Source organism: Triticum aestivum, chromosome 6D (genome assembly GCF_018294505.1).
Source record: "Triticum aestivum cultivar Chinese Spring chromosome 6D, IWGSC CS RefSeq v2.1, whole genome shotgun sequence".
Taxonomy (NCBI): Eukaryota; Viridiplantae; Streptophyta; class Magnoliopsida; order Poales; family Poaceae; genus Triticum; species Triticum aestivum.
Window position 1 is genome coordinate 88,889,940 of NC_057811.1, and position 72,089 is coordinate 88,962,028.

At 46.6% G+C, this 72,089-nt stretch overlaps 3 protein-coding genes and 1 pseudogene across 4 annotated transcripts; 2 read left to right on the top strand and 2 right to left on the bottom strand.

The window, feature by feature from the left end:
• Window positions 1-24,138: 24,138 nt before the first annotated feature.
• On the top strand, window positions 24,139-27,689 carry LOC123141190 (premnaspirodiene oxygenase). The gene is made up of 2 exons (XM_044560403.1): window positions 24,139-24,594; window positions 26,397-27,689. The coding sequence occupies exons 1-2, from the start codon at window positions 24,139-24,141 to the stop codon at window positions 27,465-27,467; spliced, it is 1,527 nt and encodes a 508-aa protein (XP_044416338.1). The 3' UTR covers window positions 27,468-27,689.
• Window positions 27,690-29,411: 1,722 nt separating this feature from the next.
• LOC123143759 (uncharacterized) lies at window positions 29,412-30,189 on the top strand. The gene is made up of 2 exons (XM_044562739.1): window positions 29,412-29,562; window positions 29,642-30,189. The coding sequence occupies exons 1-2, from the start codon at window positions 29,421-29,423 to the stop codon at window positions 29,809-29,811; spliced, it is 312 nt and encodes a 103-aa protein (XP_044418674.1). The 5' UTR covers window positions 29,412-29,420; the 3' UTR covers window positions 29,812-30,189.
• On the bottom strand, window positions 30,019-35,477 carry LOC123143758 (DEAD-box ATP-dependent RNA helicase 10-like; annotated as a pseudogene).
• Window positions 35,478-42,960: 7,483 nt separating this feature from the next.
• LOC123143760 (zinc finger BED domain-containing protein RICESLEEPER 2) lies at window positions 42,961-47,160 on the bottom strand. 2 transcript variants are annotated; one of them, XM_044562740.1, is made up of 2 exons: window positions 47,030-47,160; window positions 42,961-45,489 (listed from the first exon to the last, which is right to left on the bottom strand). In XM_044562740.1, exon 2 carries the CDS (start codon window positions 45,454-45,456, stop codon window positions 43,207-43,209), a length of 2,250 nt encoding a protein of 749 aa, XP_044418675.1. In that variant the 5' UTR covers window positions 45,457-45,489; window positions 47,030-47,160; the 3' UTR covers window positions 42,961-43,206. The 2 variants fall into 2 exon arrangements, with proteins under 2 accessions (XP_044418675.1, XP_044418676.1); XM_044562741.1 differs by lacking the exon at window positions 47,030-47,160 and adding an exon at window positions 46,686-46,963.
• Between the last annotated feature and the right edge of the window lie 24,929 nt (window positions 47,161-72,089).

Here is a 72,089-nt window from a genome sequence, read left to right on the forward strand (position 1 = left end):
AGCCCAGATTCTATGCTAGTAGTTCCCGTGAGATCTATAGCTAGCGAAGAGGCAAGCAACCATTACATACAAATCTGTAAGAGAGAGATGGGGGAGGGGAGTGGAGCAGTATACCTTGTTGTTGAACATGAGGGGGAAGGAGTTTAGGAGCCCACCACCTGCTTGCCGCCGGCGAGCTGCTGCTGCATCTGGATCGTGAGGGGGAGGAGTAAGGGAGCACGCCCGAGAGCTGCTCCTGGAGCCAGAGATGGGGAGAAGGCTACGAGGTCAGCACCAGCTTGCCGTAGGCGAGTCGCTGGAGAGAGGACGCAGTTCTGTGTTGGAAATATGCCCTAGAGGCAATAATAAATAGGTTATTATTATATTTCCTTGTTCATGATAATCGTTTATTATCCATGCTAGAATTGTATTGATAGGAAACTCAGATACATGTGTGGATACATAGACAACACCATGTCCCTAGTAAGCCTCTAGTTGACTAGCTCGTTGATCAATAGATGGTTACGGTTTCCTGACTATGGACATTGGATGTCGTTGATAACGGGATCACATCATTAGGAGACTGATGTGATGGACAAGACCCAATCCTAAGCCTAGCACAAGATCGTGTAGTTCGTTTGCTCAGAGCTTTTCTAATGTCAAGTATCACTTCCTTAGACCATGAGATTGTGCAACTCCCGGATACCGTAGGAATGCTTTGGGTGTACCAAACGTCACAACGTAACTGGGTGGCTATAAAGGTGCACTACAGGTATCTCCGAAAGTGTCTGTTGGGTTGGCACGAATCGAGACTGGGATTTGTCACTCCGTATAAACGGAGAGGTATCTCTGGGCCCACTCAGTAGGACATCATCATAATGTGCACAGTGTGACCAAGGAGTTGATCACGGGATGATGTGAGTTACGAAATGAGTAAAGAGACTTGCCGGTAACGAGATTGAACAAGGTATAGGGATACCGACGATCGAATCTCGGGCAAGTAACATACCGATGGACAAAGGGAATTGTATACGGGATTGATTGAATCCCCGACATCGTGGTTCATCCGATGAGATCATCGTGGAACATGTGGGAGCCAACATGGGTATCCAGATCCCGCTGTTGGTTATTGACCGGAGAACGTCTCGGTCATGTCTGCATGGTTCCCGAACCCGTAGGGTCTACACGCTTAAGGTTCGATGACGCTAGGGTTATAGGGAAAGTATGTACGTGGTTACCGAATGTTGTTCGGAGTCCCGGATGAGATCCCGGACGTCACGAGGAGTTCCGGAATGGTCCGGAGGTAAAGATTTATGGGAAGTCCTGTTTTGGTCACCGGAAAAGTTTCGGGTGAAATCGGTAATGTACGGGGACCACCGGGAGGGTCCCGGGGGTCCACCAAGTGGGGCCACCAGCCCCAGAAGGCTGCGTGGGCCAAGTGTGGGAGGGGACCAGCCCCAGGTGGGCTGGTGCGCCCCCCACCAAGGCCCAAGGCGCATGGGAGAGTGGGAGGGGGCAAACCCTAGGTCCAGATGGGCCTTAGGGCCCATCTAGTGGGGCGCCCCCCCTCTCCTCCCCTTGGCCGCCTCCCTTGATGGGATCTAGGGCTGGCCGCCTCCTCTTGGGGGTGGAAACCCTAAAGGGGGCGCAGCCCCCTCCCCCCCTATATATAGTTGAGGTTTGGGCTGCCCAAGATACATGAGAACGTCTCTCTTTCGGCGCAGCCCTACCCCTCTCCCTCCTCCTCCTCTCCCGTGGTGCTTGGCGAAGCCCTGCGGGATTGCCACGCTCCTCCATCACCACCACGCCGTCGTGTTGCTTCTGGATGGAGTCTTCCCCAACCTCTCCCTCTCTCCTTGCTGGATCAAGGCGTGGGAGACGTCACCGGGCTGCACGTGTGTTGAACGCGGAGGCACCGTTCTTCGGTGCTTAGATCGGAATCAACCGCGATCTGAATCGCTTCGAGTACGACTCCCTCATCCGCGTTCTTGCAACGCTTACGCATCGTGATCTACAAGGGTATGTAGATGCACTCTCCTTCCCCTCATTGCTAGATTACTCCATAGATTGATCTTGGTGATGCGTAGAAAATTTTGAATTTCTGCTACGTTACCCAACATTCTGGACCGTCACCACCGTCTGCTACTCTTCTTGCCGGTGAGAGATTGGCGAGCCATCTGATTCAGGTTTGGAGGATAATGATATCAGAAGCAAATTAACTATAAGTGAGGGTCCTTTTTTGCTAATAGATCGCGCGGATCGCTCCACTATAACCTGTACCGTCTATCTTCAATCCAATGGCTCAGAACCTTTTTTTTCTATTTTTGTACGTGAAGCCCAGATTCTATGCTAGTAGTTCCCGTGAGATCTATAGCTAGCGAAGAGGCAAGCAACCATTACATACAAATCTGTAAGAGAGAGATGGGGGAGGGGAGTGGAGCAGTATACCTTGTTGTTGAACATGAGGGGGAAGGAGTTTAGGAGCCCACCACCTGCTTGCCGCCGGCGAGCTGCTGCTGCATCTGGATCGTGAGGGGGAGGAGTAAGGGAGCACGCCCGAGAGCTGCTCCTGGAGCCAGAGATGGGGAGAAGGCTACGAGGTCAGCACCAGCTTGCCGTAGGCGAGTCGCTGGAGAGAGGACGCAGTTCTGTGTTGGAAATATGCCCTAGAGGCAATAATAAATAGGTTATTATTATATTTCCTTGTTCATGATAATCGTTTATTATCCATGCTAGAATTGTATTGATAGGAAACTCAGATACATGTGTGGATACATAGACAACACCATGTCCCTAGTAAGCCTCTAGTTGACTAGCTCGTTGATCAATAGATGGTTACGGTTTCCTGACCATGGACATTGGATGTCGTTGATAACGGGATCACATCATTAGGAGAATGATGTGATGGACAAGACCCAATCCTAAGCCTAGCACAAGATCGTGTAGTTCGTTTGCTCAGAGCTTTTCTAATGTCAAGTATCATTCCTTAGACCATGAGATTGTGCAACTCCCGGATACCGTAGGAATGCTTTGGGTGTACCAAACGTCACAACGTAACTGGGTGGCTATAAAGGTGCACTACAGGTATCTCCGAAAGTGTCTGTTGGGTTGGCACGAATCGAGACTGGGATTTGTCACTCCGTGTAAACGGAGAGGTATCTCTGGGCCCACTCGGTAGGACATCATCATAATGTGCACAATGTGACCAAGGAGTTGATCACGGGATGATGTGAGTTACGGAACGAGTAAAGAGACTTGCCGGTAACGAGATTGAACAAGGTATAGGGATACCGACGATCGAATCTCGGGCAAGTAACATACCGATAGACAAAGGGAATTGTATACGGGATTGATTGAATCCCCGACATCGTGGTTCATCCGATGAGATCATCGTGGAACATGTGGGAGCCAACATGGGTATCCAGATCCCGCTGTTGGTTATTGACCGGAGAACGTCTCGGTCATGTCTGCATGGTTCCCGAACCCGTAGGGTCTACACGCTTAAGGTTCGATGACGCTAGGGTTATAGGGAAAGTATGTACGTGGTTACCGAATGTTGTTCGGAGTCCCGGATGAGATCCCGGACGTCACGAGGAGTTCCGGAATGGTCCGGAGGTAAAGATTTATATATGGGAAGTCCTGTTTTGGTCACCGGAAAAGTTTCGGGTGAAATCGGTAATGTACCGGGACCACCGGGAGGGTCCCGGGGGTCCACCAAGTGGGGCCACCAGCCCCAGAAGGCTGCGTGGGCCAAGTGTGGGAGGGGACCAGCCCCAGGTGGGCTGGTGCGCCCCCCCCCACCAAGGCCCAAGGCGCATGGGAGAGTGGGAGGGGGCAAACCCTAGGTCCAGATGGGCCTTAGGGCCCATCTAGTGGGGCGCCCCCCCTCTCCTCCCCTTGGCCGCCCCCCTTGATGGGATCTAGGGCTGGCCGCCTCCTCTTGGGGGTGGAAACCCTAAGGGGGGCGCAGCCCCCTCCCCCCCTATATATAGTTGAGGTTTGGGCTGCCCAAGACACATGAGAACGTCTCTCTTTCGGCGCAGCCCTACCCCTCTCCCTCCTCCTCCTCTCCCGCGGTGCTTGGCGAAGCCCTGCGGGATTGCCACGCTCCTCCATCACCACCACGCCGTCGTGTTGCTGCTGGATGGAGTCTTCCCCAACCTCTCCCTCTCTCCTTGCTGGATCAAGGCGTGGGAGACGTCACCGGGCTGCACGTGTGTTGAACGCGGAGGCACCGTTCTTCGGTGCTTAGATCGGAATCAACCGCGATCTGAATCGCTACGAGTACGACTCCCTCATCCGCGTTCTTGCAACGCTTCCGCATCGCGATCTACAAGGGTATGTAGATGCACTCTCCTTCCCCTCGTTGCTAGATTACTCCATAGATTGATCTTGGTGATGCGTAGAAAATTTTGAATTTCTGCTACGTTCCCCAACAGTGGCATCATGAGCTAGGTCTATGCGTAGTTTCTATGCACGAGTAGAACACAAAGTAGTTGTGGGCGTCGATGTTGCCAATTCTTCTTGCCGCTACTAGTCTTATCTTGTTTCGGCGGCATTGTGGGATGAAGCGGCCCGGACCGACCTTACACGTACGCTTACGTGAGACAGGTTCCACCGACTGACATGCACTAGTTGCATAAGGTGGCTAGCGGGTGTCTGTCTCTCCCACTTTAGTCGGAACGGATTCGATGAAAAGGGTCCTTATGAAGGGTAAATAGAAATTGGCATATCACGTTGTGGTTTTACGTAGGTAAGAAACGTTCTTGCTAGAAACCTATACAAGCCACGTAAAAACTTGCAACAACAATTAGAGGACGTCTAACTTGTTTTTGCAGCATGTGCTATGTGATGTGATATGGCCAGAAGATGTGATGAATGATATGTGATGTATGAGATTGATCATATTCTTGTAATAGGAATCACGACTTGCATGTCGATGAGTATGACAACCGGCAGGAGCCATAGGAGTTGTCTTTATTTTTTGTATGACCTGCGTGTCATTGAATAACGCCATGTAAATTACTTTACTTTATTGCTAAGCGCGTTAGCCATAGAAGTAGAAGTAATCGTTGGCGTGACAACTTCATGAAGACACAATGATGGAGATCATGATGATGGAGATCATGGTGTCATGCCGGTGACAAAGATGATCATGGTGCCCCGAAGATGGAGATCAAAGGAGCAAAATGATATTGGCCATATCATGTCACTATTTGATTGCATGTGATGTTTATCATGTTATGCATCTTATTTGCTTAGAACGACGGTAGTAAGTAAGATGATCCCTCACTAAAATTTCAAGAGAAGTGTTCCCCCTAACTGTGCACCGTTGCGAAGGTTCGTTGTTTCGAAGCACCACGTGATGATCGGGTGTGATAGATTCTAACGTTCGAATACAACGGGTGTTGACGAGCCTAGCATGTACAGACATGGCCTCGGAACACATGCGAAACACTTAGGTTGACTTGACGAGCCTAGCATGTACAGACATGGCCTCGGAACACAAGAGACCGAAAGGTCGAACATGAGTCGTATAGAGATACGATCAACATGGAGATGTTCACCGATGATGACTAGTCCGTCTCACGTGATGATCGGACACGGCCTAGTTTGACTCGGATCATGTATCACTTAGATGACTAGAGGGATGTCTATCTGAGTGGGAGTTCAATAATCAGATGAACTTCATTATCATGAACATAGTCAAAAGGTCTTTGCAAATTATGTCATTGCGCTTTAGTTCTACTGTTTAAGATATGTTCCTAGAGAAAATTTAGTTGAAAGTTGGTAGTAGCAATTATGCGGACTGGGTCCGTAAACTGAGGATTGTCCTCATTGCTGCACAGAAGGCTTATGTCCTTAATGCACCGCTCGGTGTGCTGAACCTCAGCGTCGTCTGTAGATGTTGCGAAACATCTGACATACACGTTTTGATGACTACGTGATAGTTCAGTGAGTAATGCTAACGGTTTAGAATTGTGGCACAAGAGACGTTTTTGAAACGTCGCAGAACATATGAGATGTTCCGAAGACTGAAATTGGGATTTCAGACTAGTGCCCACGTCAAGAGGTATGAGACCTCTGACAAGTTTCTTAAGCCTGCAGACTAAGGGAGAAAAGCTCAATCGTTGAGCATGTGCTCAGATTGTCTGAGTGCCACAATCGCTTGAATCGAGTGGGAGTTAATCTTCCAGATGAGATAGTGATGGTTCTCCATAGTCACTGCCACCAAGCTATTAGAGCTTCGTGATGAACTATAACATATCAGGATAGATGATGATCCTTGAGCAACTCGCGATGTTTGACACCGCGAAAGTAGAAATCAAGAAGGAGCATCAATTGTTGATGGTTAGTAAAACCACTAGTTTAAGAAGGGCAAGGGCAAAAGGGATACTTCATGAAACAGCAAGTCGTTTGCTGCTCTAGTGAAGAATCCCAAGGTTGAACCCAAACCCGAGACTAAGTGCTTCTGTAATGAGAGGAACGGTCACTGAAGCAGTACTACCCTAGATACTTGGTAGATGAGAAGGCAGGCAAGGTCGACAGAAGTATATTGGATATACATTATATGAATGTGTACTTTACTAGTACTCCTAGCAGCACCAGGGTATTAGATACCGGTTCGGTTGCTAAGTGTTAGTAACTCGAAATAAAAGCTGCGGAATAAACGGAGACTAGCTAAAGGTGAGATGACGATATGTGTTGGAAGTGTTTCCAAGGTTGATGTGATCAAGCATCGCATGCTCCCTCTACCATCGAGATTTGGTGTTTGCGTTGAGCATGATTGGATTATGTTTATCGCAATACGGTTATTCATTTAAGGAGAATAATGGTTACTCTGTTTATTTGAATAATACCTTCAATGGTCTTGCACCTAAAATGAATCTCGATCGTAGTGATACACATGTTCATGCCAAAAGATAAATAGTAATGATAGTACCACATACTTGTGGCACTGCCATTTGAGTCATATTGGTATAAAACGCATGAAGAAGCTCCATGTAGATGGATCTTTGGACTCACTCGTTTTTGAAAAGATTGAGACATGCGAACCATGTCTATTGGTATATATGCATGAAGAAACTCCATGCAGATGGATCGTTTGGACTCACTTGATTTTGAATCACTTGAGACATGCAAATCATACCACATGGGCAAGATGACTGAAAGGCCTCGTTTTCAGTAAGATGGAACAAGAGAGCAACTTGTTGGAAGTAATACATTTTGATGTATGCAGTCCAATGAGTGCTGAGGCATGCAGTGGATATCGTTATGTTCTTACTTCACAGATGATTTGAGTAGATGCTGAGTGTATTTACTTGATGAAACACAAGTCTGAATTATTGAAAGGTTCAAGTAATTTCAGAGTGAAGTTGAAGATCGTCGTGACAAGAGGATAAAATGTCTGTGATATGATCATAGAGATGAGTATCTGAGTTACGAGTTTGGCACACAATTAAGACATTGTGGAAAGTGTTTCACAATTAATACCGCCTGGAACACCATAGTGTGATGGTGTGTCCGAACATCATAACTGCACCCTATTGGATATGGTGCATACCATGATGTCTCTTATCGAATTACCACTATCGTTTATGGGTTAGGCATTAGAGACAACCGCATTCACTTTAAAAGGGGCACCACGCAATTCCGTTGAGACGACACCGTTTAGAGAAACCTAAGTTGTCGTTTCTTAAAAGTTTGGGGCTGCGATGCTTATGTGAAAAGTTTCAGGCTGATAAGCTCGAACCCAAAGCGGATAAATGCATCTTCATAAGAATACCCAAAACAGTTGGGTATACCTCCTATTTCAGATCTGGAAGCAAAAGTAATTGCTTCTAGAAACGAGTCCTTTCTCGAGGAAAAGTTTCTCTCGAAAGAATTGAGTGGGAGGATGGTGGAGACTTGATAAGGTTATTGAACCGTCACTTCAACTAGTGTGTAGCAGGGCACAGGAAGTTGTTCCTGTGGCACCTACACCAATTGAAGTGGAAGCTTATGATAGTGATCATGAAACTTCGGATCAAGTCACTACCAAACCTCGTAGGACGACAAGGATGCGTAATACTTCAGAGTGGTACGTGATCCTGTCTGAGATATCATGTTGTTGGACAATACTGAACCTACGAGCTATGGAGAAGCGATGGTGGGCCCATATTCCGACAAATGGTTAGAAGCCATAAAATCCGAGAGGATCCATGTATGAAAACAAAGTATAGACTTTGAGAGTACTACTTGATGGTCGTAAGGCTGTTGAGGTAAATGGATCTTTAAGAAGAAGACGGACATGAACGGTAATGTTACCGTCTATGAAGCTCGACTTGTGGCAAAGAGTATTTCCACAAGTTCAAGGAGTTGACTACGATGAGATTTTCTCATCCGTAGCGGTGCTTAAGTCCGTCGGAATCATGTTAGCATTAGCTGCATTTGTGAAATCTGGCAGATGGATGTCAAATAAGTTTCCTTACCAGTTTTCGTAAGGAAAGGTTGTATGTGATACAATCAGAAAGGTTTTTGTCGATCCTAAGGATGCTAAAAGGTATGCTAGCTCCAGCGATCCTTCCATGGATTAGAGCAAGCATCTCGGAGTCAGAATATACGCTTTGATGGAGTGATCAAAGTTTTTGGGTTTATACAAAGTTTGTTAGAAACTTGTATTTACAATAAAGTGAGTGGGAGCGCTACAACATTTCTGATAAGTATATGTGAATGACATATTGTTGATCCGAAATGATGTAAAATTTCTGGAAAGCATAAAGGGTTGTTTGAAAGGAGTTTTTCAAAGGAAGACCTGGATAAAAGCTGCTTACATATTGGGCATCAAGATCTATAGAGATAGATCAAGACGCCCGATGATACTTTCAAAGAACGCACACCTTGACATGATTTTGAAAGAGTTCAAAATAGATCAGCAAAGAAGGAGTTCTTGGCTGTGTTACAAGGTGTGAGTATTGAGTAAGACTCAAGACCTGACCACAGCAGAAGAGAGAGAAAGGACGAAGGTCGTCCCCTATGCTTTAGACGTAGGCTCTACAGTATGCTATGCTGTGTACCGCACATGAAGTGTGCCTTGCCATGAGTTGGTCAAGGGGTACAATAGTGATCCGGGAATGGATCACATGACAGCGGTCGAACTTATCCTTAGTATCTAGTGGACTAAGGAATTTTCTCGATTATGGAGGTGAAAAGGAGTTCGTCGTAAAGGGTTACGTCGATGCGAACTTTGACACTAATCCGGATGACTCTGAGTAGTAAACCGGATTCGTATAGTAGAGCAATTATTTGAAATGGCTCCAAGTAGCGCGTGGTAGCATCCACAAGATGACATAGATATTCGTAAAGCACACGGATCTGAAAGGTTCAGACCCGTTGACTAATAACCTCTCTCACAAGCATAACATGATCAAACCAGAACTCATTGAGTGTTAATCACATAGTGATGTGAACTAGATTGTTGACTCTAGTAAACTCTTTGGATGTTGGTCACATGGTGATGTGACCTATGAGTGTTAATCACATGGTGATGTGGACTAGATTATTGACTCTAGTGCAAGTGGGAGACTGTTGGAAATATGCCCTAGAGGCAATAATAAATAGGTTATTATTATATTTCCTTGTTCATGATAATCGTTTATTATCCATGCTAGAATTGTATTGATAGGAAACTCAGATACATGTGTGGATACATAGACAACACCATGTCCCTAGTAAGCCTCTAGTTGACTAGCTCGTTGATCAATAGATGGTTACGGTTTCCTGACCATGGACATTGGATGTCGTTGATAACGGGATCACATCATTAGGAGAATGATGTGATGGACAAGACCCAATCCTAAGCCTAGCACAAGATCGTGTAGTTCGTTTGCTCAGAGCTTTTCTAATGTCAAGTATCACTTCCTTAGACCATGAGATTGTGCAACTCCCGGATACCGTAGGAATGCTTTGGGTGTACCAAACGTCACAACGTAACTGGGTGGCTATAAAGGTGCACTACAGGTATCTCCGAAAGTGTCTGTTGGGTTGGCACGAATCGAGACTGGGATTTGTCACTCCGTGTAAACGGAGAGGTATCTCTGGGCCCACTCGGTAGGACATCATCATAATGTGCACAATGTGACCAAGGAGTTGATCACGGGATGATGTGAGTTACGGAACGAGTAAAGAGACTTGCCGGTAACGAGATTGAACAAGGTATAGGGATACCGACGATCGAATCTCGGGCAAGTAACATACCGATAGACAAAGGGAATTGTATACGGGATTGATTGAATCCCCGACATCGTGGTTCATCCGATGAGATCATCGTGGAACATGTGGGAGCCAACATGGGTATCCAGATCCCGCTGTTGGTTATTGACCGGAGAACGTCTCGGTCATGTCTGCATGGTTCCCGAACCCGTAGGGTCTACACGCTTAAGGTTCGATGACGCTAGGGTTATAGGGAAAGTATGTACGTGGTTACCGAATGTTGTTCGGAGTCCCGGATGAGATCCCGGACGTCACGAGGAGTTCCGGAATGGTCCGGAGGTAAAGATTTATATATGGGAAGTCCTGTTTTGGTCACCGGAAAAGTTTCGGGTGAAATCGGTAATGTACCGGGACCACCGGGAGGGTCCCGGGGGTCCACCAAGTGGGGCCACCAGCCCCAGAAGGCTGCGTGGGCCAAGTGTGGGAGGGGACCAGCCCCAGGTGGGCTGGTGCGCCCCCCACCAAGGCCCAAGGCGCATGGGAGAGTGGGAGGGGGCAAACCCTAGGTCCAGATGGGCCTTAGGGCCCATCTAGTGGGGCGCCCCCCTCTCCTCCCCTTGGCCGCCCCCCTTGATGGGATCTAGGGCTGGCCGCCTCCTCTTGGGGGTGGAAACCCTAAAGGGGGCGCAGCCCCCTCCCCCCCTATATATAGTTGAGGTTTGGGCTGCCCAAGATACATGAGAACGTCTCTCTTTCGGCGCAGCCCTACCCCTCTCCCTCCTCCTCCTCTCCCGTGGTGCTTGGCGAAGCCCTGCGGGATTGCCACGCTCCTCCATCACCACCACGCCGTCGTGTTGCTTCTGGATGGAGTCTTCCCCAACCTCTCCCTCTCTCCTTGCTGGATCAAGGCGTGGGAGACGTCACCGGGCTGCACGTGTGTTGAACGCGGAGGCACCGTTCTTCGGTGCTTAGATCGGAATCAACCGCGATCTGAATCGCTTCGAGTACGACTCCCTCATCCGCGTTCTTGCAACGCTTACGCATCGTGATCTACAAGGGTATGTAGATGCACTCTCCTTCCCCTCATTGCTAGATTACTCCATAGATTGATCTTGGTGATGCGTAGAAAATTTTGAATTTCTGCTACGTTACCCAACATTCTGGACCGTCACCACCGTCTGCTACTCTTCTTGCCGGTGAGAGATTGGCGAGCCATCTGATTCAGGTTTGGAGGATAATGATATCAGAAGCAAATTAACTATAAGTGAGGGTCCTTTTTTGCTAATAGATCGCGCGGATCGCTCCACTATAACCTGTACCGTCTATCTTCAATCCAATGGCTCAGAACCTTTTTTTTCTATTTTTGTACGTGAAGCCCAGATTCTATGCTAGTAGTTCCCGTGAGATCTATAGCTAGCGAAGAGGCAAGCAACCATTACATACAAATCTGTAAGAGAGAGATGGGGGAGGGGAGTGGAGCAGTATACCTTGTTGTTGAACATGAGGGGGAAGGAGTTTAGGAGCCCACCACCTGCTTGCCGCCGGCGAGCTGCTGCTGCATCTGGATCGTGAGGGGGAGGAGTAAGGGAGCACGCCCGAGAGCTGCTCCTGGAGCCAGAGATGGGGAGAAGGCTACGAGGTCAGCACCAGCTTGCCGTAGGCGAGTCGCTGGAGAGAGGACGCAGTTCTGTGTTGGAAATATGCCCTAGAGGCAATAATAAATAGGTTATTATTATATTTCCTTGTTCATGATAATCGTTTATTATCCATGCTAGAATTGTATTGATAGGAAACTCAGATACATGTGTGGATACATAGACAACACCATGTCCCTAGTAAGCCTCTAGTTGACTAGCTCGTTGATCAATAGATGGTTACGGTTTCCTGACCATGGACATTGGATGTCGTTGATAACGGGATCACATCATTAGGAGAATGATGTGATGGACAAGACCCAATCCTAAGCCTAGCACAAGATCGTGTAGTTCGTTTGCTCAGAGCTTTTCTAATGTCAAGTATCATTTCCTTAGACCATGAGATTGTGCAACTCCCGGATACCGTAGGAATGCTTTGGGTGTACCAAACGTCACAACGTAACTGGGTGGCTATAAAGGTGCACTACAGGTATCTCCGAAAGTGTCTGTTGGGTTGGCACGAATCGAGACTGGGATTTGTCACTCCGTGTAAACGGAGAGGTATCTCTGGGCCCACTCGGTAGGACATCATCATAATGTGCACAATGTGACCAAGGAGTTGATCACGGGATGATGTGAGTTACGGAACGAGTAAAGAGACTTGCCGGTAACGAGATTGAACAAGGTATAGGGATACCGACGATCGAATCTCGGGCAAGTAACATACCGATGGACAAAGGGAATTGTATACGGGATTGATTGAATCCCCGACATCGTGGTTCATCCGATGAGATCATCGTGGAACATGTGGGAGCCAACATGGGTATCCAGATCCCGCTGTTGGTTATTGACCGGAGAACGTCTCGGTCATGTCTGCATGGTTCCCGAACCCGTAGGGTCTACACGCTTAAGGTTCGATGACGCTAGGGTTATAGGGAAAGTATGTACGTGGTTACCGAATGTTGTTCGGAGTCCCGGATGAGATCCCGGACGTCACGAGGAGTTCCGGAATGGTCCGGAGGTAAAGATTTATATATGGGAAGTCCTGTTTTGGTCACCGGAAAAGTTTCGGGTGAAATCGGTAATGTACCGGGACCACTGGGAGGGTCCCGGGGGTCCACCAAGTGGGGCCACCAGCCCCAGAAGGCTGCGTGGGCCAAGTGTGGGAGGGGACCAGCCCCAGGTGGGCTGGTGCGCCCCCCCCACCAAGGCCCAAGGCGCATGGGAGAGTGGGAGGGGGCAAACCCTAGGTCCAGATGGGCCTTAGGGCCCATCTAGTGGGGCGCCCCCCCCTCTCCTCCCCTTGGCCGCCCCCCTTGATGGGATCTAGGGCTGGCCGCCTCCTCTTGGGGGTGGAAACCCTAAGGGGGCGCAGCCCCCTCCCCCCCTATATATAGTTGAGGTTTGGGCTGCCCAAGACACAGGAGAACGTCTCTCTTTCGGCGCAGCCCTACCCCTCTCCCTCCTCCTCCTCTCCCGCGGTGCTTGGCGAAGCCCTGCGGGATTGCCACGCTCCTCCACCACCACCACGCCGTCGTGTTGCTGCTGGATGGAGTCTTCCCCAACCTCTCCCTCTCTCCTTGCTGGATCAAGGCGTGGGAGACGTCACCGGGCTGCACGTGTGTTGAACGCGGAGGCACCGTTCTTCGGTGCTTAGATCGGAATCAACCGCGATCTGAATCGCTACGAGTACGACTCCCTCATCCGCGTTCTTGCAACGCTTCCGCATCGCGATCTACAAGGGTATGTAGATGCACTCCCCTTCCCCTCGTTGCTAGATTACTCCATAGATTGATCTTGGTGATGCGTAGAAAATTTTGAATTTCTGCTACGTTCCCCAACAGTGGCATCATGAGCTAGGTCTATGCGTAGTTTCTATGCACGAGTAGAACACAAAGTAGTTGTGGGCGTCGATGTTGCCAATTCTTCTTGCCGCTACTAGTCTTATCTTGTTTCGGCGGCATTGTGGGATGAAGCGGCCCGGACCGACCTTACACGTACGCTTACGTGAGACAGGTTCCACCGACTGACATGCACTAGTTGCATAAGGTGGCTAGCGGGTGTCTGTCTCTCCCACTTTAGTCGGAACGGATTCGATGAAAAGGGTCCTTATGAAGGGTAAATAGAAATTGGCATATCACGTTGTGGTTTTACGTAGGTAAGAAACGTTCTTGCTAGAAACCTATACAAGCCACGTAAAAACTTGCAACAACAATTAGAGGACGTCTAACTTGTTTTTGCAGCATGTGCTATGTGATGTGATATGGCCAGAAGATGTGATGAATGATATGTGATGTATGAGATTGATCATATTCTTGTAATAGGAATCACGACTTGCATGTCGATGAGTATGACAACCGGCAGGAGCCATAGGAGTTGTCTTTATTTTTTGTATGACCTGCGTGTCATTGAATAACGCCATGTAAATTACTTTACTTTATTGCTAAGCGCGTTAGCCATAGAAGTAGAAGTAATCGTTGGCGTGACAACTTCATGAAGACACAATGATGGAGATCATGATGATGGAGATCATGGTGTCATGCCGGTGACAAAGATGATCATGGTGCCCCGAAGATGGAGATCAAAGGAGCAAAATGATATTGGCCATATCATGTCACTATTTGATTGCATGTGATGTTTATCATGTTATGCATCTTATTTGCTTAGAACGACGGTAGTAAGTAAGATGATCCCTCACTAAAATTTCAAGAGAAGTGTTCCCCCTAACTGTGCACCGTTGCGAAGGTTCGTTGTTTCGAAGCACCACGTGATGATCGGGTGTGATAGATTCTAACGTTCGAATACAACGGGTGTTGACGAGCCTAGCATGTACAGACATGGCCTCGGAACACATGCGAAACACTTAGGTTGACTTGACGAGCCTAGCATGTACAGACATGGCCTCGGAACACAAGAGACCGAAAGGTCGAACATGAGTCGTATAGCAGATACGATCAACATGGAGATGTTCACCGATGATGACTAGTCCGTCTCACGTGATGATCGGACACGGCCTAGTTTGACTCGGATCATGTATCACTTAGATGACTAGAGGGATGTCTATCTGAGTGGGAGTTCAATAATCAGATGAACTTCATTATCATGAACATAGTCAAAAGGTCTTTGCAAATTATGTCATTGCGCTTTAGTTCTACTGTTTAAGATATGTTCCTAGAGAAAATTTAGTTGAAAGTTGGTAGTAGCAATTATGCGGACTGGGTCCGTAAACTGAGGATTGTCCTCATTGCTGCACAGAAGGCTTATGTCCTTAATGCACCGCTCGGTGTGCTGAACCTCAGCGTCGTCTGTAGATGTTGCGAAACATCTGACATACACGTTTTGATGACTACGTGATAGTTCAGTGAGTAATGCTAACGGTTTAGAATTGTGGCACAAGAGACGTTTTTGAAACGTCGCAGAACATATGAGATGTTCCGAAGACTGAAATTGGGATTTCGGACTAGTGCCCACGTCAAGAGGTATGAGACCTCTGACAAGTTTCTTAAGCCTGCAGACTAAGGGAGAAAAGCTCAATCGTTGAGCATGTGCTCAGATTGTCTGAGTGCCACAATCGCTTGAATCGAGTGGGAGTTAATCTTCCAGATGAGATAGTGATGGTTCTCCATAGTCACTGCCACCAAGCTATTAGAGCTTTGTGATGAACTATAAATATCAAGGATAGATGATGATCCTTAAGCAACTCGCGATGTTTGACACCGCGAAAGTAGAAATCAAGAAGGAGCATCAATTGTTGATGGTTAGTAAAACCACTAGTTTAAGAAGGGCAAGGGCAAAAGGGATACTTCATGAAACAGCAAGTCGTTTGCTGCTCTAGTGAAGAATCCCAAGGTTGAACCCAAACCCGAGACTAAGTGCTTCTGTAATGAGGGGAACGGTCACTGAAGCAGTACTACCCTAGATACTTGGTAGATGAGAAGGCAGGCAAGGTCGACAGAAGTATATTGGATATACATTATATGAATGTGTACTTTACTAGTACTCCTAGCAGCACCAGGGTATTAGATACCGGTTCGGTTGCTAAGTGTTAGTAACTCGAAATAAAAGCTGCGGAATAAACGGAGACTAGCTAAAGGTGAGATGACGATATGTGTTGGAAGTGTTTCCAAGGTTGATGTGATCAAGCATCGCATGCTCCCTCTACCATCAAGATTTGGTGTTTGCGTTGAGCATGATTGGATTATGTTTATCGCAATACGGTTATTCATTTAAGGAGAATAATGGTTACTCTGTTTATTTGAATAATACCTTCAATGGTCTTACACCTAAAATGAATCTCGATCGTAGTGATACACATGTTCATGCCAAAAGTAATGATAGTACCACATACTTGTGGCACTGCTATTTGAGTCATATTGGGATAAAACGCATGAAGAAGCTCCATGTAGATGGATCTTTGGACTCACTCGTTTTTGAAAAGATTGAGACATGTGAACCATGTCTATTGGTATATATGCATGAAGAAACTCCATGCAGATGGATCGTTTGGACTCACTTGATTTTGAATCACTTGAGACATGCAAATCATACCACATGGGCAAGATGACTGAAAGGCCTCGTTTTCAGTAAGATGGAACAAGAGAGCAACTTGTTGGAAGTAATACATTTTGATGTATGCAGTCCAATAAGTGTTGAGGCATGCAGTGGATATCGTTATGTTCTTACTTCACAGATGATTTGAGTAGATGCTGAGTGTATTTACTTGATGAAACACCAGTCTGAATTATTGAAAGGTTCAAGTAATTTCAGAGTGAAGTTGAAGATCGTCGTGACAAGAGGATAAAATGTCTGTGATATGATCATAGAGATGAGTATCTGAGTTACGAGTTTGGCACACAATTAAGACATTGTGGAAAGTGTTTCACAATTAATACCGCCTGGAACACCACAGAGTGATGGTGTGTCCGAACATCATAACTGCACCCTATTGGATATGGTGCATACCATGATGTCTCTTATCGAATCACCACTATCGTTTATGGGTTAGGCATTAGAGACAACCGCATTCACTTTAAAAGGGGCACCACGCAATTCCGTTGAGACGACGCCGTTTAGAGAAACCTAAGTTGTCGTTTCTTAAAAGTTTGGGGCTGCGATGCTTATGTGAAAATGTTTCAGGCTGATAAGCTCGAACCCAAAGCGGATAAATGCATCTTCATAAGAATACCCAAAACAGTTGGGTATACCTCCTATTTCAGATCTGGAAGCAAAAGTAATTGCTTCTAGAAACGAGTCCTTTCTCGAGGAAAAGTTTCTCTCGAAAGAATTGAGTGGGAGGATGGTGGAGACTTGATAAGGTTATTGAACCGTCACTTCAACTAGGGTGTAGCAGGGCACAGGAAGTTGTTCCTGTGGCACCTACACCAATTGAAGTGGAAGCTTATGATAGTGATCATGAAACTTCGGATCAAGTCACTACCAAACCTCGTAGGACGACAAGGATGCGTAATACTTCAGAGTGGTACGTGATCCTGTCTGAGATATCATGTTGTTGGACAATACTGAACCTACGAGCTATGGAGAAGCGATGGTGGGCCCATATTCCGACAAATGGTTAGAAGCCATAAAATCCGAGAGGATCCATGTATGAAAACAAAGTATAGACTTTGAGAGTACTACTTGATGGTCGTAAGGCTGTTGAGGTAAATGGATCTTTAAGAAGAAGACGGACATGAACGGTAATGTTACCGTCTATGAAGCTCGACTTGTGGCAAAGAGTATTTCCACAAGTTCAAGGAGTTGACTACGATGAGATTTTCTCATCCGTAGCGGTGCTTAAGTCCGTCGGAATCATGTTAGCATTAGCTGCATTTGTGAAATCTGGCAGATGGATGTCAAAACAAGTTTCCTTACCAGTTTTCGTAAGGAAAGGTTGTATGTGATACAATCAGAAAGTTTTTGTCGATCCTAAGGATGCTAAAAGGTATGCTAGCTCCAGCGATCCTTCCATGGATTAGAGCAAGCATCTCGGAGTCAGAATATACACTTTGATGGAGTGATCAAAGTTTTTGGGTTTATACAAAGTTTGTTAGAAACTTGTATTTACAATAAAGTGAGTGGGAGCGCTACAACATTTCTGATAAGTATATGTGAATGACATATTGTTGATCCGAAATGATGTAAAATTTCTGGAAAGCATAAAGGGTTGTTTGAAAGGAGTTTTTCAAAGGAAGACCTGGATAAAAGCTACTTACATATTGGGCATCAAGATCTATAGAGATAGATCAAGACGCCCGATGATACTTTCAAAGAACGCACACCTTGACATGATTTTGAAAGAGTTCAAAATAGATCAGCAAAGAAGGAGTTCTTGGCTGTGTTACAAGGTGTGAGTATTGAGTAAGACTCAAGACCTGACCACAGCAGAAGAGAGAGAAAGGACGAAGGTCGTCCCCTATGCTTTAGACGTAGGCTCTACAGTATGCTATGCTGTGTACCGCACATGAAGTGTGCCTTGCCATGAGTTGGTCAAGGGGTACAATAGTGATCCGGGAATGGATCACATGACAGCGGTCGAACTTATCCTTAGTACCTAGTGGACTAAGGAATTTTCTCGATTATGGAGGTGAAAAGGAGTTCGTCGTAAAGGGTTACGTCGATGCGAACTTTGACACTAATCCGGATGACTCTGAGTAGTAAACCGGATTCGTATAGTAGAGCAATTACTTGAAATGGCTCCAAGTAGCGCGTGGTAGCATCCACAAGATGACATAGATATTCGTAAAGCACACGGATCTGAAAGGTTCAGACCCGTTGACTAATAACCTCTCTCACAAGCATAACATGATCAAACCAGAACTCATTGAGTGTTAATCACATAGTGATGTGAACTAGATTGTTGACTCTAGTAAACTCTTTGGATGTTGGTCACATGGTGATGTGACCTATGAGTGTTAATCACATGGTGATGTGGACTAGATTATTGACTCTAGTGCAAGTGGGAGACTGTTGGAAATATGCCCTAGAGGCAATAATAAATTGGTTATTATTATATTTCCTTGTTCATGATAATCGTTTATTATCCATGCTAGAATTGTATTGATAGGAAACTCAGATACATGTGTGGATACATAGACAACACCATGTCCCTAGTAAGCCTCTAGTTGACTAGCTCGTTGATCAATAGATGGTTACGGTTTCCTGACCATGGACATTGGATGTCGTTGATAACGGGATCACATCATTAGGAGAATGATGTGATGGACAAGACCCAATCCTAAGCCTAGCACAAGATCGTGTAGTTCGTTTGCTCAGAGCTTTTCTAATGTCAAGTATCATTTCCTTAGACCATGAGATTGTGCAACTCCCGGATACCGTAGGAATGCTTTGGGTGTACCAAACGTCACAACGTAACTGGGTGGCTATAAAGGTGCACTACAGGTATCTCCGAAAGTGTCTGTTGGGTTGGCACGAATCGAGACTGGGATTTGTCACTCCGTGTAAACGGAGAGGTATCTCTGGGCCCACTCGGTAGGACATCATCATAATGTGCACAGTGTGACCAAGGAGTTGATCACGGGATGATGTGAGTTACGGAACGAGTAAAGAGACTTGCCGGTAACGAGATTGAACAAGGTATAGGGATACCGACGATCGAATCTCGGGCAAGTAACATACCGATGACAAAGGGAATTGTATACGGGATTGATTGAATCCCCGACATCGTGGTTCATCCGATGAGATCATCGTGGAACATGTGGGAGCCAACATGGGTATCCAGATCCCGCTGTTGGTTATTGACCGGAGAACGTCTCGGTCATGTCTGCATGGTTCCCGAACCCGTAGGGTCTACACGCTTAAGGTTCGATGACGCTAGGGTTATAGGGAAAGTATGTACGTGGTTACCGAATGTTGTTCGGAGTCCCGGATGAGATCCCGGACGTCACGAGGAGTTCCGGAATGGTCCGGAGGTAAAGATTTATATATGGGAAGTCCTGTTTTGGTCACCGGAAAAGTTTCGGGTGAAATCGGTAATGTACGGGGACCACCGGGAGGGTCCCGGGGGTCCACCAAGTGGGGCCACCAGCCCCAGAAGGCTGCGTGGGCCAAGTGTGGGAGGGGACCAGCCCCAGGTGGGCTGGTGCGCCCCCCACCAAGGCCCAAGGCACATGGGAGAGTGGGAGGGGGCAAACCCTAGGTCCAGATGGGCCTTAGGGCCCATCTAGTGGGGCGCCCCCCTCTCCTCCCCTTGGCCGCCCCCCCTTGATGGGATCTAGGGCTGGCCGCCTCCTCTTGGGGGTGGAAACCCTAAAGGGGGCGCAGCCCCCTCCCCCCCTATATATAGTTGAGGTTTGGGCTGCCCAAGATACATGAGAACGTCTCTCTTTCGGCGCAGCCCTACCCCTCTCCCTCCTCCTCCTCTCCCGTGGTGCTTGGCGAAGCCCTGCGGGATTGCCACGCTCCTCCATCACCACCACGCCGTCGTGTTGCTTCTGGATGGAGTCTTCCCCAACCTCTCCCTCTCTCCTTGCTGGATCAAGGCGTGGGAGACGTCACCGGGCTGCACGTGTGTTGAACGCGGAGGCACCGTTCTTCGGTGCTTAGATCGGAATCAACCGCGATCTGAATCGCTTCGAGTACGACTCCCTCATCCGCGTTCTTGCAACGCTTCCGCATCGTGATCTACAAGGGTATGTAGATGCACTCTCCTTCCCCTCATTGCTAGATTACTCCATAGATTGATCTTGGTGATGCGTAGAAAATTTTGAATTTCTGCTACGTTACCCAACATTCTGGACCGTCACCACCGTCTGCTACTCTTCTTGCCGGTGAGAGATTGGCGAGCCATCTGATTCAGGTTTGGAGGATAATGATATCAGAAGCAAATTAACTATAAGTGAGGGTCCTTTTTTGCTAATAGTTCGCACGGATCGCTCCACTATAACCTGTACCATCTATCTTCAATCCAATGGCTCGGAACGTTTTTTTTCTTCTATTTTTGTACATGAAGCCTAGCTTCTATGCTAGTCATTCCCGTTAAATCTGTAGCTAGCGGAGAGGCAAGCAGCCATTACATACATATCTATATGAGAGAGATGGGGGAGGGGAGTGGGAGCAATATACATTACTGTTGAACTTGAGGGGGAAGGAGTTTAGGAGCCCGCCACCTGCTTGCCGCCGGTGAGCTGCTGCTGCGTCTGGATCGTGAGGGGGGGGGGAGGAGGGAGCACGCCCGAGAGCTGCTACTGGAGCCAGAGATGGGGAGGAGGCAACAAGGTCAGCACCAGCTTGCCGTAGGCGAGTTCCTGGAGAGAGGACGCAGATCTGGACCGCTGCCACCGTCTGCTACTCTGCTTGGCAGTGAGAGATCGACGAGTCATCTGATTCAGGTTTGGAGGATAATGATATCAGAAGCAAATTAACTATGAGTGAGGATCCTTTTTGCTAATAGTTCGCGCGGATCGCTCCACTATAACATGTACCGTCTATCTTCAATCCAATGGCTCAGAATGTTTTTTTTCTATTTTGTACTTGAAGCCCAGCTTCTATGCTAGTCGTTCCCGTGAGATCTGTAGCTAGCGGAGAGGCAAGCAACCATTACATACAAATATATAAGAGAGAGATGGGGGGGAGTGGGAGCAGTATACCTTCTTGTTGAACTTGAGGGGGGAGGAGTTTAGGAGCCCGCCACCTGCTTGCCGCCGGCGAGCTGCTGCTGCATCTGGAATGTGAGGGGGAGGAGTAAGGGAGCACACCCGAGAGCTGCTCCTGGAGCCAGAGATGGGGAGGAGCCGACGAGGTCAGCACCAGCTTGCCGTAGGCGAGTTGCTGGAGAGAGGACGCAGATCTGGACCGCCGCCACCGTCTGCTATTGTGCTTGGTAGTGAGAGATCGGCGAGTCATCTGATTCAGGTTTGAAGGATAATGATATCAGAAGCAAATTAACTATGAGTGAGGGGCCTTTTTGCTAATAGTTCGCGCGGATTTCTCCACTATAACCTATACTGTCTATCTTCAATCCAATGGCTCGGAATCTTTTTTTATATTTTTGTACGTGAAGCCCAGCTTCTATGCTAGTCCTTCCCGAGAGATCTGCAGCTAGCGGAGAGGCAAGCAGCCATTACATGCAAATCTACAAGACAGAGATGGGGCAGGGGAGTGGGAGCAGTATACCTTGCTGTTGGACTTGAGGGGGAAGGAGTTTAGGAGCCCGCCACCTGCTTGCCGCCGGCGAGCTGCTACTGCATCTAGATCGTGAGGGGGAGGAGTAAGGGAGCACGCCCGAGAGCTGCTCCTGGAGCCAAAGATGGGGAGAAGGCGACGAGGTCAGCACCAGTTTGTCGTAGGCGAGTTGCTGGAGAGAGGACGCAGATCTGGACGGCCGCCACCATCTGCTACGCTGCTTGGCAGTGAGAGATCCGTGAGTCATCTGATTCAGGTTTGGAGGATAATGATATCAGAAGCAAATTAACTATGAGTGAGGGTCTTTTTGCTAATAGTTCTCGTGGATCGCTTCATTATAAACTGTATCGTCTATCTTCAATCCAATGGCTCAGAAAGTTTTTTACTATTTTTGTATGTGAAGCCCAGCTTCTATGCTAGTCGTTCCCACTGCAGATGGGGGGCCTAGACCCGCTCCAACGTTTTATGGGCGCACGCACACGCACTTGGATTTCCTGCACGCCATGCTACAGCTCCATTTGATTATTGGTATCTCTAAAAAAAATGATTATCGGTCCACTAATTTGACAACTAATTTTGCTCTCGTTTTTTTTTCAGTTCTGTTGAAAAATCTCTCCCACACTCTCTCAACTTTCAATTCCAAAGACGTGGAGAGAGTGGAGTCGTGGAGATGGCGCACATCAAGGACGGTGTTTGCCTTGTCCGTCTCCAATACTTTGACTTGGCATGCATGCAGCTCCCCCCTAATGTGTGGCTCAAGTGTAAAGGATGACCGAAAATATTTTGACTTTTTGTCCATTCTTATGGTTTCATAATGCAGGTTGCGTGCATTATTTTTTTTTGCAGGGCAGGTTGCGTGTATTTCGTCGCGCAAGGACTTAATCCAACGAATCTTGTTTGAATAAACAGTTAAATGTTTTGACAGTAGGCCATGAGACTCGGCTCAAGTTCAATGTTGAAGTTGTCGGTAAGCTATTTCCCAACTTTGAGTGTCTGAAGTAACACAAAGACGACCGGAATACTATGACTTTGTCCGTCATCGACTGCTGTAAGGTAGACTCGACATGTTTTGACTCATTTCATTCTAAGGTTTGTTTATAAATTTTTTTCGTCGTCCATTGACTTTCTATTTGGGAATGAGTAAAGCTAGGCTCTAAGTAGATCAAACACTAGCATTATTTTTTTAACGGAAGGAAAAAAACACAATCTAGTCCTCTGAGAATCTTCCATCTCTCATCCTGCGCATGCATGCTGATGACACGCCAAAGTTGCCGCCAGTAGAGTTCAAGGCCTCCCCCGAACAATAAGTTAGTATCCACACATGCAATTGGGAAAGTCATCGATCTCTGTTGAATAACGCCAGCAATGTCGATCGCAAAGGTTCCATGTCTGGAAGAAGAAGATGTCAGGTTGATCACACTTACAACCCGCCCGAGTCAACACAGGGAAAGCCAACCATGTTTATTCGATCTAGTTGCTCGATCCACAATGCATGCACCGCCAAAGTCGGCCCGCCGACACCATCGCCCGAAAAAGACGAAGCGATGGACCACAAAGACCTGCCTCCACATCCGATCTCGCCACGAGACCCAAAACGTCTCATGAGCAACTGGAACCGTATAAGAAGCCGGAGGGGGGCATTATTAAGCATCCCCGTCACCACCGCCGGAAGGGCCAAAGCGACGAACATCAAAAGAACTACTTGAAGCTCCTAGAAAGGGAAAAACTACAGCTCCCACCGGTAGATTAATTGTGGCTTCTCCGCACTCCCCGTCGGCGTAACCGGCACAAGACGACGAAGGGTGACGGGGTGTGAGAACCCTAGATCTCCTGGGAGGGGTGGCGGCTGCTATGGCGTACTCGTCGTGCAAGGTATTAATCAAATGGACCTTGCTTGAATGAACAGCTAGCTAGAATCGCGAAACAGACGCACACAGAAAGTCAATATTAGCGGGTGATGGACGAAGTCGTGCCAATGCGAAACGAGATCACTTGAGATCAGAGACCGGTGAGCTAGCCACGGCAGAAGATACGCAATTCCACCTTGGTCGCAGATGCCATCGCGCGGTTATATATACGCGGCCGGATACACCCTGCTGCATGCCCAGAGCAGCTCGATCAAGTCCAAGTGTACCTAGGCTAGGCAACAAGCTAAACAGTTCCAGCCCTAGACGGAAGGCCAGAGTGACCGGCCATGGCCGATCTCCTGTACCAGTCCATCATACTCTCCGTCGTCGCAGTGGTGCTGCTCCAGGTCCTCAAGCTCCGCGTCCGGCCGAGGGCGAGGACGCCGCCGGGCCCGTGGAGGCTGCCGGTCATCGGCAGCATGCACCACCTCCTGAACGTGCTCCCGCACCGCGCCCTCAGGGACCTCGCGCGCGTGCACGGCCCGCTCATGATGCTCCAGCTCGGGCAGACCCCGCTCGTGGTGGTGTCGTCGAGGGAGATGGCCCGCGAGGTGCTCAGGACGCACGACGCCAGCTTCGCCACCCGCCCCAAGCTCCTCGTCGGCGAGGTCGTCCTCTACAGCTACGCCGACATCCTCTTCTCGCCCTCCGGCTCCTACTGGCGCAAGCTCCGGCAGCTCTGCGCCGCCGAGATACTCAGCCCGAGCCGCGTCCTTTCCTTCCGCCACATCAGGGAGCAAGAGGTACGTACGTCAGCCGATCTTCACCAAATAATCGCATACACATGCATGCACGCCACCACTAGCTACGAATTATTTCCTCCATTTTATAGCTTACGGGCCAGGCCTCTCTGTGACCTGATAACTAGTATCGCCTCCCCGCCCAGCTCTATCAGCGGGCCCCTTCTTTTGCAATACTCCCTCCGTTCCTAAATATAATTCTTTTTAAAGATTTTAATGTGGACCACATACAAAGCAATATGAATGAATCTACACTCTAAAATATGTCTATATAGATCTAATCTACACTCTAAAATACGTCTATATAGATCTGTACGTAGTCCGTACTGAAATCTCTAAAAACGCTTATATTTAGAAACGGGGGAGTAGAATATAAGTGCATCAGTTTTTATGAAAAATAAGCATTAATTTTTTATGAAAAATAAACATTTATAAGTTTGACCAAGATTATACAGAGTAAAATATCAATACCTAATAGAAAAGATGCAAATATTTTTTATGATGGATTAAAGTATACAAATTTGATATTGTATATATTGATATTTTTCCTAAAAACTTTATCAAACAAGTACAGGTTTGACTTCTGAAAATAAACGCATACACCTTATATTATGGAACTGAGGGGTAGTTTTGATCTTGCTTTTCTGCCAGTTTTGTACGCACCCTGACTACATATGTATGTTTTAGCTCCGAAAAAATTGCTTTGCATACCTAATACGGAATCCTTTGTGGAGCCTTTTACCATGCAACAACAAAAAGGCAAATTTAGAAGAGAAGGTTGACACCATCTAAACGGTTCTCTTTGGTGCAAATAATCTTAGGATTAAGTCAAGAGAATATTTTCACCAGCACATGCCTTTAAGGTTATTTTCACATGAGAAAACATTCAGATGAAGTCTCTTTGCAGGTGTTGTTTTCATCAAGTTTGAGTTGCTTTACAATGTGTGCCACATGGTTATTTGCAAGTGTTCTTAAGCCATATTGCATGGATTGTTTTTTGATAGCACATGTGTGAAAACTTATTAGTAGGTTGATAAATCTAATAAAATTAATTTGGTGTTGTAAACATTGGCACACTTTTCAGTAGACTTCATCAAATTTAATATGTTTGACTAAGGATAAAACTAGGACTTTAATTAATTTGGATTGGAATACAGAAAAGAGTACAAATCATGGTGCTAGATAGGAGATCAAAAAAGTAAACGCCTCAGCAGACAATCTCTCGAGCTACAAAATCTGGGTGCTACAAGTCAACAATAATGATTGCTCGAGTGCGACTACTAACTTAGTACTCCAACCGTTTCACAATGTAGTCCATATTTAAAAAATTTAAAGTCAAAGATGTCTTTGTTTAACTAAGTTTTTGGAATAAAGTATCAACATGTAAAATACTAAATAAGCAAAATATATAAGTATGTTTATGATTAATCTAATGATACTAATTTTGTATTGGGGGTGCTGATAATTTGTTTCTTAAACTTGATCAAACATACACATGTTGACTTTTTGAAAACAAAATATGCACTTACCTCATTTTGGAATGAAGTGGGTATTAACGACCAGGCCAAAGTAAAAGAAACGTGGAAAAAGATCTAGTGTGACGTACTCGTAGCAGACAAGTCTCGTTCAAACGTGTGGAAAAAATAAATTAAACAAACAATGCTGACTTTATGTGACAACTGACATCCATCACAGATAACTACTACTCTCTTCGTCTCATAATATAAGACGTTTTTACAAGCTAACATCCTATATTGTGAGACGGAGGAAGTAATATACTCTGCCTGCCTGTTGTCCATGTACAGGTGAGGAATCATGTACAAGACATCCATGCGGTCGGCCCATCGACGCCGGTGGACGTCACCGCGATTTTCTCCGGCCTAGCGATCAGCATCATCTCCCGCGCGTCCTTCGGGAACAAGCAGAGGAACGCACGAGAGTTCCTGTCGGCGGTCAAGACCGGGGTCACGCTGGCCAGCGGCTTCAAGATCCCCGACCTCTTCCCGGCATGGCGGTCCGTGCTCGCCCGGGCGACGGGCATGCGCCGCGCCTTGGAGGACGTCCACGCGACGATCGACTCGAGCCTGGACGAGGCCATAGACGAGAGGAAACGCGTCCGGCAGGGCAAGGCCAGGTCCGGCGGCGCGCCGGTCGCCGTCGAGGAGAACCTCGTCGACGTGCTCATCGGCCTGCAGGAGAAAGGCGGGCTGCATCGCCTAAGCACCAACAGCATCAAGGGCGTCATAGTCGACATGTTCGTGGCCGGAACCGGCACGATCTCGTCGTCGCTGGACTGGGGCATGGCGGAGCTGATGCGGAGCCCGAGGGTGATGGGCAAGCTGCAGCGCGAGCTCCGGGAGGCGTTCCGCGGCAGGGCGGCCATCGGCGAGCACGACATCGATGCAGCCAGCCTCCCCTACTTGAAGCTCGTCATCAAAGAGAACCTCCGGCTGCACCCGCCGGCGCCACTCCTGGTGCCCCGGGAGAGCATCCACGCGTGCGAGCTCGGCGGTTACGTGGTTCCGGCGGGCTCGCGCGTCGTCGTGAATGCGTGGGCCATCGGGAGGGATCCGAGGTACTGGGGGGACGACGCCGAGGAGTTCAAGCCCGAGCGGTTTGCGGACAGCTCCGTCGATTTCAACGGGAGCAGCTACGAGTTTCTGCCGTTCGGGGCTGGCCGGAGGATGTGCCCGGGCGTTTCGTACAGCCTCCCCTTCCTGCAGATGGCGCTCGTGCAGCTCTGCTACCACTTCAACTGGTCTCTGCCTGAGGGCGTCGCCGAGGTGGACATGACGGAGGCGGATGGCCTCGGCCTACGCCGGAGGTCGCCCTTGCGGCTCTGTGCCACACCGTTCGTCCCCGAGTCAGCGTGTTGATGTAGCACATAGGTAAAAAAAATCTAGTAGGTAAAAAGTTTCTTGATGGATTTACTATCCTCTATGTTCCTGATTTTACTGTGTACAAATAGCACATATTGTAAGCTCCGAATTTCAGCAGTCATAGTACAGGTTTCAGTAGTTGTAGTCCTTTTTACAGTGCACAGATACTACACTTACAGTCTTTATTAGGTTTAATATTCAGACCAACTACAATGTAATTTTTGCCTCTTTATTTTGTGTAATTTACTGTAGCTTAATGATGAATTTACAGTAGCCTCATGATGTATTTACTGTTTTCAAAATTTGCTATTACAGTATTGACTCTAGTGTTGCAAAGAGCAAGAAACTTTCAATCCGTAGGTAAGTATTGTCATTTCAGTTTGTTTACATGTTTTGCTTTGTGCTGATGGTGAATTTACGGTAGCCTGATGATGAATTTAGAGCACTATAGTTACTTGAATTTCTGGTTGCTGAATGCTTGTGTTTAGGTCTTCCTTCCACAAGAATCTTCTTCAGATCTTTGATGATTCCATGGGGAACTCGGGTGTTTCTTCCACAAGTGTTTTAAAGAACAACAAACCTTCAAACAACCAAAGATCTCGAGGAGACATTTACCTGGACTTATTCTGTGCTGATTTGCTTCAAATATTTGTTAAGAACGTGAGAGCGTTGGATCCTAGTGGGGCCACCGCTGCTCCACCATGACGATGAGGCACCGCTGCAGCGAGGTAATGAAGGAGGCACCCGTGCACCTTCACGATTGTCGGGGGCACCTCCTCCTTCATGAACTTGCAGCATGATACGCGACACGACAGTGACGCCGACGCATACTGGCTGTTCACGAACTTTTCTATTTGGAAAACTTCGCTAAATTGATAGATTTTCACTATTTTTAAAAAATGTTCCGAATTTAAAAACATTAACTTTAAAAACTGTTCATAGATTCCAAACAGTATGCATGAATTTAAACATGTCCACAAAATTTAAAATGTTAAAAATTTTAAAGTTCATGTACTCCAAACTAATATTGAATTTAAATACATTCATGAATTTTAGAAAATCTACACGAATTTTAATAAATATTCATGAATTAAAATGTGAAATGAGAAAATAAAAAACGAAAAAAGAGAAGAAAACAGAAAATAAATAATAAATAATAATAAATGTAAAAACATTTTTTTATTAAAACCGGTAGAGGAAACTCAGAAAAGGAAGAAAAACACAAAAAACAGGCAATACCTTCTAGAACCTTCTCAAAACCGAAAAAACCATCCGGCATATGACAACTATGTTTTTTTTTTGAGAAACGCATATTACATTTTGAGACAAGAAACGCATATTACAGCTATGTAGGTGTGTGTTACTCTCAACCAAGGACACACCCTTACAAGCCGGCCCATAGGCCACCACGGACCACAACGCACCAGGAGGCTCAAAATGTGATGTAGCTTAGTATTTGAATAGACATCCACATTTGCTTCACAATATAGCTGCATATCTGAGTTTTTGTAAAATAAAGGACCGCAGTATTTGTGGAACGTTCGCTAGGAAGGATGACATTTACTAATGTTTTCCCTGTCAGTTTTAGTTGTAGAGGGATGTCATTTTCTTCGGAAGAAGATGTCAGTTTTTAGCATAGAAGGCAAAAAGTTTTGAAAAAAAAAAAAAGCTGCCTATGTGTTGGATTTTTTTTAGGGTTTTATCATCCACTTACATTTTAATTTGGATGTTTACTTTGTATATATAGGTGTTTTCTTAAGTACAAATACCAGATATTTCGGCTTATTCACTGTCACTTTCCACACCCGTGGGCTGGAATTTTTGGTAGGGGATAGCTCATGCCCTGAGCAGCCGCCGAGCTTTCGTTGGCAGTGTACAGCGCATAGAGCTTGATATTTGTAGCATAAAAATCGGAAGATATTTGTTGCGACGGATTGAAAGGTGAAAGGGATGGGTGATGGGGCTGATGGCTACGGCATCTTCCGTCAAACTATTTCTTCGTGTCTACCTGCAGGCTCTCAACTCCCAACACCAATTCCTTCAGCTTCCATTCTTCATCACAGTAACAGGGAGAAGCTTCTGCGTCATCAGGGTAAGCTTGCTCTCTTCATTTCTTCGTTTTCTTCTCCCTGTTGGGAGTTCCAGGCGTTTTTTTAAGGCGATGCTTGCAGAAGGGAAGTGCCTCTCAGTTGTGTTGCTCTTGGATGCGATGGTGCCGTGGAAGATGGAGGCGCGCCTGGCCGAGACGGTGTGGGTGGTGCTCCTCGGCTGGGTCTCCTCCTGCCTCACCGTCGCCGGCGACGTCGCGCGGGCGCTCAGAAGCAGCGATCTCTCCGTCTAAAATTCACTTTCGACATCGCCGGCTGCGAAGAACCGACGACTCTGCCTGGCGCTCCGTTTGGCGCGGAGGGAAAGAAGATTGCAGGGTAACCAGTCCGTAGACAGAGTTCATCCATAGAAGGGCGAGTTTGATGTAAAAGTGAAATCTTCATGTAGCATAGATGTAAAATTTTGTGTCAAGTAGAGAAAGAGCTATTGCTCAGAGTGTCCTGACTTTCTAACACAGATAGCACTGAAGGAACTAATATGGCTGCTGCATCTGACGACTTTGATAAATAGCCTTTGCAAGGTGGAGTGGTATCTCATATATATACGGATTGTAACACTGTTCGAGGCAGGAGGTTCTTCCAAGATATGCTACCGCCGCCCTTTTGATTTCTTGAAAGACCTCGGTTTTCGGCGACCTCTTGGAGCTTCCTCTTCTTCTTCATACTCGTCCTCTGTTTTCCTCCTCCTCTTGTGACCACCGTCCTCCTTCAGTTTCTGTCATATAATAACAAGCAATGGTAACGGGTGTCGGTGCAGCTGTCATAGCACTTACGGAAGACAATTATGGACACTGCAAATGGATTCCTCTGTGGATTACATACCATCAGTGCAATCCTCTTTGAATCGGATATATGCTCACGAAGTATCAGGATCTCATCGGCATCTGCCGTCCGTACAGGAATTTCCTTTCCTGCGAAAATAGGTGATGACTTCAGAAAGAAATCTCCAGTTATGTGTGCAAGGGAGACAAGAAACAAGGGAAACTATTACCAAGGAGCGCCTCAATCATCTTAAACCACAGACTCTCGTACTGATTCACAAAAGATACAGCATATCCCGATTGGCCTGCACGCGCAGTCCTACCGACCCGATGTACATAATCCTGCATTTGGTGCAGTATAAGATTTAGATTCAATGACAATGCAAATGCATGATCTTCTCGACAATAAAGGCAATATCCGTTGGATAAGATAGAAAACCTTAGAATTCATTGGAATATCATAATTCATAACCACATCAACTCCTTGAATGTCAAGACCACGGCTCGCCACGTCCGTGCAAATAAGGATGTTGAATTCCTTTGCTTTGAACTTGTTTAAAGCGCCTAGTCTTTTGTCCTGATAAAGCAAAGAAAAAGTTTAATTATTTGTGGTGGGAAAACTAACATGTCCAAGATGGAGCTCACTTATATCTCCTCAAAAGGCTGCCTAATGTGTGAATGGTGAAATCAAATACTTTTGTTTGTCTAAAGAAAAGTTAAGAAAGAAAACCTGACTCATCTGGCCACTGATAGAGAGAGCTTTAAAACCAAGATTCCTTAAAGTGAGAGCAAGGAGTCTTGTTGACTCACATGTCCACACGAAGATCATGGTCATGCTCCCTGGCAACTCATTCAGAACATGAACAAGATAACAATCCTGAAACCGAAAATGACAAACGAACAATAAAGGGAAATCAGTACTCCAACCACTGATGGTGAATAGAGAAATATAATCTCAAAACAGAACATGTACTGTTCTTTCTGTTTTTCTTTCTTTTTCTCCTTTTTTCCCTTTCTCCTTGTAACTTACTCACAATTATTAATAGAAAATTAACATAGAACAATTGCTCTACGGTCAGGGCTTCAAAAAAAAAAAGAACATGTATGTAATTAAACTAATCTCCTGAAGTCAAGGGTATAAGCACCGGCATTCTTTATCAGGATTGTTTATTAAATGTTGGAGAATCTCGGTCCAAGGGTTTCAACACGGGCTTAATCAGTACTGCGATTTTTCTGTTAAAAGAAGTCCAAAGAGATAACGCAGGCCTGCAATTTATCACACAGGTCCTGGTATTGAGAAAAAGAAACGGAAATTTGCCTTCTTAAATACATTATTATATTAATAATTGCCAGAACTAACCTTGTAATCTGCAGGTACGAAATACCACTCTTCTTTAAGTGTGTCCACTGTAGAATATTTGGAGGATACTAAAACCTGTTCCCCAAAAAACCTCCTCTTCTATTAGTAAGAGTAAGAAGGCTCCGCAAAAGGTCCTCTTCTATGAACGTTTTGCTTCTTATTGAATGCCTAAACTACAAAGAAGAATTGTTACCTTGACAGGGTTTCTGAGACAAGCACGTTGCAGTTTGCTTACCTGCAAAGAAAACCCGTAAGCTATTTTGCATTCAGTCAAACAAAAACACATAGGTAAAGCCGTGAAGCACCAATTAGAAAGAAAAAACTGCCTGGGTATCCACCAACCTTTTTGGTCATTGTGGCTGAAAAAAGGTAAGTTATCCTTTCTTTAGGAATGACATTCAGAATCTCATCAAGTGATTCCTTGAACTCCAAATTAAGTAATTTATCAGCTTCATCAAGTACCTAGAAAACCAGAAGATTGAGCACACGTCAAAATAAAAGCATCCAGGATTAAACTAGTTGGTATAGTTGATCCAAATTGTGGAGGTATACGCTAGTTATGTACAGAAATAGTTGACAATGAAGGTTCCGAAGAGTTTAATCACCACATATATTATGATCAGTAACTACAGCACATTGCTTGCTTCTACTTGCAACGAAGAAACTATTACAACAACCAGTCAAGCATATGGAAAACACTACTGATTCATTTATGTATTGCTAGTTCATAACGCATACGTTGGGGTGGTTCAGTTTGGCAATACAGGCTTTAAGTAATTAAAAATGAAAAAAAATCTGATTATATTGGATGGTTAGATTAACACTTCAGGATAGCACTGCCTGGAAAATGTAAGTTTCCACTTTAACAGGTGAGGAAGAAGCCACCTTTCTATATTACACATTGCACATTACTCCGTTCTATAATGCAGGTTCTATCTGTAACAACTAGATATGATTTTTCAACTGTCAAAAGTGAAAATTCAACTGAACCAAATCATGTACCTGACATCCCACAATCAGAATGATCTAGGTATAAATGCAACAGCAGGATAATGTAAATTAAAAAAAGGGTAAAAATGCAAAGAATGTGTACCAAGTATTTCAGTTTAGTTAGGCTAAAACCTTTTGTATCTTTCAAATGGTCCAAAAGACGGCCAGGAGTTCCAACCTGCATTTTGGAGGAAATGATACATAAAACAAGCTAAGTTCTGATAAAGACAGTTTTCCAATGTCATGGAAGAGAACAAAAGCTCTTTTTGTCTGCGATGGAAAGTCTTGGCCTTATCTTGCACACCCAAGTCCCATGCCTGCTAGATATGGTATCACTTGTCATCAGTGAAATGACGCATCTTGGGTCTTATAAGGTAGCACTTGTCATCACAGTAGCTTTCAAAATTCAGTGAAATGACGCATCTTGGGTCTTATAAGGTAGCACTTGTCATCACAGTAGCTTTCAAAACTAAAAGTGCTTATAATACTCCCTCTATTCCAAAATATAGTGCATATAGATATGGTATCTGTTAAAAAATTTCTAAAAAATTGGTCAAACTTGATAAAGTTTGACTTGGGAGTTAGGACAAAATCTATATGCATTATATTTTCAAATGGAAGGAGTATATTAACTTCAGTTATATTATCGATCAATAAATCCCTGAAGTGTATTCACAAACAGAATTACTAGGTCTAGAGATGGTAACCTAAGTCAAAAGGCCCAATAAGCTGCCTAAGTGGAGAAGGTTCAGGTTGGCCAAAAGGGTCTTTCTAAAGTCCAAAGAGTTAATACATGCTAATACTGATGTCAGAGCTTTTATGCTCCAGGATTAAAAGGCGCTGTTGATGGTTGAGTGTGGATTTTGGCCCGAGCGAATCAACATGTATGTCCTACATATTCAACATCACTTGCAGTTTCAAAGCACAAAGCATCCTGAACCTATATATATTGTCTTAGGTTAGGATTGGGTAGAGAATACTCACCACAATATGTGGACGTTTTGCAATGGATAACACTTGCTGCATCCGGTCAACTCCTCCAACAAGCTGGAAAAGGGAAAATATCTCAACTGAAAATGATTCATGTAACTCAATATATAGTCTCATGCACGATGACGGATACTTGATTTGAGTAAGTCGTAGCATGGTCACCAAGAAACATCTTAATGCAATAGAAGACAGCAAATTTCATCAAATTATATTAAGCAGAAGTAACCAATATCAAAGAGAATAGTGAAGCAGTCTTGTCATAGTGGAGGAGAAAGGTCATCAACAAACATTGAAATTGTCGGTATGGGCTTGTATAGCAACAAGCTGATGCAATGAAATTATGATCTTTAAAACTATAGATAGTTAGATACAACCATGTTTCACTATGCTTTGGCTTCGCCACACTTTAGTACCCTCAAGCTAACCAAACCAAAGGGAGTAGCCAACAATTCACAACCAGCAATTACAACAGTTAGTTAGATGAGAAGTATGATCCGCGCAAGGACACGTAACATGTTCCAGTATGTGCATCCAAATTAGTTGTCGGAAAATAATTCATAACAGAACAAATAAAGAGCGAGTTGTATCAACACCACTTACCACTGAGCAAACCAAGCCGATCGCTGACCCCAACGCCTCGAACTGCTCCGCAATCTGAATCGCTAGCTCCCTGAACCACCACAGCAGCACGGTAAGCTCCCACACAGACACAACCTACTGAGAAGAAAATGTGTCACAAGAAGGAGAAAGGGAAATAAGAAGTTGACCTCGTGGGCAAGCAGGCGAAGAAGGGCTGGGGGTGCTCGATCAGCGCCTGGATAATCGGCAGCGCAAAGGCACCTGTCTTCCCCGACCCTGTCTGTCCCAGGACCAATCAGGTCCCTGCCTGCACCCAAAACCGAACTCGAATATATCAACGATCCGCGACCATCAAAATCGCACATATAAATGGCTGAAGATGATGCCGGTACCTTTGAGAGCGTGGGGGATGGCCCCCACCTGGATCTTCGTGGGCTGCTTCCACCCCATGGCGTCACACGCCTCCACCAGCTCGGGGCAGATGCCCAGCTCCACAAACGTCGACGCCTCGGCAGCCGGTTCTGGCTCCGGCTCCGACTGCTGCACCTCGCCACCCCCGGCGACCACCTTATCCACCGCCATGGCTACAAGCGTGGTTTTGCTCTGCGGGGCATGGCGCACGGTAGTTTTATGAAGTGGACATAACATGCAAGTGCTCTCGTATACATAAAACAAATGTGGACATGGCAAACCTAAACAAATGCTCGCATGATAGAAGTGCTGTCATACAAACACATAGCAAAATAAGTGGACATAACAAAATTGTTCATGTTTTATGAACATAACAAAATTGTTCATGTTTTATGTTTTCCCTGTCATATAGATAGCAGTTTTATGTTGTTGATATCATAAACATAGCGGTGTCCTAGTTCTTGTTGTCATTAGCATATGTTAGGCTAGGAACATCCACAGCCCAGAAGCACACACAGCCACAGCCGAATTGCACACACATCCACCTCCAGCACATGCTCAACTTGAGTTCTCTCAAAATAAAAAAGCACATGCTCACCTTGGGCAGGCAGAGAACGAGCTCCGGGGAGGTGGTCGGGGAGGAGCTCCGGGCTGGAGAGGTCGAGGGCGGCGTCGCGGAGGTGCGGGCCGGGGACGAGAGCGGTGTCCCGGAGTTCTGGTGCGCGCCGGCGGCGGAGATCGAGTTGCGGCGGCGGTCGGGTGGGGAATTTTGGAGGAGAAGGGCTGCCGCTCGCGGACGCACTGGTTATGCGAGGGGAGAAACAACTTGGCGCACACGGCGGCGGAGTCGGCGCGGCGGCATAAACCCCAGCGGAAGGGATTGCCTCGTGGACCGGCTTGGTCGGCCCAGTCACTTGGGCAGGCTGGCCCTCGTGGACCGGCTTGGTCGTAGCGTAAGCATGCATGATGGACCGGTTTCCGTTCATTTTTCCTTTTGTTTTTTATTTAGTTTTCTATATCTCCTTTTCAAAATTAAAAAATACATTAAAGATGTTAAATTAGTTAACTAAATTATTCATGCAATATAGGAAAATGTTCAGCAACCTCTAAAAAGTTTCATGGTGAGTGCGGCAAACATTCGATCTCCGCCCATTAGGTGCATCCCTCTGCAACAACATTCATATTGCCCTCAGCCCTTTGCAACACGACCTTTGTTGCACTCTGGTTTAAACTTTCTTTTGCCATTGCAACACGCCCTATGTTGAGACCACAACATGACTTGTTGCAAACTACATTTACCCACTTCATTGCAACACGGCCGCTGTTGTGGTCGTCACCCACGCAGCATCATTGCCCCACACACATGGCAATCCTTGAGCATTGTCATAGCCTCGAGGTTGCAACAACATCGATGTTGGAACCAATCCACCACAAGAGCGTCCTTGCTACAGGTCGATGGCGAGCGGTGCGGCATCGAATCATTGATGTTGCAGCAACCGACAAAAATGGTGGCACCGGCATCCTTGACATTGCAAGCAGAAGGATGTTGCTTTAGCAACATCGACGCAGTGTGGCGACGTCACCCCTCCCCAACTACAAAAACAACGGGCATCCGCCATAGAGGAGTGATCCTCTTCTTCATGCTTGAGGAGGGGAGGGGGTGCAGCAACATCGAGTGAGGGAGCATCTACGGAGATCTGGCAGTGACGCAAGCGAGGATCAAGAGAAGCATGGGGGATTGGGAGGGCGAGGGTGACTAGAATAGAGTCTGCCCTTTATGTGAGATCATAGGATCAACCCTAAAAAAATCATATTTAGACAATCCAAAAACTTCTGAAACTACTTAACAACATAACTATGATGTATGTCTACAACTCCAAAAAATCAGTTCAAAACTTGAATTAAAATTAGAGATAACAAAATGATTAATTTAACTATGAATAGTGTGATAGTGTCAGCTTTGATGAATAGTATTTGACACTATTCACATCCGATTCTATATTTTCGTTTCTATAAGTGTAGGTCGAATTAGTAGCTAAATTTTTTTGAGGTTGTACATCAAATATTGATGTGTGTCTGTAAAGACATTCAAATTTTTGGAACTTGTCTTATATTAAAAAAAAAAGACCTCATTAACTTCGAGGAGGTCATCGGTTGGCCCAGCAGCATAGTGCGAGCAGGGCTCCCAGCAGGAGAGCCTGACCCGTTTGGGAGAAATAGAAAATAAAGTTAGCCACATCTTTTCAAAGTCGACGGTGATTAATTTTGAAATTATCAAGCCGGTGATAGACAACTATTCAGGTTTCCCTCTAAATTCACACGCGACTAAAATACGCACACGGCGAAGTCTCTGCCCAGGCTATACCGGAGCGACCGGTGCTTGATCAAGCGGTGCCATTTGCCGGTGTGGTCGCCGCGCACCCCTCCACGCGGGTGAACAACGCGAACGTCTCTGCCTCGTCGGTCCAGCAGCAGCCGCAGAAATCCGTTTGTAGGCGCCGCGTCTCGTAGAGCTTGGCGACGCAGAACCGGCCGTTGTTGAGGTGCAGGATATACGACTTGACGTCGCGGGCCCCCTCCGGCACCGAGAAGCCCTCCCACACCTGGTCCGCTGCCGGCGGACGGTCATCATGGAGGGCGGCGGCCAGGTCGGAGGCGCAGACGTGGCTGTCGTCCGCGGCCGAGAGGCCGAACAAGAGGCCGCATTCCGGGGCGGGCACGTCGCGTCCCCGGAACGGCAGCGCCCAGTCGCCGGCCTTGCTCCACGCGCGGGTCGCCGTGTCCAGCCAGTACGTGCGCCATCGCCCTCGCGGTGGCAGTCCACCGCGTGGCAGGTGATCTGGCCGGAGCGGTCCCCGTCGTCGCCATAGCCGGGGGCGTGCACGTAGGGCGGCGGCGGGAGGGAGCGACGTGCCCAGTCCTAGAGCCTGTCGTCGTACATGAGGGCCTCGACGGATCTCCGGCCGGTGCAGTCCGCCCGGGGGAACGTCTCAAGCACGTAGGCACTGCCCTCGTCCTCGGACTGGAGGCCGTCGACTGCGACGGACACGACGGACCGGCGCCTGGGCGGCGTCAGGCCGGGCAGCGGGCGGACAGCGTTGGAGCCGTCAGCCGTCGTCCTAGTAGAGGCGCCCCGGCCCATGTGGTCGACGGCGGCGATCTTGTCCCTGCAGCGGCCGAGGAGCGTGAAGTCCATGCTCCCGGACGCCAGGTGGAAGCTCGTGGTGGGTTGAGGCAGGCACACGGCCTCCACCGGCGCTGGCGAGTCTTGGCAGTAGTGGAAGAGAGAAGAAGGGTCGATCGATGCGGTGCAGCGTGTACCAAGGGGATGGCGTGTGCAAGTAGTTGTCGACGACCAGATACAGGAACCGCCGGCCGAACCACGTAGCCATCGTCGTCCGGTCCGGCTGGATACAGATCCGATTTGCACGCCCTCGATCGTCTTCCTCTGCATGTCTAGTTTTTCCTCCTACCATGTCAAAGGAATTTTTTTTAATCTCGCTAGGGATTAAATTCCTAGCGCCCTCTTCTAGCATCTCCCATTGAAGATGCCCTAAGGGGGTGCTTTTTTTTAACTTGCAAGGAACTTGACTTTTTTAGTCCCAGGGTCTAAAGAAAAAAGACTCTCCAGTAGAGTCTCTTTCTTGTCCTTAAAAAATCTCTCCTGTTTAATTACATAGGGACAGAGTAACTAAATCGGCCTTGCTTTATAAAGACTCGAACCTTGATCACCGTCTAAAGCTAAGTCCATGATCACCTGCGCGGTGACCAACTTCCTTGTACTGGACTCGTGTATCAAGCTAGCCACCACCACCATTTGCTATAAAACCAGAGGTGCACCCACGGTTCAGATCATCGCTCGCCTCTCTCATACACCAAAAGTGCAGCACACAATGGCATTCCTCACCGCCAAGCGTTCGTCCGCCGTGCTCCTCCTGCTCGGCCTGACCGTGTCCCTGGCGGCGAGCCGCGGCGCCGCCCACGACATCGCCGCCATCCTCGCCGCACGCCCGGACCTCCGCGAGTTCAGCGGCCGGCTGGCGTCCACGGGCCTGGCGTACGACATCGACCAGCGCAATACCTCCCTCACGGTCCTCACCGTCGACAACGCCGGCATGGCCCTGCTCAAGGCGCACCAGGATGGCAGTAGTGGAAGAGAGGAGAAGGGTCGATGCGGTGCAGCGTGTACCAGGGGGAGGGCGTGTGCAAGTAGTTGTCGACGACCAGATAGAGGAACCGCCGGCCGAACCGCGTAGCCGTCGTCGTCCGCCGGCTAGATACAAATCCGATTTGCACGGCCTCGATCGTCTTCTTGTGCACGTGTAGTTTTTCCTCTTACGATGCCAAAGGGATTCTTCAACACAATAGCTGCGTACTTGAGATTTTTTTTATCTCTCTCTTAATCGAAACTATGAGGGTGTTTGTTTATAGGGATTTATTGGTTTAGGGACTTAAAAAAGTCCCTATAAATCCCATCTAAACCAAACAGGATGGACTTATAAAAACTTAAAGTGAGCATTTGGGACTTAATGAAATAAGACTCTTAAGAAGAGTCTTATAGAGACTTATAGTTGTAATATGGTCTTTTAGTCCATGTTAAGTCCTATGAACCAAATAGATAGGAATTTTTTAGGGACTTGGGACTTATAAGTTGGGACTAAAAAAAGTCCTAGACTTATGAACCAAACAGGGCCTAACCCACGTGAGATCGTAACTAAATCGGTACTTGATCACAGTCTAAAGCTAAGTAAACACGACACTAAGCTTGTACTGGACTCGTGTGTCAAGCCAGAGCTAGCCGCCGCCATTTGCTATAAAAGCAGGGGTACGGTGCACCCACGGTTCAGATCATCCCTCGCCTCTTTCACACCCCCAAAGTGTAGCACACCATGGCATTCCTCACCGCCAAGCGTTCGTCCGCCGCGCTCCTCCTGCTCGGCCTGTCCGTGTCCCTGGCGGCGTGCGGCGTCGCCGCCCACGACATCGCCGCCATCCTCGCCGCACGCCCGGACCTCCGCGAGTTCAGCGGTCGCCTGGCCTCCACGGGCCTGGCGTACGACATCGACCAGCGCAACGCCTCCCTCACGGTCCTCGCCGTCGACAACGCCGGCATGGCCCTGCTCAAGGCGCGCCGCCTGCCGCGCGCGACGGTCCGGCGCCACCTCTCGCTCCACGTCCTCCTCGACTACTACGACCAGGCCAGGCTGCAGAGCCTCCCGCGCGGCAGCTCCGAGGTCGTGTCCACCCTGCTCCCGGCATCCTCCCGCCCCGGGGCCGGGGCCAGCGGCAAGGTGAGGATCGTCGCGCCCGGGCCCGGGCTCGGCGCCGGCGAACCGGTGGCGTTCCTGCCCATGGGCCTCGGCCCCGGCTACTGGCGCGTCGCCCTCTTCGTCAGGTCCGTCTACGAAGCTCCCGCCGACATATCGGTGCTGCAGGTCTCCGCCGTGATGTCGGGCGGAGGCCGGCAAGAAGCTACTGATTGAAGGCGCGGCTCTAGGCCGGCGCCGGCTACCCCAGGCTGAATTTCGCGGTTCTGCTGGCAATCAAAATAATGGTACTGCCTGCTTGTGTGTAGGTCGATTGATTGCGACCATGTGTGATGTATTGGTGTTTCAGTTCCGGCCTCGATCTTGCCTATATGTCAGTGTTATTGGGAATTTGCAGAGTTACAGTATCATCAGCACTCCATCTCGTGATGTTTTTACGATCTCATCGACTGGAGTATCTGACAAACCAATCTATAGAGGTTAATCATTAAAAAAAAGAATCATGTGTCATAAAAATCGTATCATACAAAAAACTTTTTTCTGAATACGAATTCAACATGTAGTTTCTTGGCAAATAACCCGCATCGTATTCATTGGTAGATTAATAGCCAGACTTGAGGCTCAAAATACGTGAGCGCGGCATATAAACTGGGACGGAGGGAGTACAGTGCAACACGGTGTTTGGAGAGACTGAAGTTTCCTCGATGATGGTGTATCTTTCGCACATAACACGCCAGCATCATTGCGCTCGAGTGTCACACCGTGTTCACATCAGCTGCAATGAACATACATACACTTGTGCCGGTTCCACTGAAATCACGCTGTGCGGATTACCGTGCCGATTCCACGGAGCTTGCAATGTCCACGCTACCAATGGCCGAAACTACCATGCATGTGATCGGTCGGTCGAGTTTCATGCCCAGCTTGCCTTTCCTGACCGGGCATAGCGTGTGCAGTGAGACTGTACGCTAGAGTGGTAAGCCATGTTTGGAACGGGCCTCCTTTCCTTGGAGGTTTGCCTCTGCCATGGTCGCATGTGGTCGCCCTTGTTTCATTCCATCAGTTTTGCCTGGATCCAACTGCACATGCTAATTCTCATTTGTACTACTAGGTAGGTACACGTACTGGGCACTGGCCGGCCGTTGCACCGGGAAGAGAAGTTGCTGAAAGTAGTACTAGTAACGTTGAGAGGAAACGCTGGTGCCGGAAACTGAAACTGCCTAGCTAGAGACGAAAATGGCTAGACACGTAGTACCCGATCCCGATGCATGGCGTGGCGTGGAAAGGGTTTCACTACACTTTCCTTGCATTGCACTAGTGGCCGATGTAACGGACGGAGCTTGCATTGGGTCTCTACCTCGGTCCATCATATGCATGGTTTTCTTTTTCAATCTTGTGAAATCTCCAAGGCCTCTTTCCTTTGGTTTATCATTTTTTTAGAGAAAAGAGGATTGCCCGACTTTATAGATAAAGCCATACCGATCACGTAGAGACCCAGCATAGTTCGACACCAACCCATAGTCTCACAAAACACCCACACAGGGCACCATAAAAGACATCAGTTTTTAGACGGCACACTGGCCGGAATAAGATAAAGGGCCACGCAGCAAAAGAGAGGCAGCTACGACGAAGCGCCATCGGCTGAGGATGATAGCAAATTGGCAGACGCCCGCACTTCGTCAATCAACATCTCCAGGCCGTCACGATCCGCCGCTTTAGTCAATAATTACCATTGCTGCAAGAGTATAGACATTTTAAACAGAACATCAGCAGGTTTGTTAGGGAAAATACCCTCGATAGTAAACATGTTCCGAATAGTCCAAAGAGCCCAGCATAAGGCGCCCATTCCGGTCCAAAAAAGCCTCCTGGCCCGACCATTCAGGCCATCCGTCATAGATCGAACATCAGCAAAGGAGCCGGGGTTCCAAGAAGTCGAATATCAAGATCGGACACAACCCCAAATCAGCAGGGCTAAATCACACTTAAAAAAGATGTGGTTAGTGTCTTCGAGAGAAGAGCACAAAGCACAAAGAGCAGAGCCATGCCCATTCTTTTTTGAATCTGGTCAGCCGAGGGAAGCCGGCCGCTAAAGGCCTGCCAGAGGAAAATTTTGATTTTAGGAGGGACCCTAGCCAACCAAATGCGCTTGAACCTTGGGGTAGACGGGCCAGAGATAACGCGACTATACAGAGACTTGACCGAAAACTTCCCGGGTGAGGTATGGGGCCAGGAGACGGAGTCCGCCTCCTTCAAGAGCGCAGGAGACAAAGCAGCAAGACGATGCCAGTCACCCAACTCTTCAGGAGAAAGTGATGTCCGAAATCCCAGGTCCCACCCGTTGTGCGAGAGCTCAGAGATTGAAATCTCAGGGTTCGGGCAATAAGAGAACAAAACTAGAAAAGAGGACGCCGGGGGGCATGCGGAAATTGGTAGGCATCAATCTGCTATAAAACCAGGGGTGCACCCACCCACGGTTCAGACCATCGCTCGCCGCTTCCATACATACACCAAGGGCCCAGCATGCAGTACCAGTACACAATGGTATCCTCTTATAAATTTGATGACTGGAAATAAATTCAACCATATAAATCAGGTTATTTTGGAATTTCAGCACAACAGAGCAGATTACAAAGTGTTGACAGAAAACCCGAACAGATTACCAAAGTGAAATATGACCATTTCATACTGCAGCCTCCACTTCAACCCAACCAACTTGATATTTTGAGTATAAGACTATTTCATTATTCACCTAGGTAGCATATATCCCACTAACATAACTGAAGCCGAAAGATATGCATGTATATCCCACCAGCATAACTGAAGCAAAATATAAAAAAATTGCATTTCTCCTGAGATTTAGAATCTTTTACATGGTATCATGGATATGTATGTACTCAATCAAATTACAGAACCACAAGAAAATAATAAGCCTGTCATTGTAGAGAGGTAGAGCATCATATATAATTAAAACAATTGTATGGATATTTCCAGATAAGTATATGCATCTCGAGAGAAATGAAAACAGATAAATCCACAAAAAATAACCATGAAGAAATGAATGTTGTAAAGCACATGAAAACAACAAATTCTCATGCCGATAGAATAACTCCGCTAGTTAAGTTCTACTAGGGGACAGAATTGCTGAAACAGACCACCAGCCAATTCACAAACTCTCCCTGAAACAAGCCTACAGTTACGAGATCATATCACGAATGCATGCTTCAGCAGGACCTACTGCATTGCCGGAGTCGGTGTCTGCAAGGCAGGTGGTCAATGCGGAAGCCAGTCTTTGGCGCAAACAAGTGCCTCCACGATTTCAGGACGAAGCGAGCTTCTATAGTCGTCAAGCATGCGGCTTCCTGTTACTGCAGAAAATACAGAGCTAGCCGTGGTCACTGTGGACACCGGAATGGCCAAGACATCACGTGCCATCTTCGAGAGTGTCGGGAACCTGAGCGTGTTAAGCTTCCACCAGTTGAGAATGTCAAACTCTTGGGTACTACGTGGCGTCAGGGACTCTTCCAGGTACTGCTCCAGTTCAGATTTTGAGGGCTGGGTTGTAGCAATCTCAGAAAGATACATATCGAAGTCCAGAAGACCATCACCGGTGGAAGGTGGAGTTGTTTGAGTATTATTCCCGCTGGCAGATTGTTCAACATAGACTGGTGGCTGTGCTAAATACTCCTTATAAAGCTCATGCACTGAATCATTCACCGCCTTAACATACTTGGCTGCCTCGACGCCATAGATTTTCGAGTAACTGAACTCAACAAGCTTCATCTTAAAACGCGGATCCATCACAACAGCGACGGCTAACACGAGGTTGCAATCTTTCCAGTACTTGTCGAAACTCTCGTGCACATCTCTAGCAATGCTGCTGACAACTGGATCCTCATGTGCTGCGGCATTTGCCAGCTCTAGCTGAAGTTTCCAGGCTTCATGGAAAAAGATGTCTGAAGTTGGGTTTGCTACTGCCATGACGCTATGAGCCGAGTCATACAGCAGCTTCAAACAATTGCTGGCAGCCTCAACCTTTTTCCAGTCCTCGGCTGAAGGTGCTTCATTATAGTTATCATCACATGTTTCTAGTATAGTGAAAGCCTGCCTATAATCCAAGGCAGCCAAGAGCATCAGATAGGTGGTGTCCCACTGGGTTGTAACATCCAGACAAAGGGTCTTGGTACCAGGGATCTCCAGCTGCAGAGCAATCTCAGCAAACTTTTCGTCGTGACTATCAGAGGCTTTTATGAACTTTATGCTTTCACGGATACCGGAGATGACACCATGGACTGAAGCTATCACATCCTGTGCAGCTGCATTCAGGATATGTGCATAGCACCTTACAACAAATAGCTGGCCCTTAAGCATGACGCCGTTCTTATTGGAAAGATGATCTCTCAGGTTTGCACTGTAGATATCATGAGATGGGCAATCGTTATCCAATGTGATGGCGAGTAGCTTCTCCCTCATGCCCCAGTCAAAAAGGCTTCTGCTGATAGCTTCAGCAAGTGCATCCTGCGAATGAGGAGAAGCAACCATCGTGAAATTAAGCACTCTTCGATGCACTCTCCACTCCATGTCAATAAACTGCCCCGCAATTGACACATAGCCAAGAGTCTGACTAGTTATCCATAATCCTACGGTGAGGCTCATCCTTCCAGGCATAGTGCTTAATGCTTGCAGTAGGTTGTGTTTTTCTTTCAGATACACAGCATACACTTCTCCCTCCATTGCATCAACGTCTGACAACTTGAAACACGGTTGCAGACTACCAATAAGAGCGCTGAAGGCTGGCTGTTGAACAATATGAAGTGGGTAGTCATGCAAAATGATGAGCTTTGCCAGATACAAGCTGCTACGTTCTTGATCAAATGTAGCGTTTGCAGAGCCATTTCGCCTGTAACGCCTCTTAGAAGGGCGTTCTATGGTACCCTCACCATCATTGTCAGCCACTTCTGCTAAAGGCAATGCCAGTTCCCTCTCTTGGTTTTTGATAACAGGACATGAACCCTGTATAATGTGCCTTTTGAGATGACTAGTACCTGCAATTTTTGAGCCAGAACTATATGCAAAGGTTCCTTTGCATAAGTTGCAGCATGCAATTCGGCATCGCTTATCCCCAGGCACATGTTGAATGGTGAAGTGCTCCCAGACTGGTGACTTCTTTTTCCGGCGTCTTGATGAGGTTGGTGGGTTCACATCAGCACTGACCAATGCATTACCATGGGCCATCTCATCACCATTGACCATGTTGTTAACTTGAGCCATCACATTACTATGGATAATGTCATTAACTTGAACCATCTCATCACCGTGGATCATCATCTCACTACCGTGGACCATCTCATTACCACTGATCACCATCTCATCACCATGGACTATCTCACTCTCTTGAACCATATTGTCACCATGGAGCATCTCACTGCAATGAACCACTTCACTGCTACTGATCATGTTGTTCCTGACAATCATCTCCCCATCATGCAGCATTGCATTGTCATTGCTCTTTGGTTCACCCATGCTGAGAAAGACTACCTGATCGATCCCAAAAGCCTGACAATTTGGAATGATTGATCAAATAAAACCATGTCAGATCTAATCATCTAATGTAGTCAAATTAGATCACTTGGATCATATCATAAATAAGACTAAAATAATTCAATTTAGATTCAAAACATCACAGACAGACTAAGGGATCTTATACATAACTTATGTCAGACAGTTTCCAGTGCAACAAAAATTACTCTGGTTCAAACTGAATGTTTGAGATTCCAAGCAGAACAAAAAAAAATCTATAACAAGTTTGAATAGGATGATGACATTTTCAGTCATCACTATTTCTCCTAGCAAGGCTCTGTCATTTTCTAGAAAAGAACTGTGACAACCAGTATAATGCATATAGAGACAACACAAGTGTGAATATATCATTGAAAATCAAATGGAAAAGGGGATCTATTGAGAGCCAGGAAAACACTGGAAGCAGATCAATAAATTTGCTAAAGGAATCATAACAGGAAACAAGATTAAGGTGTAACTGGAGCAAGTAGACTACAACTCGAATGATAAATTTCCGGATTTGTAGAAGGCGGGGGTTCATTGGTGTTATGATCAATCAAACACTATTTAAAGGCGATAAGATAAGCATAATTTATATGTCTAAGTGTGTACAATGAAAGTAACCAATATAATTAATCTAATAAAATATGTTCGGCCCAATCATCAAGAACTACATTTATTTATTAAGGCTCACAAGCATTTCTTGAGGAATACTGAGGCAAAACCCACTTCTAAAAGTTCACAAGATACGCCCGATTTATATTCGCATTTTACACACACTAGAAATGGCTATAGAAATATTAAAATAATATTCAGTAATTAATCTGATTTCTTTCACAAAGAGTTTACGTTGCTAGCCTGGCTCGGTCAAAATACTCAAAGTGTGACTTATACATAAAAAGTACCTTGATTGAGCATATTAACCAGTGTCACTAGCTAGGTAGAAAATTGAGGACAAGAACACCAAGTTCTAATAAAGTCTCTCCCAAATGACCGATGCAAAAACATACTAGTTGGCATCTTTATTCCCTATTTAACCGACAGAGAAGTTTGTTAGCCACAACTCAGTTCTTGAATATTAGTACAGCATTTTAGTTTTCCTGGTTCCGTGTGAATTTGAACATCTACTTGAGTGAACTGGTAAGAAGGGATCAGTTGGTGAAACGTAAAACTTCAAATTCATGCGTATGTACATTGAGTTAAGCTTGGATAAACTTGTGCGGTTGAAACCCTGCACCGTATCAAGCATCTGTCCATAGATCAGAATCAGACCCCCCAACAAAACACCAGCCATCATGGCGTCTCTGAGATAACGAACTAGGAGTACAAATGTACACTCCCAAGTCCCTTAACCACGAACAAGAACAGCCCGGCCGCAGAATCGACGCCGGTGGCGAGGGGATTCTGGAACTGGCAGCACATTGGGCCAGGAGCGCACTGCCAAATCTTGTGCCCTCGACTGACAAACCCTAGACGAATCTGAGCTCCTGGCCGCGGCGCTAGAGAGAGGGGATTTGGAAAGGTTTGGAGAACTTACAGGAAGGAGGAGGAGGTGGTGGTGGCGGCGGCGTTCCGGACGGACCAGCGAGGGCTCGGCCCAAGAAGCGCCAAGGCCGAGCAAGACGCAGCAGATCTGGGCGACGCCACGGGTGGCGGAGGTGTTGCGGGAGACGCTTTAATGGGCTCACGGGTCGCAGCCCATCGCATCTAGGGTTCCAACTTCCAAGTTTTTTTTTAAGTTTCGGGCGCCACGACGCACCGGCCTGACCGTGGGCTCCTGGATTGGGTTGGGTGGAATCTCTTTCTCGGAAAAAAGAAACTGTTTTCGTACCTCTAAAAAAACTGTTTTCGTCTCAAAACGTATCTTCATAAATTATTTCTTTTTTTTCGGAAGAATTCTTGTATTACTCAATCAAATCACAGGTACAGTCACGCTTAACAGCGTCCAAAACGATCTCGGGTCCTGACCCAAGCCATACAGCAGTTCGGCCTTGAGTCCTCCCAAAGTTTGCCAAAATATGACTAGAATTATTACAACTTCGTCGAATATGAGTAATACAAGAACTACGTTCGGTCATACTATCTTTAATCTCTCTAACAAGAAAGGCGTATTTTGATTTGTTTGTATAAATTATCTCTACTAGCAAAAAGGCCCGTATGTTGCAACGGGTGAACAAAATCCTTGCACGTACCTAGCGACACATAGCTCAAAAAAAATACCTAGTGACACATCAGTCTTGCCACTTCTCCCGTTCGTGGATGGTGGTCATGTATTCCACCTAATCACGGTAAATACTTATCCCATTCGTCGATGGTGGTCATGTATATTCCACCTAATCACGGTAAATACTTATCCCGTTCGTCGATGGTGGTCATGTATATTCCACCTAATCACGGTAACATGATCAATTCCATGGCGATGAGGTTGGCCATCAGCAGAAGTTTCAAATTTTTCCTAAGAATATCAATAGTCATGTTGCGAATATGTCCGTGCGTTGCAACAGGTGAAAAACTATTATCCCCACATGGCCACATCCTCCTACTAAATGAACACGTTGTCCAAGACTTAAGAATCAGGCTATGGTGATGTGGTGGAGATAATTTTTTTCAATTATATGCCAAAATGAGATAAAGACATTTAAAAGGTAACCGAGACTAAAAGGCATACGATGTTATGATCGCCTAAGTTCATGTTAGCATCCACAGGTAGTCATTTTTGGTCCTATAAAGGCAGCCTCCATACACTGCAAGCATCAGAGTCGATGTCTCCAAGCTTGACCTCCCTCCAGCCTTAAAGTACATCTCCAACAAATGAACAAAGTTAGATTAATTGGTCTCACTTATGAGCGCTAGTGATGTTTATTAATGGACCGATAGTAAGCAAACCGATTCAAGACAGCCGAACAACAAAAATGATGAGTAAAAAAATCAAATCGTTGTTTGGGAGTTAATTAAAATGAAAAACTAAGAACAAACCAATACTTGAGAAAGAATTGTAATGCAATTGAGGGTTCGCCTTAGGTAAGCCTTTTTTCTACACCATCTCAGACAAGCCTACTCGTCGAGAGCTGCCAACGTGTGACATGTGATGAGGCTAACTTTATGCGAGCTCGCAGGGGATTGATTATTGAACGACAGCCAGTTTTTTTGTGTTTCGGATCAGCCATGCAGGTGTGCGTCAAGGTTTAATAGGAGCAAATGCCACGAGCCAGCCAACACCAGCACGCAGAGCTCCTTTTTAGGCACGATCCCCAATCCCTGTCGTCTCTCCCGATCCCCTCGAGCTCACCCACGCAGAGTAGAGGAACCGCGCTCGATCCCGTGCGCCCAGCCACCCCGCCGCCGCTGCCGACGAGCATATGCTTCCATGGGCGGATCTGGGCCCCAGGCAGCCCAGGCAATGGCCTGGGGCGTCACAAATTTCCCAGCCTATATATCTAGAGAAAAAAAACTGGCCTGGGGCACAGCCCACTTCATACCCCTGTTGCTGGGCCATTGGCCAGCCCAATAACAAAAAAGTGAACGAAAACAAGAAAGACAGAAGGGCCTATGCTCTTGGTACGTAGCGTACGAGACTCTGTTTTGACCAGAAAAGGAAGATATTTTGACGTAGCGTAGTAGCCCGTATTAGGCTAGTTGATGAAGAGATTTCTCTTGCTAGCCACTGTTTCCAAATCCCAATTTTTCTTGCTAGTTTTCTTTTGCGGGGAATTTCTCTTGCTAGTTGCCACTGTTTGATGCTTGATTGAGAAAAGATCTTTAATTCTTAATGCTTTTCCCTTTTCATGTTGTATTCCTTGGTTTTGTAGTTCTGCAGAGAACATAAATGTGGAATCCGGTTTAGTAATTTACATTTTGCATTTGTTATTAAACCAGCTAAGTTAAAAAAAATTGCCTGAATGCACCGACTTGCAATTCTAAATTTATACTTTTTTTGGGAAATGTTTCGATCTATTCATCTCCAATCATGTCAATAAAACATACACCATATATAATAAAAATTACATCCAGGTTCATAGACTACCTAGCAACGACTTTGAAACTGAATTTTCAGGGGGGGGGGGGGGGCGTTATTTTTTGACCCTTAGTTTCTCGCCTGGGACGTCAGCCAATCCTGGCTCCGCCACTGTATGCTTCGCTGTCCCTTCCTACAACCTCCTCCACGGCCCTTCCATCCTTTCCCCTTGGCCTTGCTGCAACTTTCCCACGCTTCCCTCTCCATCTTGCTCCTCTAACCCCCACTGCAGCCAATCCTTTTGTTTTCCCTCTGCTTTCTTGATTTCTATGGTGGCTTGTTGATTTTCCAAGCAGCTCGTATATAAACTGGTGTAATTCGGTGTAATAAAGTGAGGTGGGACTATTTGAAGGATGAACGTTTGTGGAAGGACCGATCAAACTTTTGCAACCAGGATATATAGACGAACTAATCTAACATGATGAGTTGATCGAGGCTGGTTGCTCCCCCCCAATCGATATATAAAAAAGAGAGCAATGCAGGCCCAGCGGGCCCATGGAGAGGACAAAAAATATGATTAACTCGGATAGAAGAAATAGTTTCGGGACCAATAAACAATACACATGGGAACACAGCCAAGATGGTAACCATAGCGAGCCTCCACCCAGGCGAGCAAGGATCGAACCTCCATTAATGTTTTTTCTGATTTGTTTTTTTTATTGATTATCGATTCATATCATAGGAAGAAGCGCATTATGACACACGAAGAAGCATATTATGACGGTGAACCCGACGGAAGCAATACGTGCTTTATTAATACTAGCGAAAGAGCCCGTGCGTTGCAACGGGACACAAATTTTAACTTATTAATTCCTCGAGAAAGGATGAACGGGTTAACTCTGCATCCTTTGAATAGTAATGCTTAATTTGTGTGATGCTTGAATTGGATGGTGAACAACAAAAACTCACCTCATCTCTCATTTTTCCTAATGTCTATCCTCTGCTAGCTTCATGAAGATGACCTCTTTGAATACTCTACATAGTACCTGTAGAAAGCAAATAATATGATTAGTTTTGGAGAACAATAGTTGGGTAAATAAAATATGATGCTACTCTTTTCATTACAGAGTGATGTGCCAGTGGAAAGTACCCATATGCATGTCTTCACTCTTAACAATCTCATGCCACGATTGCATTCGCAATCTAGGGAGAACTTTTCTCAGATAATGGGGAAAAGATCAAACTATCAGATAAGATTTATTTTTCTCTCTGATGAATTTTTTGTAATAACGAAAAAAACTATCATAAGATCTCTTTTCCTGGTCTGGTCAATTTTTGTAATAATGAAGCAACTATCAACTATTGGATGAAATGAATTACCCAAAAATATAGGGAGAATTATTTGAGTGAAGCTATAAGAAATGAATAAAATCATCCAGTAAGTTTTTTCTGATTTGTTTTTTTTATTGATTATCGATTCATATCATAGGAAGAAGCGCATTATGACACACGAAGAAGCATATTATGACAGTGAACCCGACGGAAGCAATACGTGCTTTATTAATACTAGCGAAAGAGCCCGTGCGTTGCAACGGGACACAAATTTTAACTTATTAATTCCTCTAGAAAGGATGAACGGGTTAACTCTGCATCCTTTGAATAGTAATGCTTAATTTGTGTGATGCTTGAATTGGATGGTGAACAACAAAAACTCACCTCATCTCTCATTTTTCCTAATGTCTATCCTCTGCTAGCTTCATGAAGATGACCTCTTTGAATACTCTACATAGTACCTGTAGAAAGCAAATAATATGATTAGTTTTGGAGAACAATAGTTGGGTAAATAAAATATGATGCTACTCTTTTCATTACAGAGTGATGTGCCAGTGGAAAGTACCCATATGCATGTCTTCACTCTTAACAATCTCATGCCACGATTGCATTCGCAATCTAGGGAGAACTTTTCTCAGATAATGGGGAAAAGATCAAACTATCAGATAAGATTTATTTTTCTCTCTGATGAATTTTTTGTAATAACGAAAAAACTATCATAAGATCTCTTTTCCTGGTCTGGTCAATTTTTGTAATAATGAAGCAACTATCAACTATTGGATGAAATGAATTACCCAAAAATATAGGGAGAATTATTTGAGTGAAGCTATAAGAAATGAATAAAATCATCCAGTAAGTTTTTTCTGATTTGTTTTTTTTATTGATTATCGATTCATATCATAGGAAGAAGCGCATTATGACACACGAAGAAGCATATTATGACAGTGAACCCGACGGAAGCAATACGTGCTTTATTAATACTAGCGAAAGAGCCCGTGCGTTGCAACGGGACACAAATTTTAACTTATTAATTCCTCTAGAAAGGATGAACGGGTTAACTCTGCATCCTTTGAATAGTAATGCTTAATTTGTGTGATGCTTGAATTGGATGGTGAACAACAAAAACTCACCTCATCTCTCATTTTTCCTAATGTCTATCCTCTGCTAGCTTCATGAAGATGACCTCTTTGAATACTCTACATAGTACCTGTAGAAAGCAAATAATATGATTAGTTTTGGAGAACAATAGTTGGGTAAATAAAATATGATGCTACTCTTTTCATTACAGAGTGATGTGCCAGTGGAAAGTACCCATATGCATGTCTTCACTCTTAACAATCTCATGCCACGATTGCATTCGCAATCTAGGGAGAACTTTTCTCAGATAATGGGGAAAAGATCAAACTATCAGATAAGATTTATTTTTCTCTCTGATGAATTTTTTGTAATAACGAAAAAACTATCATAAGATCTCTTTTCCTGGTCTGGTCAATTTTTGTAATAATGAAGCAACTATCAACTATTGGATGAAATGAATTACCCAAAAATATAGGGAGAATTATTTGAGTGAAGCTATAAGAAATGAATAAAATCATCCAGTAAGTTTTTTCTGATTTGTTTTTTTATTGATTATCGATTCATATCATAGGAAGAAGCGCATTATGACACACGAAGAAGCATATTATGACAGTGAACCCGACGGAAGCAATACGTGCTTTATTAATACTAGCGAAAGAGCCCGTGCGTTGCAACGGGACACAAATTTTAACTTATTAATTCCTCTAGAAAGGATGAACGGGTTAACTCTGCATCCTTTGAATAGTAATGCTTAATTTGTGTGATGCTTGAATTGGATGGTGAACAACAAAAACTCACCTCATCTCTCATTTTTCCTAATGTCTATCCTCTCCTAGCTTCATGAAGATGACCTCTTTGAATACTCTACATAGTACCTGTAGAAAGCAAATAATATGATTAGTTTTGAAGAACAATAGTTGGGTAAATAAAATATGATGCTATTCTTTTCATTACAGAGTGATGTGCCAGTGGAAAGTACCCATATGCATGTCTTCACTCTTAACAATCTCATGCCACGATTGCATTCGCAATCTAGGGAGAACTTTTCTCAGATAATGGGGAAAAGATCAAACTATCAGATAAGATTTATTTTTCTCTCTGATGAATTTTTTGTAATAACGAAAAAATATCATAAGATCTCTTTTCCTGGTCCGATCAATTTTTGTAATAATGAAGCAACTATCAACTATTGGATGAAATGAATTACCCAAAAATATAGGGAGAATTATTTGAGTGAAGCTATAAGAAATGAATAAAATCATCCAGTAAGTTAGTCCACATGAAATCAATGAACATACTTCTCATGTCGCTGGCAGATTACCTTTGATAAACTATAAGCAAATAGTTATAGTTTTCTTGTCAAGAAAGGCAAACAAAATCCATCAGAAGACGTTAACTTACCATGGAATTGTATGTTTGTGTATCTTGTCGACAGAAGGTCTTAGCAACTGTCAAGTTTGGCAACTAAGCAGTGCCAGTAATTTACTTCATAATTATGCACTCTGACAGGTAGCAATAGCAAGGTATTCCAGCGTTATTCCCTTTCGAATATAACGTTGTCGCCATCCCTTCCATCCGTCCTCTGATCTCCCTCTCCCTGGTGATCAACATTATTAGAATTCAGAATAGGACCAACAGTTTCTTACTTTACTGAACCCGAAAAACCATCGAGCGACCAGAGGCACAGCCACACACGCACACACGCGGATTCCATCGCCATCAATTTTCTTGAATGGATAGATAGATAGTACACTACATCATCCAATACTAAAAAGTATTAGTGGTCTTCCGCTCTTCCTTGTTGAAGCCTTGTCTGAAGTACATCTAGCCCCCATCAACTCAAAGGAAAACAAAAGAAGAATTCAAAATCGCGATTGCTGCTATCGATCACAGTCATGGCTCTTCACAAGCTTCTGCCGGCCTCCGTGCAGCCGCCCTGTAGAGCTACTCCACCGCGGCCGCGCACTTCGACGGCGGCGCAGCGAGGGCAAAGGCCAAGCCGGTTGGCTACCTCGGCTGCTGGGATGATCGGGCTATTGTTGGCGCTGGGGCTGCACACGGCGCGCCAGCAGCTCGCAAAACATCCGCCTCGACAAGCTCAAGTTGAGATTGTGGGCTCGTGGCCGAGGTAGCGGACCTTGACCTCGCCCTCCATGACACCGAGCGTTTTCATGGCAGCCCCATGTTCCAGATGGTCGCCCACGTCCGGGACGATCGCTCTCTCGCCGGATCTTGGTATGGTGGCGGCGATGGATCCGTGGAGGTTGGATTTTTCTGCGGGGTGGGAGATGAGAGAAGAACGTGCGTGTTGACCGACTTAGGAGCGGAGGACGTGTTCGGATCTGTCTTGTTTTGGGCCTCTGATTCGTCTTCTAATCGGTCTCTTCGTTCGATTTGTTTGTTGGGCCGAACACGTTGAAGCCCAATATGCTGTAGGTCGCTTGTGTTCGATCTGAGCGGATGGAATTTCGATGGTAAGAAGCAATAGTATCACCTCGGATATAGGTGAAAAAAACTGAAAACGTAAATTCATGGGAAGAAGCGTATTGTGACGGTGAATCCGACAAAGTCAATCCGTGCTTTATTATTAGGGAGAGATGTAAAGATAAAGATAAAGATTCATTCTATAAAAACTCTTTGTCTTCCTAAAGATTTTTTGGTTTTGTGAAACTTTGTGTAGATTTAGATATAACACGTATCTACAATGGTGCAAAAATTTAAGGACGCGTTTAGCGGGCAAACAGCCGCCCGTTAGCACTGCGTGGCGGCCGGTTATTTTAAGAATTTTTTTGTCCCCCTTCCTAATTAAGAAAACTTTTCACCTTGTCCTTAAATATCTGCACAGCTATCCCTTCGGTGCATGTGTTTTATTCTTTGGTGCATTTAATTCGTGATTTCAAAAATTAAAAAAGCATAACTTTCAATCCGCGTGTCGGAATTAAGATCCATTTTCACCGCTGGAATCTTCGTGATGTGCTCTTCGAAACTAGATCCCGCATGGATATGTTTTGACAAACTTTTTTTGTGCAATTTTGTCCCCGTTTTGTGCAACTGACTAGTCGTCGATGTGCAACTACCTGACAGAGATGTGTAACTTTTTTCGTACACCGTAGACGTGCCATTTTCCTCTATGGTACCTCCACCCCAAACTGCCTGCTTTTCAGTGAGATGTGCAACTACGTTGCTGCTCAGGCCATGCAATTTTTACTAGTGGCACCACCCGGTACTACTCTCCAACAGTGAAATATGCAATTTCGTCTGCTGCCCCGGTACCCTGGCCAACTGCCTGGTAGTCAGTTGTGCAACTGTGTGGCCATGCATATGCGACCGTGCCGACGAGAGTGTGCAACTCCGCGGTCATGCATCAGCACCTCCCACGATAATTCATGTGCGACTATGCGGACGAGATTGTGCAACTCTATATCCATACATGTGCAACTGTGCCGATGAGAGTGTGCAACCCCGCGGCCATTCGTGAGCACCTCCCACGTCAATTATGTGCGACTATGCGCACGAGATTGTGCAACTCTGTGGCCATGCATGTGCGACTATACCGACGAGAGTGTGCAACTCCGCGGCCGGGCGTGACCAGCTCCCATGACAATTCATGTGCGACTATGCGGACGAGATCGTGCAACTCTGTGGCCATGCATGTGCGATCGTGCCGACGAGAGTGTACAACTCCGCGGCCATGCGTGAACACCTCCCACGACAATTCATGTGCGACTATGCGGACGAGATAGTGCAACTCTGTGGCCATGCATGTGCGACCGTGCCGCTGAGATTGTGCAACTCCGCGGCCATGCGTGAACACGTCCCATGACAATTCACGTGCAACTATGCGGACGAGATTGTGCAACTCTGTGTCCATGCGTGTGCGACTATGCCGGCGAGAGTGTGCAACTCCGCGGCCGGGCGTGAGAACCTTCCACGATAATTCATGTGCGACTATGCGGACCAGATTGTGCAACTCTGTTGCCATGCATATGTGCCTGCGTCGACGAAAGTGTGCAACTTCGCAGCGGGGCTTGAGAACCTCCCACGACAATTCATATGCGACTATGCGGACTAGATTGTGCAACTTTGTGGCCATGCATGTGCCAACTAGCACTACTATGTGTTCAACAACAACTACTGTGGATGCCAACAAAAAAAATAGTAAACAGTAGATCAACTTAATACAACTTTTTTTGTTGTTGCCAAAAGCAGCTGATAACAAACAACTATTGGATCCCGTCAACCATGTTTCCAAGGTGATTGAAAATAGCTCCGATAGGGCTGGGCATGGAGGCAGGGGAGCAGAGGAAGGGGAGCATCGCTCAATCTGGAAACGCCACCGGCAAGGGAAAGAAGCTGAGGGTAGAAGGGAGAGGATGGGCACGATGTTGGGAGCAGGGAGATGGGGGATGACCAGCGCGGCAGCATAGTAGGAGATGGGGGGGCGGCGTATCGGGAGAGAAGACCGTCGAGAGAGGAAGAAGGAGACGCTACACAGATCTGGTGCGCTCGGACTCCTTTTTGTCGGCACCTGTGCCCGCACGAGGTCATCCGACGGTCCCCAGCCGGCCGCTCGATGATGCGAACTCCGACGAGAGTGTGCAACTCCGCGATCGTGCGTGAACTACTTCTCGATGAGAGTGTGCAACCCCGTGGTCCTACGTGTGCGACTATGTCACCGCGCGTGTGCAACTCTCGCATGCGTGCGTGAGTTACTATGCTGACAAGAGTATGCCGCTCCACGGCCACGCTGTGCGACTATGATGATGAGAGTATGCAACCCTGTGGTCGTGCGTGTGCGACTGTGCTGACGAAAGTGTGCAACTCTGCAGCCGCGCGTGTGCGACTATGCTGCGAGAGTGTGCAACTTCGGCAGCTGCCCTACCCAACTACGCGGCAGTCAGTGTGCAACTCCAAAAGCATGGTTGTGCAACTTTGCACGGTTTTACGACAACCGCAGAATATTGAAATGTTCAAAAATTTAAGCTGGATATTTGATATACCCACAGATCCATATCAACAACCACAAAACATGAACCACGTCAAGGGAAGAAACATGCTTTAGTACAAGAGTGTTCTCTTCATAGTCTGAATTCTCTTTTTCTTTTTGAACACCTCATAGTCTGAATTCTTGGTTGTGCAGGAACTGTAATCCACTGAAACTACCTAGTATTGGAAGTTGGGCATTCCGATGATCACCACGTTGAGCCGTTAGCGGGTTCGTGTAATCAACAAACCCAGAAATCAGGCATAGAAAATCCCTTTGCCTCCGCCACTAACCCCCTCTCTGTATTAGTATCTTTGCAAAGCTTATGAAACTGACGCATATAATGGCGTCCATGGCGGCTGCGTCCATGGCGTCCAACACTCTGCACGGCCGGCTGGTGACTCCTCCTGCCGTCGTGGTTGTCGGGAGGTTCGCCTCCCTCTTCTCAGCCTGCGCCATGCTCGCCGGCACGCCCTTCTCTCACACACATCTCTGTGGCCGCCGTGGTCGGGAGCGTCAAAAATTGAGGGCAACCCAGCCTGGGATTACACCGTCCTCCATGGCCAACAACGCCACAGCAGCCCGGCCGTCTAGCTGCGCTTCTTCCCGCGCTATACCCCGGTGCACCAGCACAGCGGCCCGCTGTTCGCCGCAGCCTTCCCGTCGACTTGGGGCAGCGGGGCGTTCGACCAGGGGTGGCGGCGCGGGTTGATCTGCAGCAGCGGAGGATGCGGTGGACCAGTGGCAGGAACGGCTAGGCAGAGGGTGCGCCGGCGACTACGCCGACTGCCATGGTCGCTCGCGCGAGAGAGAGGGGAAATCAGGGGTGGGTTGGTTGTCGCGTAGTGGCGAGCGCTAGGCACGCGTGAGAATACGGGCAAGATCGAGCGGACAGGAGCCGGCCGTTCGTTCTGCCCAAATAATGCGTAAGCACTTTTTAGATTTTAGAAAAATTTAATCCCAGATTTCAGACAAATCTCAAGAAAATAAAATAAGACAAACCACAAAGTTTAATGTAAAATGGCCACAGATCTGGCCGTTAATGTAAAGTGGGCCCTGAATTTCACCTATTTCCTTTATCATTTGGCAATTTCATTTTCTTCGATTGGATCAGAACTTTTATAGTTTGATGTTTGATGTCGATACTATAATCTTTTTTTCTATAAACTTGTAAATAAAATAACTCAGTTTTTTCCCGGAGAAACTTGCAGTCTATTCATCATCTTGCCATGGCAGTATAGAGAACACTTGAAGTAGCAAAAATTACAAACAAGTTCATGAACCATCTAGCGACGACTACAAGCACCGGAGCGAATCAAAGGCGCGCCACCGTAATGTTCTCATAAGACCACTGCACGAGAACAACACCCGTCACGCATAAAGAGAAGTGTAGACCGAAAGGATCTAGACACAATACCAAAGTCTGAATCCAAACAAATCCATCGAAGGCCAGCACCGACTGAATCACGCGAGATACACGGAGACACACCTTCATGCACCTCAGATGATGGTAGACGCATCATTGAAACGGGGATCAACGTGGAAGACATTATTCCTATTAGGGGACATCAACATCGTCACACAGCCCAATCAAGACGTTAAACCAAACAAAAAATTAGGGTCCATCGCAGTGTGCGTGGCGCGGTCTTTTCTTTGTACTCCAATGATACATGACTACTTCATATGTGGCAGTTCAATCATTTATGCCAATGTTATCGACTGAATGATTTATGCCATTGTTTTTATTCTTGATCAAGTTTATTTATTTTTTCTCTGATATTGCCTTGTAGATACAGTTAGCAATTTTTCCTGTGTCAACCAATTACAGTCAGCATTACGACCAACATCTTTATGAAATGATAATTATACGGCAACTAAACGTGAGCTACTTTGTTTCTTTTTTCTATATTCTGTATACGTCAAGATGAGCTGCCCGACTTCGGTGAGGGAGGGGCAATGAGGACGGCGTCCCTTCAGCTCGCTCCAATGTTTGTAGTCGCCGTTAGGTGGTTTACAGATCTGGATGTATTTTTATTTTGGTGTTCTTTGTACTACGTTGACAGTTGATGAATAGATTAAAGTTTTCCTAAAAAAAAAGATAAGCTGCCAGTTCCCACAAAAAAAAGAGATGAGCTGCCAGCTCATCTGCTACAAAAATGAAGAAACACTACAAAGGTGTCGGGATAAAAGCATTTAAATTTTATTTTAATAATCTTCTACTACATTTTCTTAACTGTGATTGTATACTCCGTGAAATTATGGACACTCATTTTCTCGTACTTATTAGGTTCAGTGTCTTGGTTGAGGCTTCGTGTCGGCGACGATGTCCCTCAATAGGAGTAATGTCTCTCACGTTCCATCCCTGTCCCAACGTTGAGTCTAGCGTCATCGGAGTGCATATGGAGGTGTGTCTCAATCAGATCTCGCGGGATTCGGTCAGTGCTGGTCTTTGGTGGATATGTTTGGATCCGGTCTTCATTCGTCTTCGTTTGGGTGTTTACAGGTTTGATCCTTCTACAACTTTCTTCATCGGCGATGATTACTGCTCTGGTGCGCTGGTCCCATGATGACTTAGCACGACGACTTCCCGACTGTCTACTACAACAAGGTTTGTCTGGCTTCGATGAGGAAGGGGTGATGAGGGCGGCGCGCCTTCAGCTCGCTCCAGCGCTTGTAGTCGTCGATAGGTGGTCTACGGATCTGGATGTATTTTTATTTTTGGTGTTCTTTGTACTACCTTGACCGTTGATGAATAGATTGTGTAGAAAGATGTGGGATGCAACTCAATTGTATTCCTCGGAGTTGGTCACAATATATACGCAAGATGTCTTGCGTGACAAGGAAACTAATCCTACCATATCTCTAGGAGTCAACTATACAAGGCTAGAAAAAAATAGAAATAGTAATACAAATATGTCACGTTCAACACCACCCCCCCCCCCCCCCCCGCGCAGTCGAAGCGTCGGCGTCGGCGATGCAAAGACTGGAACGGAACTTCTGAAATGCAGCGGTTGGAAGCCCCTTGGTCATAATGTCGGCAAACTGTTGGGTGGTCGGTACATGAAGAACACAGAGCTGACCCAACTGAACCTTCTCACGGACGAAGTGAACATCAAGTTCAATGTGCTTGGTGCGCTTATGCTGCACCGGATTGGCCGCGAGATAGGTGGCCGAAACATTATCACAGAAAACCACCGTAGCTTTCGGGATTGAGACCCGAAGTTCGCCAAGTAGTTGACGTAGCCAACATGTCTCGGCAACAACGTTGGCGACGACACGGTACTCGGCCTTAGCACTCGAGCGGGAGACGGTGGGCTGCCGCTTAGAGGACCATGAGATGAGAGAGTCACCGAAGAAGACACAATATCCCGACGTAGATCGTCGAGTTTCAGGACAACCGGCCCAATCCGCATCAGTGTAAGCAAACAGCTCGGTGGAGGCGGAGGCGCGAAGACGAAGACCGAAGGTCGGTGTGCCGCGAATGTACCGAAGAATGCGCTTGACCAGAGACCAGTGAACATCACGAGGCAAGTGCATGTGCAAGCAAACTTGCTGCACGGCGAACTGAATGTCTGGTCTGGTGAGCGTGAGGTACTGGAGAGCACCAACAATACTGCGGTAGAGAGCGGCGTCAGTGGCAGGATGTCCAGCAGTGGCAGAGAGCTTCGGCTTGGCCTCGGCAGGAGTAGCAGCAGGTTTGCAGTCGGTCATGCCAGCACGATCCAAGAGATCAAGAGCATACTGTCATTGATGAAGAAAAATTCGGAGGCATCACGTCGCACATTAATGCCGAGGAAGAAGTGCAATGCGCCCAAGTCCTTCAGCCAAAACTCAGAACCAAGGCGGCCAATGATGTCGCGAAGTATATCTGCGCGAGAGGCGGTGATGATGATATCGTCAACATACAGGAGAAGCATGGCGACATGATCAGCTCGATGAAGCACAAATAGCGACGTGTCAGAGGTGGTGTTGCGAAAACCAAGAGTAGTGAGGAATGCTGCAATGCGTTGATACCACGCACGAGGCGCCTGTTTCAGACCGTAGAGAGACTGTGATAGCAGGCAGACATCATCAGGCCGAGTGGGATCAACAAAACCAGTAGGCTGCTGACAGAGGACACGCTTCTGTAGATAACCATAAAGGAAGGCGTTGTTGATGTCGAGCTAATGAGCAAGCCAGCGACGAGATGCGGCGAGCTGAAGAACAACACGAACCGTGGCGGGTTTTAACGACCGGGGAGAAGGTCTCCGAGAAGTCAACACCGGCACGTTGTGCAAAGCTGCGAACAACCCAACGAGCCTTGTACCTGTCCAGAGAGCCATCCGGAAGAAGCTTATGCCGAAATACCCACTTGCCGGTGATGATGTTGGCACCGGGGGGACGAGGGACCAACGTCCAGGTCCTGTTGGTGACGAGAGCATCATACTCAGCGTGCATAGCTGCGAGCCAGTGCGGATCACTCAATGCAGAGCGCACCGAGCGCGGTACGGGAGAGATGACCGGGACGCTGATATTATGATAGCGAGGGTTCGGTTGATGAATCCTGTCTTTAGCACGTGTCACCATAGAGTGATGAGGCGGCGGAGGCGGGGGCCGAGCCCGACGTCGAGGAGGAGCCACAACCTCTTGTGTGGAAGAGGGCGAGGACGGGGCCGCGGAAGAGACCGCGGGCGATGAGGCGGCGATCAAAACCATAGGCGAGACCGCAGACGACGGCGACAAGACCGCGGGTGGCGAAGACGACGATGTTGGAGATATGCCCTAGAGGCAATCATGTATGATGATATTTCCTATGTGTTTATGAATAAAGATAGTCCTTGGACATTATACATGATGTGTATCAGCAAGTACGTGACTTGTTTGTGGGACTATGCATTGTATGATGACTGTCCTAAAAGGTCCCTAGTCGAAAGGGCTGTGTGGACGCGCAGCCGACTAGACTAGCATATGACACGGTCGATGGCTTGGTCTCACTAGCCATGGAGCATTGGATGCTAACCAGATAATATGGACTTGGAAGGATCTGGTCGGATTCGGCGTAGTTGGATCCGAGTCGAGATAAGGTCCGAGTCGGACAGACCCAACTATGAGACGCGATGATATGTCATCTGTGAGTCTCTAGTACTACATACGTTCTATGTCCTAAGACCTGAGCTGGCACATGTACTCGGGATGGTGACAGGCCTGTTTTGGGCCGACCAAATGCTACTCCATGACTGGGTAGTTACAAAGGTAGGTTTCGGGCTTGTCCAGACCCATGCTGCCAGACATGGTCGAGCAAGATGGGATTTGCCCCTCCGATCAGGAGAGATATACTCTGGGCCCCTCGTGTGATCCGACCAAGATAAGCATGGCCATGCGACATGGATTATGAGATAATCCGGTTTGTGGTCGGCATCACTGGAACGAGAAAGAGGTCGGGCTAGCACAAGGATGACAGACTCGCCTTGAGCCCGACAACATATATCGTGTGGCAAAAGGAATGGAAGTATGATGTACAGGTTCGCCTAACCAGCTTCATAGTCTGCTTGGTGGTCGGCACGCCTTGCTAGAGGCCGCTACCAACCGTGCAGTTCGGAGGTGATCCGAACTGCGACCAAGCCGGCTTGAACCTAAGGGGTCGCGCGCTTAAGGGAAGGAACCTACGAGGCCAGATCCGAGGACATTGATCGGATGAGATCCGAGCTGTATTCGGATTGAGGCCGAGTAGACTTATGGGCTTTAGGATCTGTGCAAGGCCCAAGAGTTGAGCCCGCGACAGATGCCTATATAGTGGAGGTGCAGCACACTCATTTGGTTGATCGCTTCATCGTTGTCACTAGGGTTTGCATGTGTTGCGAATAGACACCTCCACTCGTCGCCAACTGTGTGATCGGACCTAGCAGTCTGCCACACGGTGTTCCTCCTGCACGCGCGGATACCGTTAGAGGCGGTGCACCTGCGCCGCTCCGGCGAACTTGTACGTGGGATCCGGCGGCTGGCTGTTCGAGGGAGATTGGACGAGGAGGAGACGATCCACACGGACACTCTGCCCCAACTCTTCTTCCGCTGCACGGCACTGCGCGTCTAGTGGTAACGATCTGTGATCCATCTCCCGTAGCATGTTTTTGGTTGTTCTGCGCATAGGAAAATTTTAATTTGCAGTCGACGCACCCTACGGTAGAACCCAACAGGCGACAGGGGCGCGGACGGGTTCGCGAGTGGAACCGCGAACGACGGTGACAGAGTTGCGGGCGAGGCTGTGGACGACAGCGACAGAGTCGCGGGTAGCGAGGACGACGAGCCGACGGGTGAAGCCACAACCAGCATCGGGGCGGGCAAGGCCACAGTTAACATGGACGGCGTCGCGGTGGAAGAAGCAGCCAAGGACCCAGCCGAGGCACCTCGTGAGGCTGGTGAAGAGGGTGCCGACAAGCTAGCAGAGGCTGGCGCCGGAGCCTGAAGAGGCGAGGCCGGCTCCGTCTGAGCCGACGAGGGAGGTCCCGCCGAGAGACCCGAAGGGCCCACTGAAGATGCATGTGGGCACGGCAAGGGAGGTGCAAGAGCTCCCCGAGGTCGCCGGGTGGGAGCGTCCGAGGACGGAGCCGCTGTCGGTGAAACCTGCTGAAAAGGGAAGACAACCTCATCAAAGTAAACGTGCCGCGAGACGAACACATGACGAGAGACAGGGTCGTAGCAGCGAAATCCTTTGGTGTTGGGTTGGTAGCCAAGGAAGACACAAGTGAGAGACTGAGGCACAAGTTTATGTGGCGCGATAACGGTGATGTTGGGGTAACACAAGCAACCAAAGACGTGAAGATCCTCATAGGATGGAGGAGACCCGAACAGAAGATGATGAGGTGTATAGCTCCACCGTGGTTTGCAAGGCCGGATGTTGAGAAGAAGAGTGGCGGTGGCGAGAGCATTTGGCCAAAATCGTGCGAGCATGTGTGTATGGAAGAGCAAGGCACGAACACTCTCATTTAGGGTGCGAAGAACACGTTCGGCATGACCGTTTTGTTGGGACGTATATGGACATGTAAGGCGAAAGATGGTGCCATGAGTGGAGAGAAGATGTCTAATGGCGAGGTTATCAAGTTCTTAACACTTTTTAGCTTTTCTTTACCAATTTAAACTTTGGATCAAAGTAGGTTGTCTAGATATGCAACTAGGTGAGCAACCTATATGATGCAACAACAACAAGCACACAAGCAAGCAAGGGATACTACACAAGATAAGCTTGCACAAGTAAAGGCACGAGATAACCAAGAGTGGGGCCAGTGAAGACGAGGATGTGTTACCGAAGTTCCTTCCCTTTGAGGGGAAGTACGTCTCCGTTGGAGCGGTGTGGAGGCACAATGCTCCCCAAGAAGCCACTAGGGCCACCGTATTCTCCTCACGCCCTCACACAATGCGAGATGCCGTGATTCCACTATTGGTGCCCTTGAAGGCGGCAACCGGACCTTTACAAACAAGGTTGGGGCTCTCTCCACAACTTAATTGGAGGCTCCCAACGAAACCCCGGAGCTTCACCACAATGGAATGTGGCTCCGAAGTGACCTCTTTCGTCTAGGGCGCCCAAGCACCCAAGAGTAACAAAATCCACACAAGAAAGTATGGGGGAATCAAATATCCTTTGGTGGAAGTGTAGATCTAGGTCTCCTCCTTCAATCCCTAGCAAATCAACGAGTTTGAGTGGCTAGAGAGAGAGAGAGAGATCGGGCAAGAGAGCTTTAATGGCAGTAATGGAGGAGAGAGAGAGGCAAGAGGTAGGTGGGAGGAAGGAGAAGCACCTCCTTAAATAGGGCCCGACAGATCCAACCGTTATGTGCAGAAACGCATAGGAGCGGTACTTCCGCAATAGACACCGGTACAACCGGTGAATGCGGGAAACCCCTGCTAGGGCACCAAGGCGGTACTTCCAGTGGCGCACCCGGTTTTACCGGTCTATCGGAATAAACCGGAACTACCGCACCACCACCGCTCGACTACCGGGCCACATACAGAAAGTAAACCCCTCAGGCCGGTAGTTGGAGCGGAGGTTGGGCCGGAATTACCGCTGGGCCAGCAGTCCCTGGGTGGTGGAATCCGAGGCGGTACTACCGCCCTGAACACCGATAGTACCGGTTTGTCAAGTCAAACCGGAACTACCGTTCCACCACCGGTCTACCACTATACCCAGTACAGAAGGGAGTCACCCCTGAGCGGTACTTGGAGCGGTGGTGAGACCGGAACTACCGGCCAGCGGTACAACCGCTCAAGGGAGCGGTACTACCGCCATGGGCAGAACTGCACATGACAGAGGACGGGGAACATCTCTCTCCTCGAACGGAGGGTATATGGTGGGTGCAGAGAATGTGTACGTGAAGTGATTCACCCAATACCTTCCGATGTGGATTCCTGATAATCCCCAAGTGCAGGGAATCATCGTAGCAATTCCCAAAGGTGGAAGTGGTAAGTATGGAGTGTCGAACCCACAAGGAGCTAAAGGTAAGATCAATATTCTCTCAAGTCCTATCGGCCACTGATACGACTCTACGTACACCGAGTGTTTGCTTCCAACTAGAAACGAGAAATAAAACTACGTTGTGGGTATGAAGAGGATAACTTTGCATGGTATCGGAGAGCTAAAATATAAAAGTAGGTGCTGTTATCATAAAGTTAGAATATATTACTAAATATTATAAATAGCGAGTGTGGAATAATGATGGGTCGGTGTGCGGAATTATCCTAGGCAATCGTTAACAAGACCGGTAGTCGTCATTGCAATTTCATATGAGGTAGAGGCATAAGCTAACATACTTTCTCTTCTTGGATCATATGCACTTATGATTGGAACTCTAGCAAGTATCCGCAACTACTAAAGATCATTAAGGTAAAACCCAACCATAGCATTAAAGCATCAAGTCCCCTTTATCCCATACGCAACAACCCCCTTACTCGGGTTTATGCTTCTGTCACTCAAGCAACCCACTTTAAGCGAATCATGAACGTATTGCACCACCCTACAGCGGGAATCCCTCACGCTTGCGCGACACGGAGGGCACAATAGGACAGCACCAAAATAAAACATACAACTCGTACCAATCTAGATCATCAATCAACCCAAGGACAAAAGATATCTACTCAAAACATCATAGGATGGCAACACATCATTGGATCATAATATGTGGCATAAAGCACCATGTTCAAGTAGGGATTACAGCGGGGTGCGGGAGAGTGGACCGCGTAAAGTAGATGAGGATGGTGATGATGATGGTGATGTTGATGAAGACGATCACCGCGGCGATGATTCCCCTCCCGATGGCACTCCGGCGCCACCGAGAGAGAGGAGGAGAGGTTCTCCCCCTTGTGCTTCCTCCTCCATGCCTCCCCCCTAGATGGGGAGAGGTTCTCCCTCTGGTCCTTGGCCTTCATGGCGATGATGGCCCCTCCGGGATCCTCCTCCATGGCCTCCGGTGATGATGGCCCCCTCCGGCAGGGTGCCAGAGAGGGCCTAGATTGATTTCTCGTGGCTACAGAGGCTTGCGGCAGCGGAACTTCCGATCTAGGTTATTTTCTGGCGGTTTCTGTATTTATAGGAATTTTTGGCGTTGGTTTCACGTCAGGGGGGGTCTCTGAGTCATCCACGAGGCAGGGGCCCACACCCAGGGGGGTGGGCGCACCCCCCACCCTCGTGGACAGCCCGAGACTCTTCTGGCCCAACTCTTTTACTCCAGGGGCTTCTTTTGGTCCATGAAAAATCATCAAAAATTGGCACGTCAATTGGACTCCATTTGGTATTCCTTTTCTGTAAAACTCAAAAACAAGGAAAAAACAGAAACTGGCACTGGGCTCTAGGTTAATAGGTTAGTCCCAAAAATCATATAAAATAGCATATAAATGCATATAAAACATCTAAGATGGATAATATAATAGCATGAATACTTCATAAATTATAGATACGTTGGAGACGTATCAGCATCCCCAAGCTTAATTCCTGCTTGTCCTCGAGTAGGTAAATGATAAAAGAAATAGTTTATGAAGTGTGAATTCTAGCAGGTGCACAAGTTTGATCAATGATAATTTCAATCACCTTTTCTAGCATCATTATATGTCATAACAGTAGCTCATCGCATAAAACTTTTCATGATCAAGTAACAAGCTATTCACATGTTAAAGTATAGATCATAAACTTTCTTGAAACTAACAAACTATATTCTTAGTCATCAAACAATTGCAATTCATCTTATTTTCCGGAAGGGTCTATGTCAGAGCTTTGATTCAGCAAGCTCCACATACTCAACTATCATTTAATCTTTCACAATTGCTAACACTCACGTGATATTTATGGGTTCAAAGTTTTAATCGGACACAGAGAAAGATAGGGGCTTATAGATTCGCCTCCCAACTTTTTACCTCAAGGGTAATGTCAACAATAATAGTTCATGATAACTTACATCCAATTGGATATATATATATCAGGATCTTTCCAACACAATGTGCTTGCCAAAGGATAAAATGTAAAAAGGAAAGGTGAAGATCACCATGACTCTTTGATACGTCTCCAACGTATCTATAATTTTTGATTGCTCCATGCTATATTATCTACTGTTTTGGACATTATTGGGCTTTATTATTCACTTTTATATTATTTTTGGGACTAATCTATTAACCGGAGGCCCAGCCCAGAATTGCTGTTTTTTGCCTATTTTAGAGTTTCGCAGAAAAGGAATATCAAACGGAGTCCAAACGGAATGAAACCTTCGGGAACGTGATTTTTAGGAAGAATATGATCCAGGAGACTTGGACCCTACGTCAAGAAACAAAAGAGGAGGCCACGAGTTAGGGGGGCGTGATAACCCACAAGTATAGGGGATCGCAACAATTTTCGAGGGTAGAGTATTCAACCCAAATTTATTGATTCGACACAAGGGGAGCCAAAGATTATTCTCAAGTATTAGCAACTGAGTTGTCAATTCAGCCACACCTGGATAACTTAATATCTGCAGCAAAGTATTTAGTAGCAAAGTAATATGATAGTAGTGGTAACGGTAGCGAAAGTAATATTTTTGGTGTTTTGTAGTGATTGTAACAGTAGCAACGGAAAAGTAAATAAGCGGAAAACAGTATGTGAAAAGCTCGTAGGCATTGGATCGGTGATGGAGAATTATGCCGGATGCGGTTCATCATGTAACAATCATAACATAGGGTGACACAGAACTAGCTCCAATTCATCAATGTAATGTAGGCATGTATTCCGAATATAGTCATACGTGCTTATGGAAAAGAACTTGCATGACATCTTTTGTCCTACCCTCCCGTGGCAGCGGGGTCCTAATGGAAACTAAGGGATATTAAGGCCTCCTTTTAATAGAGTACCAGAACAAAGCATTAACACATAGTGAATACATGAACTCCTCAAACTATGGCCATCACCGGGAGTGGTCCCGATTATTGTCACTTCGGGGTTGCCGGATCATAACACATAGTAGGTGACTATAGACTTGCAAGATAGGATCAAGAACTCACACATATTCATGAAAACATAATAGGTTCACATCTGAAATCATGGCACTCGGGCCCTAGTGACAAGCATTAAGCATAGCAAAGTCATAGCAACATCAATCTCAGAACATAGTGGATACTAGGGATCAAACCCTAACAAAACTAACTCGATTACATGATAGATCTCATCCAACCCATCACCGTCCAGCAAGCCTACGATGGAATTACTCACGCACGGCGGTGAGCATCATGAAATTGGTGATGGAGGATGGTTGATGATGACGATGGCGACGAATTCCCCTCTCCGGAGCCCCGAACGGACTCCAGATCAGCCCTCCCGGAGGTTTTAGGGCTTGACGGCGGCTCCGTATCATAAAACACGATGAATCCTTCTCTCTGATTTTTTCTCCCCGAAAGCAAATATATAGAGTTGGAGTTGAGGTCAGAGGAGCTCCAAGGGGCCCACGAGGTAGGGGGCGTGCCCCCACCCTCGTGGCTAGGGTGTGGGCCCCCTGGTCTTCATCTTTTGCAAGGATTTTTTATTATTTCCAAATAGATGTTCCGTGGAGTTTCAGGTCATTCCGAGAACTTTTGTTTCTGCACATAAATAACACCATGGAAAGTCTGTTGAAAACAGCGTCAGTCCGGGTTAGTTCCATTCAAATCATGCAAGTTAGAGTCCAAAACAAGGGCAAAAGTGTTTGGAAAAGTAGATACGACGGAGACGTATCAACTCCCCCAAGCTTAAACCTTTGCTTGTCCTCAAGCAATTCAGTTGATAAACTGAAAGTGATAAAGAAAAACTTTTACAAACTCTGTTTGCTCTTGTTGTTGCAAATATGTAAAGCCAGCATTCAAGTTTTCAGCAAAGATTATGACTAACCACATTCACAATAACTCTTAGGTCTCATGTTTACTCATATCAATGGCATAATCAACTAGCAAGCCATAATAACAGATCTCGGATGACAACACTTTCTCAAAACAATCATGATATAATATAACAGGATGGTATCTCGCTAGCCCTTTCTGAGACCGCAAAACATAAATGCAGAACACCTTTAAAGATCAAGGACTGACTAGACATTGTAATTCATGGTAAAAGAGATCCAATCATAGTCATACCCAATATAAATTAATAGTAGTGGATGCAAATGACAGCTGCGCTCTCCAGCTAGTGCTTTTTAATAAGAGGGTGATGACTCGACATAAAAGTAAATAGATAGGCCCTTCGCAGAGGGAAGTAGGGATTTGTAGAGGTGCCAAAGCTCGGTTTTGAAATAGAGATAAATAATATTTTGAGCAGCATACTTTCATTGTCAACATAACAACCAAGAGATGGCGATATCTTCCATGCTACACACATTATAGGCGGTTCCCAAACAGAATGGTAAAGTTTATACCCCCCTCCACCAACAAGCATCAATCCATGACTTGCTCGAAACAACAAGTGTCTCCAACTAGCAACAGTCCCAGGGGGAGTTTTGTTTGCGATTATTTTGATTTAGTTTGCATAAAGCATGGGACTGGGCATCCCGATGACCAGCCATTTTCTCATGAGTGAGGAGCGGAGTCCACTCCTCTTGAGAATAACCCGCCTAGCATGGAAGATACGGACAGCCCTAGTTGATACATGAGCTATTCGAGCATACAAAACAGAATGTTTATTTGAAGGTTTAGAGTTTGACACATACAAATTTACTTGGAACGGCAGGTAGATACCGCATATAGGAAGGTATAGTGGACTCATATGGCATAACTTTGGGGTTTAAGGTATTGGATGCACAAGCAGTATTCCCGCTTAGTACAAGTGAAGGCTAGCAGAAGACTGGGAAGCGACCAACTAGAGAGCGACAACAGTCATGAACATGCATTAAAATTAATAAACATTGAGTACAAGCATGAGTAGGATATAATCCACCATGAACATAAATATCGTGAAGGCTATGTTGATTTGTTTCAACTTGCGTGAACATGTGCCAAGTCGAGTCACTTATATCATTCAAAGGAGGATACCACCCCACTATACCACATCACAACCATTTTAATAGCATGTTGGCACTACAAAAAAAATACACTTCCGTGATGATACGTGTTTGTCACAGTAGGCCGCGTTTTTTGTCATGCATGTACATCCATGACAAATTTATGACAGAATCAAGATAGTCATACCTGTGCTGTCGTAGAAGTGTTCCATGACATTACCAAAAGTATCATCACGGAAGTGTCCACTTCCATGACGATAAATCGCGCGTCACAGAAGTGCTTTCGTCAAGGGTGACCGACACATGGCATCCACCGTAACGGAACACCGTTAAGCTATCGGGTCGGGTTTTGGATCCGATAACCTGTTAACAGCCCCGACCAATGGGGATTTTCCACGTGTAAAATCATCATTGGCTAGAGGAAACACGTGTCGGCTCATCGTTGGGACAGATGTCATCCACTCACTGGACAGAAGGCGTCTATGATACGTCGACACGTGGCACGGCCCAACAGTGGCCCATTCCTGTGAAAAGGCCGGCCCGTTTGACTTGGTCAAAAGCTGGCGGGCCGGCCCATGGAAAGCCTGTTAACGGCCTGTTCGCATATAGCCCATTTACAGCCCGCTAACCCAAGGCCCGTTACGCCCTATCCGAATTAGGCCCAGTAGCGTCATCTGGGCCATCCAATATGATTCCAGCCCGTTTTCACTTCTGGCCCATGTATAGCCCATGACGTCTTTCGGCCCATATGAGGCCCTTTGTAACTCTTGGCCCATTAGCGGCCCGTGCTGAAACTGGCCCATAATGAACAGTGTATTACTTTACACCCATTAACGGCCCGTGGTGAAACTGGCCCGTAATGAACAGTGTATCACTTTATACCCATTAACGGCCCGTTATTCCGTTGGGCCGTTTCCAGCCCAAGTTAACTTTCGGCCTTCTGAGGGCCCATTTATTCTTGGGCTCATTTGCAGCATTCGATTACTTATGACATGTTACTGTCATTTTCTGCTTGTGGGCCAAATTCAGCCCGTCGTTACAGTCGGCCCGTTTGTGGACCGTTAGTCTGTTGGGCCATTTTCATAGCCTCACCAAATACGGCCTATTAACGGCCCGTTATGGTCAGCCCATAAAACATACGATTTCCATTAAAGGCCCGTCTACGGCCCATTAAAGGCCCGTACAAGACCCATAAATGAGTCGGCGGCCCATGGATCCTACGAGACGTAGAAGGCCCATGGATCCTACGAGACATAGAAGGCCCATGGATCCTATGATACGTACAAGGCCCATGGATCCTACGAGACGTAGAAGGCCCATGGATCCTATGAGACGTAGAAGGCCCATGGACCGACGGCCCGCGAAGGGCCATGGTCGGGCGAGTTGGCCCCCGTTTGAACGATATAGCATATTCAAAGAATTATCCTACTCAATACTATCACCTCTAAAAAGCATACACTATACAACAAAGAGATCAAGGCATAGAAAGGTAGAATAATCCTACACTATACAATAAAGAAATTATAGCCAATTATACCCACTGGGCATTATGGTTCGACACAGGTGATAATAAAGCATACACAAACAGCAAATTACATACACTGGGGAAATACAGCTCATACATCATGGACGCACATCAACTTAACTCCATTTGAAATATAATCTCTTCAGAAAATAGGATTGGCCGGATTCAGATAGCACAAATTTCAGTCTAAAAAATCTAAAATTCCTTCATGGTTACCTCAGTGTCTTGTTTCATTTTTTGACTCCTGCATCTAATACCTGCATGTCCAGTCTC

Coding starts and splice junctions, on each gene's coding strand:
- LOC123141190 (XM_044560403.1), top strand. CDS start 24,139: ATGGCCGATCTCCTGTACCAGTCCATCATACTCTCCGTCGTCGCAGTG. Junction 24,595..26,396: donor GCCACATCAGGGAGCAAGAG/GTACGTACGTCA, acceptor GTCCATGTACAG/GTGAGGAATCATGTACAAGA.
- LOC123143759 (XM_044562739.1), top strand. CDS start 29,421: ATGGGTGATGGGGCTGATGGCTACGGCATCTTCCGTCAAACTATTTCT. Junction 29,563..29,641: donor GAAGCTTCTGCGTCATCAGG/GTAAGCTTGCTC, acceptor CGATGCTTGCAG/AAGGGAAGTGCCTCTCAGTT.
- LOC123143760 (XM_044562740.1), bottom strand. CDS start 45,456: ATGGGTGAACCAAAGAGCAATGACAATGCAATGCTGCATGATGGGGAG.